The following is a 65,162-nucleotide window of genomic DNA, read 5'->3' on the forward strand; positions in this document are numbered from 1 at the left end:
GTCAGAGTTGGTGCAGCGGGGAAGACAGAGCTGTGGCTCCCAGTGTCACGATCAATAGGACCCCACACAATACGAGACACCAGGAGCCCAGGGAAAGAGGAATTGGCCCCAAGGGGCTTCCTGGGAGAGATGGAATTGAACTAGGCCTCCCCTGCTACCGTGACCTGGCACTGCATGGGCATGCACACTTGCCAGGCAGAGATGGAGGAGGCAGCTTTTGGTACCAGAGTGAAGGGGCAAGGAGGCAGATGTGCTGAAGAATTCTCCCCTTGTTTTGTCCTGAGCACTCTCTAACCCTGGCTGTACCCTAGCAAAACCACCCCACCCAACAGCAGGGCTATCACTGTTGGTTCTGCTGCTTCCTCTCTGGGGGTGGTGCACAGGGAAGACAGGGCAACCACCCAGTGGGCGACATCCAGGTAGTTGATGTTCTGAGAGACTTTTGGGGGTCCTGGGCCCCTGGTGGAAGGACCTCCGGCTAAGCCCTCCCCAACTGGCAGCTGGTGACCTGCCTAGCCTTTGCCCCAGCCCCCTGGTTGGGAGGGGTGATCTGCTCCCCAGACAGGAGTTGGTAGTAGCTACTATGGGACCTTCTGCTGAGACAATCTGGTCCTACCCAAGGTCAAGGGCCATGGTGGAACCTTTAAACTTGTGAGGCAATTGGGAAGCAGAAACCCACTCACACGCAGGCCCTGAAAAAGGCTCCCTGGGGATTTGATCTCGGGAGTCCTACCTCCCCACCCCTGGTCCCCTCCCGATGGGAGTCCCAAACACTGAGACAGCAGGTGGTTATTTCAAAAAAGGTCTTTTAATTGTTCAAAATAGCACAAAACGACATTGCACTATGGTAATATTGAGTCACGGGGGTTACTCTACAATAGAACGGGGATACTGTTCTTAGAAACGAGAAATCAAAGGGCGCTTGGGACGAGGGACAGGGAAACAATGAAACCAGGCGAATGGGCTCCAAGGTGACTAAACATGACATTTTCCACAGCGAAATATACTATAATACAACAACCAGAGGCCCCAGAAAGGAGCCAGGCGGTGGGGGCATGGGGCGGGGGGGCAGTCATCAGCCACAGCTGGTCTCCACTGCAGACTGGGGTTGGGAGGAGGCGCCTGAAGTCGGGCAGCTCACTGAAGTGTGACCGGCTTGCAAACCTTGCTCCTTACCAGAAGCTTGTGTGGGGCAGAAAGCTGGCTCAGTAGCCACTCTGAGCAGAGGCCTAAGCCCGAGTCCCCATAGGACTACACAGCCTTGGGACACTGCTGCATTCATAGACCTGGTAGCCAGTGCCCTTAGCCCCCTTTCCCTGGACTAAGCCACACGCATGCCCTCTGACTGCCTCTGAAAAGTTCCCCATTCATGCCCACCCCACCCTTCCCCTTACTAAGTTGCTTGTGGAGTGGAAGTGGGTGGCTGCAGGAAGCAGTATTTAATTGAGGGTGTCGGCTACTCAAAGCCAGCTATGCCAAGGAGGGAGCCTGGGGGCGGGGGGTGAGGGATGCTGTGAACCCAGGATCAGGAGGATCGTTGGCCCGGGCCTCTGGACTGTCCCCCTCAGAAACCTGACTTGAGGCTCCTGCCAATTTTCAAGCTCAATCCTGTGGTGTGATGTGGAGCACTCCCCCAGGGAGAGTGAAGTTTGACAGCTCACCCCTTCTTCATCCCGGAGAATTGGGGACAGGCACAGGGGCAGAGGGCAGGGCAGGGCCAGGGAGAGGAAATGGAGCTGCGCAGAAAACACCAGGTGCACGGGGGAAGATTCCATGCCTCGTCTGTCCTGGCTGCCCCCAGCTTTTCCTCCAGAAAGAAGCCTGCGCCAAGGCTTAGCCAAGGAGAGAAAAGTTAACCAAAAAAGAAAAAAGGAAAAAAAAGATACACATTCTGTACACAACTAACAACAAAAAAGGGACAAAACCCCACACGCTAAGGCTAAAATTACAATAAAAATGTTGCCTTCAATTTAAACTTAAAAAAATACAACAAATGCAGCAGTTGGTGATGTGGCCCCTGTCTCCGACCCAGGGGGGGCCGAAGCCAGGCCGGGGGTGGGGGGGTAGGGGGCTTCTGTAGGCCCCACCGGGAGCCAGGTTTTCACAGAACACTGCTCAGCCCACCATGGGGCCCCTTCTCCCCTTTTCTGTTTCTTTCTTTCTTGTCTTCTCTTAAATGGGAAGAGGGAAGGGAGGAGGTGGGGAAGATAAAAAGGCCTCTGAGAAAAATGTGTAAGCTTCCCATGGGATCACGGGCAGAGATGGGCTGGGTTAAGTCAAGGGTGGGCTATTAGGTGGCGGGAAATGCAATGAGAACAAAATAAAATAAATCATACACACACACACACACACACACACACCCAGCTCAGGGTGCCCCCACAAAGCCTCTCTTGCTTCTTGGAGCAGAAGCAGGGTAGGGACGCTGAGGGGTGTCATTCCCTGGCTTCACGTCCGCTGCCCCTTGGCTGCCTTCTCCAGCCAAGGGTAATCAATAGCAAGAGGCTCCCAGGTTGTGGGGGTGCAGGCCTCCACTGCTTTCGCATCTTTGCTTTAAAGTTCGTTTCCCTCCCTCAGGGTCTCTGGCCTCGGGGGGGCTCTCAGCCCCCATGGAAGGCCTGGAGAGGAGCAAGTGCACTGCTCTCCCGTGCTCACGGTTCTTCCAGACCTGCCTCTGCTTCCTCCCAAACAGCAACGGTAAAATGTGCTTTCTTGAGATTATTTTCAAAACAGAGAAAAGGAGAGAGAATGAATGGTGGCCAGTAGCTCGGGAGGGTAAAGTGTGAGCGCTCGGGGGGTGGGATGGCCCGGGAGGGCCCTGGTGGGTGGTGTTCCTGAAGCAGAGGTGGGGTCAGGAGAGGAATCCAGGTGCGAGCCAGCTGCCTCTCACTGGCCATCTGCCTTAGATTTCTTTGGAGCAGTTTTCCTGGGAAGATGGGAGGAAAAGGGAAAGAGAAAGTGGTAAGTTAGCATTGGCTCCTGACGACACTATGGGACTTGCAGTGGGGGTTCATACCCAGTTAAGCCCCCTCCCTCAGTCTCAGAAGGTTCCCCAAAGGGGCTTACATTTCCGGGGAGGACATGGGCCGCTTGCTGGCTGGCTTGGTGCCAGGGCTGTCTTTACTGGTTTCTGAAAGGAAAACGGAGCAGTGACAGGCACAGGAAGGTGGGTCCAGTAACTTCAGTCACACAACCGTCCGCAGGCGACCCACCCCTGACCCACCCCTCCCCTCCCTCAGCCTCTGGCCCTACAGCGGGACCAGCTGGCCTGCTGGATCTGATGGCCCCTCCCTCTGGTGGGTACATTCCCCATGGTCCTGGCCACCTGTGTGCCACCCCCTGAGGTGGCCCTGGACTCAGGTTAGAGGCCCTCACTGTCCTTCCTGGCCAGCCTATGGGAACTGGCTCATACCTTGCCAGGGCAGCCTGGGGCCTCCACTCCCCACCCCCGCCCTTGTTCTACTGGGCTCCAGCCTCACTCCGGACCCTTGTAGTCCTCTCCACCCAGCTCACCTCAAGCACCCCTGGGAAGCTTTCCCTGTACCTCCAGATGAGGCAAGGTGCCCCAAGGGACCCCCATAGCACCCTAGGCCATCACCCACCCCCACCTGCTGCTTGCCAGGGCTTGCAGTCCCCAATCTGCCCCTCCGCAGAGAGCGCCCAAGAAGCCTTATGAATGAATGAATGACACCCACCTTGCAACCACCTCACTTGGGTGGCTGGGCCATAGCCCTTCTCGTTGCGGGCAGCGATGCGGAAGATGATGGCGGGCTTGGTGGTGTAGTCAATGTGGGCGTTGGAGAGGCTGGATGATTGCACAAGGCAGGAGGGGCTGGGCCCGCAGTACACGCGCATGAAGGCCAGCTGGGCCGGGGTGGAGCTCTTGGTCTCCCCGCCGGCCTGTGAGCTCTGGATAGCCAGGTACACCGAGTACTCCACGATCTTGCCGGAGGTCACAGAGGGCGGCTCCCAGGTGAGGTGAGCACCATCCGGACTCTAGAACCGAGGTGGCAGAGGTGAAGCGGCGCTGGCTTCGGCCTGTTGAGTTTATCCTGCGCCCTGCCTGTGCTAGGCCACGTCACCACTCCCAGGGCTGACCACCCCCACGTCACCACCACTCCTAACACAGCAGGCTGCTTTCACGGGCGAGTTCAGGGAGCGCCAGAGAGATGGCCTCATCTGCCTCCATCTAGAAGGCAGCCTCATGTAATGGCTAAATCAAATGAGGCAAGGTGCCCCAAGGGACCCCCATAGCACTGTAGGCCATCACCCACCCCAATGATCAGGGCCTGGCTGACATGGGCCAGTGGGTGAGTGTCGACCTATGAACCAGGACTCACTTTGCTGATTTTAATGGCACAGGGGGCCCCTGGGAAACCAGGCAGACACGTCTTAAAGGCGGAGATCTCGCTGAAGGGCCCCCGGCCACAGGCGTTGATCCCAGCGACACGAAACTTGTAGGCCGTGCCAGGCTGCAGTTCATGCTTCTTCAGTTGGTTATAGTCTGGAAGAGTGCCCGAGTCGTCCTGGGGAAAGAGGCCGGAAAAACGGGAAGAGGGAGAGAGGAAAGTGACATCAACCCCGCTGTCAAGAGGGCAGCTCTGGGGCCGGCAGACCCGTTTTCCAACCTAGGGACCTGCGGGTCCATGTCGAAGGGGGAAAGAGGGCGAAAATGACACCCCCTTCCCAACAAGAAGGAACATGGCCAAAGGACTGCTGCCCTCGGCTGGCTCCTCAGGGCCCTCCCTGTACCAGCCTTATGGCCAGGACCCACCCACCCGAGGGCATCAATGCCCAGGGTCACTTACATCAGACGGGGCAGCATCATCTGGTGGCAGGAAATAGTGTGTCACCATGACATTAGTGCCCTTAATAACCCCCACATCAAACCACTGGTTCTCTTTCTTCACGGGGGCTTTGCTGGGCGGGGGTGGCAGGTCTGGCTTCTGGAAGACAGAAAGGGAAGAGGTCAGGCCCTCGGCCTTTGGGGCCCAGAGGTAGTGACCCCCGAAGCCCCATCACATGAGACTCACCACACCCAGGGACTCAATGCCATTGGCCACCTCAGTCAGGGTAGCGGCAGCCTGCAGCTTAGCGGGACTGGAGCCCACGACTGGCTGGGGGGCCACAAACGTGTTGGAAGGAGCCAGGCCTGCGAGGAAAGAAGGTGTCAGCAGGAAAGAGCCCAGAAACTCAGTTTCTGCATGGGGGCCCTTCCCTCAGACCAGGCCACCCTCCCAGTCTGTGCATGGGCGGAGGGGGGGGCGGGGGAGCGCAATTACCCCCCCAAAACCTCTCCCCAGTCCACGGAGACCCCAGGGGACAGTGCACGTGGCCAAACAGAGATCTACTCACTCTCAGTGGCTGTGGAGGGCAGCAGGGCCACGGTGCTGGGCACGGCCCCGGCCAGCTCACTGAGGCAGTTGCCCTCGATGGTCGGGTCGTTGAGGCTGTCGGCAGGGGCCAGGGCCTCCGTGGGCAGGTGGTGGTGCTGCTGCTGCTGGGCCTGCGCCTCTTGCAGCTGCTGCTGTTGCTGCACCAGGGCGGCCAGTTCTTGCTGCGTCAGCACAATGGGGATGGTGGTGGCCTGGCCCTCCTGGCCTTCAGCAGATAGGTGGCTCAGCTCTGCCTGTGTCACAGCTCCTGCCCCCTCGGACGTGTCCATGGCCTCCCCAGTGCCTGCTCCAGAACGAAGAGAAATACTCCTCAACAGGGACGCCAGCTAGGTAGAGCCCATCCCTGGCTTTCCAGTGGCACCTCCCGAGCCCGCTCCCTGCCAAGCAACAGAAGCCCTGAAAGCCTGTCGCATCGGCCACGCTTCCTGGCCTACCTGTACCCTGCCGTCCCACAAAGGACCTGCCTGCTTCCTGGGTGCCCAGTCGAGCCTAGCAGCTGTGCCCCCGTCCTCCCCTTTATGTCTGCTTCGCTCCTCCCTAGCAGGAAGCAGGCCTCCTCCGCCTCTTCTCTTGGCTGCCCGTCAGCAGGGAGGTTCCAGAACCCTGTGTTCTCTCTCTTCCTGAGGGCTCATCCTCCCTTCAGGGCACTGGTGTGGACTTGACCTCACATGGAAGGGTGAGCTCTCCGGCCCCCGCACCTACCCATGACAGCCTGCTGTGCGGCCTGCAACACCGCCTGGATGGCCAGGGCCTGGGCTTCCTCTGTGGCCGCAGCCTGGGCAGCCGCTTCGGCAGCAGCGGTCACCGCCAGCTCCTCGGGGGTGAGCCCCGTGACCATGAGGGTGGTAGTGCCTGCTTGGGCCTCAGCCATCAGCTCTTGGGGAAGTGACAACTGGTCTACTTCCGACTGGGTGGGCGCAGGTGGCTGGACCACCACCGTGGCCACCATGGCGGAGTTGGCAGACTCCTGGCCCGAAGCGGGGTCCCCTGTACTGCTCAGATCCACAGCGGCCTGGAGCTCAGAGGTCTGTGAGGCTGACAGGACCTCGGCGGACTCCCCCATCAGGGGGGTGGAGGCAGGCTGCAGGAGTTGCTGTGGCGGCAGCTGCTGGCGAGGCCCGGGGGAGGCCTGGAGCTCCTCTGGGGGCTGCAGGATGTCAACAGCAGAGAAGGGCATGTCAGAAGTTTCTGTGTTGGCTATGGTCACTGTTATCGTGGCCGGGATGGGGACTTCGGTGGTCAGAGCCCCTGGGGCAGTTTCAGTCACTGATGAGATCTTCTAGAAAGGGAGAGAAGCCCCTGTCAGAGGGGAGGAGAGGGAGGCCAGAACCAGGCACCCTTCATCTTTCTTTAGGGCCTGGATCCCCATTCGCCATGGACCAGCACAACCCCTCTAAATGGGCAGGGGTGGCAGGTCACCGAGCAGCAGGAGTTTAGCAATGGGAGAAGACACCTTTGCGACCTGCTGGCCAATACTATAACCCATCCTCAAGGAAGCCTCCCAGTCTAGTCAGAAAGGGGCACTCAAATGCCCCCCACCCTTGTTGCTCCTCTAGGCTATAGTGAACCGGCAAGCCATGGCACTGGGGACGGCTGCCTCTCGCCCTGCTGTGCCAGGAGGTTGCCCTCTCATAATCTGGAGAAGGAACCAGGAGCAACATTGTGCGTGGTGCAAGAGTGACACCTGGTGTCCAACACCGGAACAGCAAGGGCCGCAGGTGCATTGGGCTGCAGGGAGGCAAAAAGGGGACCTTCCTGGGGCTCTTACCGGCACGGAGGGGCCGGGGACTGGTGTGGACTGTGTCACGGTGGTCACAGCCCGCGTCAGCGTGGAGGACACAGTCGTCGTGATGGCACTGGAGCTGGTGATGTTCACACTGTCGCCCTGGGTGCTCTCCACCTCTCCTTGGTCACTGGCAGCTGGTGGCGGATCTGAGGGGACAGGCAGAGCTGGGGGACAGGCACTCAGCCAGCAGGGGCCTAGAGATGAGGCTGGTTGCCAAGAGCCCCCCGGGGTCTCGACCCAGCTCTGCCACTCAAGGACAGTTGCCAGGAGGACTCCGCCCCCCTCCCCTCCCCCAGGTAAACTGAGCCCCACGGAATCTGGGGCTGTGGCTAGATAGATCTTTTAGCCACCACGGCCCTCACTCTTCTGGCTTGGGCTCCAGGAGACCACCGACACCAGACTGGCCACCTGGCACTCACCTTGGTTTGAGCTCATGTTGGAGGTGACAGTGGTGGCCGTGTGCGTGGTGCCTGTCTCGTGAGTCTCACAGGGGGGATTGGAGCACACCCTCTGTGTTGGGAAAGGGGTCAGCAGCGAAGCGCTGGTCTGGGGAGCGCTGGTGGGCGGTGCTGCCCCCTCCAACCCGGACTCCAGGGTCCTGAGGGGCGGGGTGCTGTCCGGGAGCAGGGCACCCACGCTGACCGACATGGTGGTGCCGGTGGAAGTGGTCTGGTGCGTCTCGCAGGGGCGGCTGGCGGGGGGCTGCTGCGCCCCCTCGGGCTGGCCTGCACCCCCACCGGAGGTGGCGGTGGTGGGTGTGTGGGTGGTGCCCGTCTCGTGGGTCTCGCACGGTGGGTTGGAGCAGACCCGCTGGGCGTTGCCTGCATTCGAGGTAGTGGCCGTGTTGGTGGTGCCCGTCTCGTGGGTCTCGCACGGTGGGTTGGAGCAGACCTGGGTCACGGGGGCCGGGGAGCACAGCAGTGCCTCCAGGCCTGTCACAGTCACAGCGGCACTAGATGAGCTCTCACATGCAGGCGTGGGGATCCCCCGCAGCTCGCCAGACTCCCCAGCACCCATGCTGGAGCGGGCTGTGGTGGGGGTGTTAGTTGTGTGGGTGTGCTGGGCCTCCGGCTGGCGCCCCATGGACACCAACTGACTTAGGTCGGTGACAGGGCTGTCCTTGCTGCTGGGGCCCAGCCTGACTTGGCCACTGGCAGAGGCCAACTGCACAAAAGCGGGGCTGTCTGAGCGCGGGGCCCCGGTAGCCATCACAGTCATGGTGGTGCTGGTCGCGCTGGTCTGGCGAGTTTGGCATAGCGTCTTGAAACCCACGGCTCCCTCCAGTTTCCCGGTGGGCACGGTGACCCGGATCACGGGGATGGTGGTGGCCACGCAGGCGTGCCGGGTGCCTTGCTGCTGGCCGGCACCGATGCTCGACATGGCAGTGGTGGCGGTGCTGGTGGTGCCCGTCTCGTGGGTCTCGCAGGGCGGGTTGGAGCAGCCGAGCTGGCCGGCCATGTTGGAGGTGGCAGTGGTGGCCGTGTTGGTGGTGCCCGTCTCGTGGGTCTCGCAGGGCGGGTTGGAGCAGACGCGAACCACGCTGCCGTTCGGCTGCCCCACCGTCGAGGTCACGAGGGAAGCAGCGGCGTCAGGCCTGTCGCAGACGAACTGCACTTGGGTGGGCTGCGGGTGCCCTCCCATGTTCGCAACGACGGTGGTGGTGGCGGTGTTGGTGGTGCCCGTCTCGTGGGTCTCGCAGGGCGGGTTGGAGCACACCAGCGTCACGGTGCCGGGCTGCACGTCACCCTGGCCAGAATCGGCGATGGTGACGGTGGCTGTGGGCTGCTCTGTAGTCGGGGAGGCCAGAATGGACACAGGAAGGTCGTGCACGGGCTGGGCCTCGACCCCGCTGGGTGCCGTGATCAGAGTCACCTGAGTAGGCTGCGAGACAGGCTAGAAAGACACCAGACAGGAAGAGTTAGCGCCCCGACTTCCCGTCTGTTTGCCCCTCCCAATGTCCTACAGTGTCCCCCACGCCAGCTGGGACCGTAGACTCGTCTCCTGCTCACCCTCCTCTCATCCCAAGACACGGACTTGCTCAGGGACCAAGGAAGAGGCACTGTTTCGCCTTAAGGGCCACAGGGTCTGGGAAGGTGCTCGGGGCAGCCGAGGAAGGGCCCAGGTGGGGCCAGCCCTGGTCGGGAAGGAACCCCATTGAGCCCGCACCCCATAAATGCCAGCAACAGAGGCTTCACCAAGTCCAGGAATTAAGCGTAAGACACGAAGAGAAGGAAAATGCTCTATCTGTGTGAAGATAAAGGGTCCCATCGTCTACACTATCACAAGAAAGAAAAAAATCGAGCGTTCAAAACCATAAACCACTGAAGTACGTCTCAACACCAAAGATTACTAGTGATTAAAAATTATGATTTGGCAACAGGGAACACATCCCATGGGTGCTTCGTGCATGAGGAAGAAAGAGAACCTGGTGCACACAGATGGGAGACTAGACACACTCAGGCTGGGCTCATGCGGCCCCCAAAACATGGACAGGCACCCACAGCCCTCATGCGCCCCCCCTCCCGTCCCCCCCGCCCAGTCCCCTACCTGCATCGTGATGGTGGGTGTGGTAAGACTTCCGGCCCCTGTCAGCGTGGTCTGAGCAGCAGACACAGTGATGGCAGTGGGATTGATCACTTGGCTTGAGAGGGTGGCAATGGTGCCCAAGGTGGTGATGGGTGTGGCCAGGGAGGCGCTGGTACTGTGGCCCCCAGCTCCCGCGAGGCTGGTAGAAACGGTGCCGGTCATCGTGCCTAAGGTTGTGACGCCTAAAGGCAGAGAGGCAGGATGGAGAGGAGGCCGGCTGCCGGTACTTCCTTTCCAGCAGTTTCGCAACCTGGACGGGGCTGGGGGCACTGGGAAGTCTAGAGTGCCCCCACCAGGAACAGAAGACTCCAGAGAGATCACCTGCACCCTCCCCCCAAGCCTCCGATGGGAGGTGGACCCAGAAAGAATAGGCAAAGCAGCTACACACCTGTGGTGCCCTTCACAACCAGTGTGGTGACTGCCGGCTTGACGGCAGAGACAGTGACAGGGGAGACCAGGCGGACGCCCCCCATGGGCATGGTGCGAAGAATGGTGCCTGGCTGTCCAGGGGCCCCCTTTAGCACCACCTAGAACGCCAGGGAAACCACCCCAGTATCACTCATAGGTTGGCTGGATCCCATGCTGCCCCCTTCCAGGACCCTCAGGACACGTGGCCTGCTCAGGTCCTAGACTGAACAGTGGGGTGAAGAGGGCCAGGCACGCCTCACCTGGGTCACTCCTTGCTGCCCGTGGCCAGTGGCAATTTTGGGGACAGCAGTGATGATTTTCGCAGGTGTTCCAGTTCCTGAAGTCATAACCTTGGTGGTGATAATGGTGATGGGGGACTTGATGCCAGGACTGCTTGTCACACCTACACAGGAGAGGGGGCTTCAGGCTGGGTTCCTGAGGCCCCGCCAGTGCCAGCTCCCACGCCCCACTTCCAGTAGTTACTCTTAATGCCCCTCACTTAAAATGATGGAGTGCCGCCCTAGCTCAGTGGCTAGAGCGGACTGAAGGGTCCCGGGTTCAATTCCGGTCAAGGGCATGTACCTCAGTTGCAGGCTCAATCCCCAGGCCTGGTGGGGGTGTGGGAAGCAACCAATAAATCGATGTGTCTCTCTCACATCAATGTTTCTGTCTCTCCCTCTCCCTTCCACTCGCTCTAAAAATCAATGGGAAAATGTCCTCAGGTGAGGATTAATAAAAAAAGACCACCAAAACAATGAAGTGCCAATTAAAGCCACATTCTGATACTTCCCTACAAACTTTAATCAAACAAAAGGCCAGGAGAGGGTGGAGAAGAGGAAAAAAAAAAAAAAAAACGACAAACAGAAACCAAGAACACGGCAGAGCCTGGCCTCTATGCCTATCTGGCATTAGCCTCCTGACAGTTCATTGCCCATGCGCTGGGGGAGACCCCTACCTGTGGCGCCCGCCTGGGTGATAATGGCCGACATGGGGATCGTCTTGATGATAGTGGTCGTGCCAGGCTTGGTGGTGCTGGGCGACACGCTGCTGATGCCCAGGATGGTGGGCTTACTCCCCGCCCCACTGGCCTGCGTGGTGGTGATGATGGTGGTGGGCTTGCCATCTGCTGAGGTCACCAGCTTCAGGATGGTCCCGGCTGGCAGGGGCCCTTTGGTCTGCAAGGGAAAACAGGTGGACCGGGGTTACTGCCAGGACGGAAAGTCTGGTCTGGCTACTCTCTCTGGCCCAAGCAGCTATGGGACTATTCTGAAGACCGTGGGTCACAGGCCGAGCAGTAGGACTTTCTGAGCAACCCGTGCTCGGGAGATCTTCTCTAGGCAGGGACGCAAGTTCTACTTGCTGGAGTTGCAGAAGGCTCGGCCCCACGCGCTCACCTGGATGATCTGAGTCACTGGGCCCGTTGATGCCTGGCCTGTGACTGCGGAAGTCTGAACTGGTTTAGTCTGGACCACTGACATCACTTTGCCCAGATTGGAAATCTAAACAGCAAAGGAGGGAGCAGAGTGTTATCTGGAAACCAATCAAGGGCACTGCCTGGCCTGGGGCTCCTCCAGGGCAGTGCCATAGCCTGGCAGCTGCCACATGCAGCGGGCTGCCACTCACCAGAGCACTGCCTCCTGGGACAGAGATGGGGCTCTTCACCAGGGTGATGGTCTTGGTGACCCCGCCCACAACTGTAGTCACCACCTGGGCTTGCTGGGCCACGGTCACAGTCCCGGACTTGTGCACCGTGATGATGGGGCGAGTGGATGTATTGGCAGCGGAGGAGACCGATGTCCCCACCTGGGCAGCTGCAGTCTTCAGCATCCGAGTGGCTGGGTTGCTCACCTGGGGGCGGGGGAGGAGAAAGATGGGTGATGGGTGGGATGTCCTGGCAGGCCTGTAGCTCAGGCTCATCTCCCCCGACCCCTCTTTCCCCTCTCCCCCAGACTGAAGAGCTCCGTGTGAACCACATCCCTAAAAGTGAAAGCTTAGTCCAGAGTCCATGGCATGCACCAATTACAGACCAACAGCCTCTGTGGGTTGGTCTACGTCCCTGGAGAAGTGACAACTGTCAGATCACATCATTGCTTAGACGTCTCCAGCCCTAAGGTTGTTGGTTCAGAACCAGGCCCGGGGGGATGCTCACCATGACTGGCGAGGAGGCCACCTTGACAGTGGCTGGGAGGGTGGTAGTACCAGGTGTCACGGCCACGGTCTTGACGATGGTGGTGCCTGCTGGGACACTCAGCACCGTGGGCGCCGAGGAAGGAGGGATCTTCTGGGTGGCGGCGGCCGCAGCGGCCAACGCAGCCATGCCACTCATCTGGGGGTTGCTGCCGATCACCTGTGGTGGGGCACGAACGTGTGAACCAGAGCACTGGGACCCAGGCAGTCTAGCTCTTTGCTCCAGACTTTACCAGGCAGCCTCCTTCCTGCCCAGGGCTCCTCGCAAACCTGGGTTCCTACCACCAAGCAGGCAACGCGACCCCAAGGCGGGAGTTTGTCAGCAGCTCTGGATCTTCTCCAAAGTCCAGAGTCAGAGACAGCTCCCTCTTCATGGGCCTGGGTCAACCAACCCGCCTCCCCTTAGATTCTCCCCCTCGGGTTTCAGAACGAGAAAGTCCACATTCAAAAGGCCCTGGCGATCAGACGGCAGGAGGTCCTTCTGAGGCATCAACTTGGTAATTAACATTAACTTGGCAATGCAACCTCTTCGGTGCTTCACAGGTGAGAAAGGCCCAGGATGAATGGTGCTGGAGCTGGTGGGATTCTAACCCAGTCAGCGTGCTGTCAATCACTGGGATGTCCCGCCCCACCCAGCCGTCTCACAATGGCGCCTCACCGTCCCCTGAGCACTCTGGGATGGCACAACCATTCGCACGCCTGCAGGAAGGGAGGTCACGGTGACAGGGGCTTTCCCGGCCTGGCTGGCGGGTCGCATAGTGACCAAGGGGGTTCCTGCTGTAGCCTGAGGACCAGTCACTTTGAGAACAGCAGGGACACCTGACGACAGAAGGAGGTGGCCATCAGCAGAGCCCCCCAGCCCCTCTGTTGGGTCCTTCAGCATTTAGACATGAGCTGCTAGTGCTTCGTGTCTGCTCCTTCCAAACACCCTCAAAGTGACAGTTCCCACGGGAGGAACTGAGTTTGCCCCCCCCAACCCTCAACCCCACCACTCAATTGCAAGCCGGCACTGACAACTGCCAGGCATGCTACTTGGCAGCCCTTACCCAGGGTGCACTCTCCCGGTGGCCAGTTCCAGCCCTCAAGTGCTTGGCGCCCAGCTCACCTTGTGTCCTGGCTGTAGCGGGCACGGAAATCGAGCTCCCAGGCACTGGTGGCAACACCTGGATGGTGGTGGTGGTAGGGGGCGCGGCGGCAGCCTGGGGCAGGAGTGTGATGCCTACTTGGGTCAGCGGCTGCACAGCAGGTGCGGCAGCTGCGGGGGCAGGACTCTTGGGGGGGTTGGCAGGCACGGACGGGACTGGATTGGGTGTGGGGGAGGTGGCAGTAGCAGCCGTGGCAGGAATGTCATATTTCTGGAGCTGCAGAAGGTAACTGTCGGCGGTTGCCACTGCCCCCCAGCTCACCTCCAGGGAGTTGGTGTTGGCGCGTACCAGCTGTACCCGGGCTGGAGGCGGTGGCTTTTCTGCAAGAGGGCACAGCCAGGGCGGAGGGAAGGGGGAGGCAGAGGCTTCAGAAGTGAGCATGGCAGGCTATGCCCTCGGGCTGAGCTCCACTGTCAAGGCCCTCGGGCTGCTCCTCCCCGTTGGCCTTACCTGTTTCCAGGTACCAAAGGTCCTTGCAGCAGACCTGGTTGTTCCAGGCCTTTCGGTAGCCGTCACGCCCACTCCATATGTACAGGCGGGTGTTGATGGCCACGGCACAATGGCCAGCTCGGGCTCGGGGAATATTGTCCTCCAGTGTGTCCATCAGGATGGTCTCCCAGGCCATGGTATCTGGGGAGAACGGGAGGCAGCAGTCAGCAGGGGGCAAAGGAACCCACAATCCCTATTGGCCCTTTGGCCTTTTGCTGGCAGGGATGGGGAATTAAAGCCAAGAAGGCATCAAAGAGTATTAACCGTTTGCACTCGGATGTCGAGAGTGACTCGACACGGTTAGCATTAAATCCCGAGTAGAAGAAAAAAGCAAGCGAGTGCAAAGGGTTAAGTTAGGAAGAAAACACCTCCCCAGAACAACTCGGCTCGGCAAAGAGACCCTAACGAAGAAAATGAGAAGCCACAAGCTACACACTGAGAAAACTACTTGAAATACACAAAGGTTTCACATCAAACTACACAGGAGCCTATAGAAAGATACAGGCGAAGAGAGTGCAAGTCACGGAAAAGGCAGCGGATCTAAGAAAAATGTAGTACAACGTTCAACATAAGAGAGGTGCAAATTTGATTTCGGTGCCTGCCGCAGCTGGGGCTCAAGGTGAACCGGGGCATGGGGCTGGCACAGGGTGAGATTTAATCTTATCAGACTTGGTGAAGAGCAAATGGTTTCCCAGTCGCTAGGCACGGGAAGAGGTGTCTATGTGGCTACAGGGCAGCTTGGCAACATCCCTTTGGCAGCAAAGGGATGCTGAGGTTTTTACCCTTCAGATACACTTGCACGTGGACGGTTCTAGATACACGGTGCAAGGATACTCACGGAGCGGCGTCTGTGCAAGTCCCGACCCCAGGATAGCGATTCAAAAGAATGAGGCCGCTTGGCATAGGGGGACGGGATGGTCTCCGAGCCGGAGTGAATGGAGAAGGACAGGTGCAGCTCTGAGGAGAGCAGGCTGCGTTTGGTTTCTAGAGGAACCTATACGCATGCTGGGATATACAGAAGAGTCCCTGCAGGGCGGATGAGAACCTACCAAAGGGTGTGCGTCTGAGAAGCAGAAATGGGAAGCTCTGCACCCTGAGTCTTTTGTACTTCCGTTAGGTCGGACCTCGTGTAGGAAGAGCCCATTCAACAAAGCCGAAGAGCAGGGTCCCTCCGAGCGCTCTGACCAGTGGCTACTGCTCATGGATTCTAGAAGCCTGAGGCTTAAGCTTTGCTCCCTGCACACCCCACACAGCTCCGGGGCCGAGGAGGGCCAGCTCCCCGCAGCCCTCCGTAGGCCACTCCGAGCCCCAGGAGGCCATACCCAGGTTGAGACAAGCCAGTGTGTTGGTGCACTTCCACTCCTTCTCGTGTGTGGCCACTTTGACGTCATCCATGACGAGAGGCACCCAGCCACCAAACACGTACATTCTGGGACGAGGGAGGGAAGAGTAGGAGACGATTGTAGAGGAGGTGCCAACCTAGAGGCCACCTCTTCCATCCAGAAAGTTCTATATACACTTGGTCCCCTCGCTCTCCCCAGGAGAGCCGCCAAGGACACATGAAGCTCTCGATGTGGTCCTCTTCTGCCTGGTGGCTCAGCCCTCCCAAGAACAGTCACCTCCACTCCAAGGAACCCCTGCTCAGCTCAGCTCGGTCCCCCTCATTCTGACATTCACTTTGGGACCTCGGTATTGACGAAGGCACCCAGCTGGAGAATCTAGAACGGAGCGTGCCCCCTCTTACTCTGTGTCTTCTCTCGGCCCTCCAGGGTGGGGTGGTAATGAAAACAGGGCTGCTGAATGCCAGCCCAGCCAGAAAGAGGCCTCCTCAGAATTGCTGGACACAACTGCCAGCCCTTTGGGGCCAGGTATGAGGGCTGGCGTGAAGGGAAAAGCAATGGCTAGCTACTCACTTGTTGCCTATGGTTGTGGCCGAGTGGAGACTTCGAGGAAGAGGTGCCACTCCGCTGAGACTGGGCTTATTCCACGTCAGAGTCTCTGCAGAGCGACGGAGAAAGGAGGGTTACCCACACGGGGTCAGACATATGCCCTCTGACCCCGAGGAAACTCCCTGGCCTCGGGGGAAGGCTTTGGAAAGTGGGTGCCAACCCAGTCCAAGAATCCCACGCCTGGTCCCCCCTATAGCCCATGGGAGGCCCTTGGATCAGCTTCTGGCATTTCTCAAGCTGTGTTCGCCCATCCTGGCAATTGGCGTCTCTCAGAAGATCTGCTATGGGCAGGCCCTGCTCTCGAGGTTGGGGTAGGAGTAGGGAGCGCAAGACATGCCACTGGGCGTCCTACTCTCCAAAAAACGTGTTCATACCCACACCACCTCTACTGTCTACAGACCGATTGTTGGGAAGCAGAGTGCTGCTGGGAGTTTCATGAAAAAAAGGGTTTCTAGCCCGGCTGGCGTGGCTCAGTTGTTGCACATCGACCTATGAACCAGGAGGTCACAGTGATTCCTGGGCAGGGCACATGCCCGGGTTGCGGGCTCGATCCCCAGTGTGGGGCGTGCAGGAGGCAACCGATCAGTGATTCTCTCATCATTGATGTTTCTCTCTCCCTCCCTCTCCTTTCCTCTCTGAAACCAATAAAAATACATTAAAAAACAACACCACACTACTGTTTCCTTTGGGTACCCAAACTGATTGAATCTATCCTCCAAAACTACGTTGCCGGCCACCACCTCTCCTCAGCCTTCTTCAGGTCAAAAACCCATACTTCTTTCTACCACTCCGGACACCCTACCTGCTTACCAGCCTAAGTAGCCCCCAGAGGTCTCCCAGGCTCTTGAGACCCCTCTTAACTCGGTCAGACCAGTGTGCACTGCTCCTGGTACAGGCTGAGCACTGATGAATCGGCAGGGACTAATGCTATCTAATCTAGACAATTCCATTTTGGAAAGGCCCTGACTTCCCCCATTGATCTCCTATAAGCAGACCAACTCAGGCTTGTTCTTTCTGAAAAAAAAAAAAAAAAAAAAAAAAAAAAAAAACCCACAAAACAACAAAAACAAAAACCAAAAACCAAAAATCGCCACAATCTCGGGGCAGATACGATTAACCCCGAACAGGGTACTCCCTGCCCTCACCCTCCCATGACAAGGAGCCAATCAGGACACTCCTCCTCCTCCTCCCTGTGGACCCCACGCTGGCTGCACAGCAGACCAGCTTTGCTCTGAGGCCACTGGAGAAGCCACACCCACATCTTACCAATATCTAGGGTCCAGAGGTCCCCCAGGCGGCAGCCGCTCATCCCTCCGTAGATCACCAGCTTGGACTTCTTGTTGTCTTTCTCAGTGTAGACCACGGCAGTGTGCGACTCCCGCGGTGGGGGCAGGACGCCGTAAGTGATGGGGATGTCCCAGGCCACCACTCCGGAGCCTGGCCGTAATTCCAGGATGTATAAGTCATTCAGGTACCTGGAGAAGAAAGGTCAGCTATGGCAAACTGTTGCCAGATGGCTCACCGGCTTCTCTGGGTGAATCGAGGCTTTCTTGGGAGACGAAGGGAGCTATGGTCACATGACCAAGTTCTTCTACCCTCATCCCCAAGGAGGGGTTGCCAGAAGCTCCTAAGGATGAACTTGAGGCCAAGAGGAGCAGCAAGACAGGGCATGCTGGGCGTGGTATTACCTCCTGACTTTAGAAAGGCCCTTGGCCACCAGCCATGGAAAATAAAAATAATCATCACTAACTCTACAGGCAGAAGTCTGGGAAAGTGCTGGCTCTAAACTGGGTCCTAGGTGCCCAGCCAGCATGGCTCAGTGGTTGAGCACTGACCAATGAACCAGGAGGTCATGGTTCGATTCCCAATCAGGGCACATGCCTGGGTTGCGGGCTCGATCCCCAGTGTGGGGTGTGCAGGAGGCAGCCGATCAATGACTCTCAACATTGATGTTTCTATCTCTCCCTCCCCTTTCTTCTCAGAAATCAGTATGTATTTTAAGAAATAATAAAATAAAATAAAATAAAATAAAATAAACTGGGTCCAAGGAGTAGGAACCAGCCCAAGGCTAGGGAGGTGTCTACCCCCTGGCTAGGCCCTTCTTCCCCAATGCCTTCTCCTCCAGGCTGGAGACCTCAGTGCCCAAAAGCTCCTTACAGGGCATCTAGTGCCACCCTCTCCTTGCACAAAGGAAACTTGGCATGGTGGGGCTGGCTGGCACGTGGGATTCTACATGAAGAGGACATAGCCTCACCTCGGAATGTTGTTCTTGGGGTCCTCGCTATCGTTGGCCAAACCCCCAAACAGGTAGCATTTGTTGCCCACAAGAGAGAAGCTGTGCCCAAGCCGAGGACACGGAGGGGGCCCGTTTTTGGGTGTCTTTGCTTTGAGTCTCTTCCACTCCCACCGACTTGCCTGCAAAATCAAGACTCGGTGATTGAGTTGGGGATGAGCCCGCCTTCTGAGCCCAAGCTATTTGTCACGTCAGGAGGAGCTGGCCAGGCCCCCTCCCCCCATCATTCTTGCTTCACTGCCCCCATCCCACCCCCCCACCCCCCCGCTGCCACAACTGTAAGGAGCACATCAGGGGCCATTACCTGGAGCTCGTAGAGGTCATTGCTGTACTTCCCATACTCTACCATTCCACCAAACACCAGCAGGCGAGTCCCGTCACACACAAAGCCATAGGCTGCACAGCCAGGGGGGATGTCCCCTCGCACAGCTGGGATGAACCACTGGTTGGTTGCTGGTGAACAAAAGGAAGCAGATGTCAGAATGACTCGGGAACTCCCAGAACCAGAGTCCTCGCTCCTATTACTCCCCAAATCCACCGGCCTACAGAATATGGTCCAAGAAAGGAGGGGCTGAGACAGCGCCTCTATTCCCAAGGCTATGGCACTTTCTCCTTTCATGCCGGCCCTCTACCTCAGCTATCTTCTAAGCCTCTTGACTTCAGAGGTCACCTCAAAACAGCCTGCGAGCACCCTGCATCGCATCAAGTTTGCCTTAAGAAGCCGGAAGTCACTGACCAAGATAATTCATCAGTTTCTGGGAACGTGGCCACCGACTTCCTTCCCCTACCGCTCGGTGGGTCATCAGAAAGAAACTTCTGACACCGAGAATACTCTCTCGGTGGCCCCAGGCTCCTCCTCCTGGGGGCCCATGACTGCACCTTTAAGTGGCTGAAAGAGCAACTGGTACTGGTTGGTGTCCCCTCGTCCTTGCAGGTGCGGGACACCCAAGGGAAGCCAATCAAGGCAGCCTGGCCTGTGGGAGTGGGGCGCAAGGCCATACAAGAACAATCTCTGCTGGCGTCTCCTGGGCAATGGTCCACATCCACCATCTCCCCATGCCATGCCCACACCTCTCCAGAACACCCTCAAAAGCCAGAGGTGGCAGCGGTAGCAAGAGCCGTGGCACCTAACAGTCTCTGCCGGCCACAGAAGCTTCCTCCAAACCCATCACCTCTAGCTGGGGGTAGGCTCAGGAGGCCAGCAAGGAAGAGGATGCCACAGAAGCCAGGCAGCAGAGAACTCATGGACATGGACAACAGTATGGTGATTGGGGGGGGGGGGGGTAGAGGGAGATGGGTGGAGGTGGAAGAGGGCAGAGAGGGTCAATAAATGGAGATGGGGGGAAAAAGCCTGGCCAGCGTAGCTCAGTGGTTGAGCATCAACCTATGAACCAGGAGGTAAATCCTCAAACTGGGGGTCAGTTTCAACCCTGCTTGCTTCCATGTTCCTAAATCTGTTTTGGTTAACATGAGCATGCAAAGGGATTGGGATTTGGGTGTAAACGTAGCACCAACTGGGATCTGACTGGAGGTTAGTCATGGGGAGGGCCTTGGGAGGCCCCAGCTGCTTGCTGCTTCTTGGCCTGACTGTCCGCTCATCAATGCAATTGGTCATTGACAGAGCCCCCCCTCGAGGCCCGACATGCATCTTGCCCGGAAGGCCTGCCCTCATCGAAAAGCACAACTGCAAAAAACCACGGCAGAGAAAACTCAGAAGTGTGAAGATTGCTCCGGGGGCAGCTGTGTATATAGAAAGTGAAACCAGGAGCGATGTAACTATAGGACCTAGGCCAGTGATCCACCCTCCAGCAAGATCATTGTGGAGGCCAGACTAATAGTGATTGGTGAAGGTCATCTAGCAGAAGAATAGGCGCTGATCATAAATGCTCACTCTGATAATATCACCCCTGACCCTGAAGAGGCAGAACCCCAACCTGTGATCACTGGCACCAATGTGTCTGAAGTTGGCTGCTAATCCCACCCAAGTCTGTAGGCAGAAATGTAATACTGACAAGTGGTCGCATCATTGTTGCATCCTAAATAAATTGAAGTCACCCTTGAGAATACAGTGATCTATGGTGTAGACCAGCGGTCCGCCAACCTTTCGGATCTCACGGACAACCGGTTGGCGACAGCTAGTGTAGACTGCCTTTGTCAGGTGCAGACCGAGCAACCACAGCCCTAGACACTACAGCTGGATTTCCTGATAAAAAAAATCTTGCCAAACTACCACCATTTAAAGAAGACTATGAACCTAGCCGGCATGGCTCAGTGGTTGAGCATCGATCTATGAATCTGGAGGTCACAGTTCAGTTCCCGGAGGTTGTGGGCTCGATCCCCAGTGGGGGGCGTGCGAGAGGCAGCCGATCAATAATTCTCTCTCATCATTGATGTTTCCATCTCTCTCCCTTCCTCTGTGAAATCAATAAAAACATATTTTTTAAAAAAAAAAAAAGACTACAAAACAAAGGTCAACTCCAGTTAAGAACTAAGAACAAGCTGTGACATCAAGGTAACATTTTGTCTTTGACCGCTGTCTTTTGAAAGGGCCAGTGTTTATGTCCTCCTGGCAGGTCACGGAGTATTATAAGTTGATTTTATTTTGTTAAAAACCTGAGTTAGAAACAAAGGTGCTAGATCTTCATTGTAACTGTTCTCTACAATTTATATAAAATGTATTATTTTCCTATTCCTTCTTCCTTTTTCTGGTAACTTACAGATCCAGTTTCCTTTTGTTATATAAAATGTTGGCCACAGATTTCACTTGCACAAAAGACTACCCATGATAAGAAAGGACATATTGTTATGTATTTATATTTTGCCATGTACTGAACTAAATAAAAATGACAGGGAAAAAAATAAAATGATAAATAAAAGCACATTGACCTCGGGAGAAAGATACAGCCCTTCCGGTCACTCCCCACCACCCAACTCTACAGGTTGGTTTGGAAGAGGCTGTCTGTCCTCTCCGTGGTTTAGCTGAGTCACGGGGACTTTAGGATGCCTAGCACCAATCCTCCTCTCCCCTCCTCTGCCATGTTCCTAGCAGAGGTGCAATGCCGTACTGCCTGCCATGCGCATGCGCCCAGACCCAGGTCCCGGCTCACTGCCTTTCTCTCATTCCTCGTGCACATACACACCAAGAAAAGCCAGCAGCTCCCCATGCCGAGGCCGACTGCCCTGCATGAATGGTCCCTGAAAGGGATCTCGTCCAAGTTAGTGGGATTAAAGCGGACAGAAATCTCTGAGATCATCTCAGCCAAAGTCCCTTAATTGATAAAGGAAAAGAACCCAGGAGGGGAAGTGACTTTCCTGAGGTCACAGAGCAAAACAGACACAGACAAGAACCTCGTCGCTAGATGCCCACCTCAGGGCCCCAGGAACAGGGAGCCATCAGCCACCTTTGCTCACCTGGGACACCCTTGTGGCTATGGGGCCATCGATCAGGGCTGGGACAGAGCTACATGGCAAATGGAATCAGCCTACCAGTTTCCCAAGACACTCATCACCCACCCAGCTGCCAGACTAGAAGTAACCTGGGATGTCCTAAGAGCTCACAATGACCAGCGCATTCTATGGTGCCCAAGAGGTCCCGATCTCGTTCTAGAACACTCCAGGCAGGGCAGTGTTCAGGTACGAAGTGGTGAACTGCCTCTCTTCATTTCATCCCCAGCCCCGGTTCGGCCCCCCGAGATGGCACAAGCAACCGTCTCTTAAATATGACAGCTGCTCGTATCACCCCTTAATGATATTATCTCTAGCTCATCGAGTGGGGAGTGTTGTGCAACCTAATCTCTGGGTCTCTCATTCTTGATAGGCTCTGGTTTTGTCCCGGCTCTCAGCTGGGAGGGGGCTTTGAGGAAGCGAGGCCACCGCCTGCACCTGGGACCCTTCATGGGGTGGCCAGAAATACAGACTCCACCTTCTCTCTCCTCAACGAGCCTGAAACCCCAGCTTCTGCGTTTTGGCAGTTCCCCCACCCCTTTCCATGTTGTGCCAACTCTGTCTGTAGTAGCTGCTGCCCCGTCAGCCTCTATGCATCACCACCTCGAGACCCAAACCCACACGGCGGGTAGATGGTCCAGCCGCACCAGCTGCCTTTTTGTTCGCTGTCACGCCGAGGCACTTCCTGTGTGGCGGCCTCAGTGGCGGGAGGCACAGAGGAGACGGCTCGAGGACTCAGACTCCCAATCTAGTAGGGAAGCTGCCATGTCCTCCTCCCACCAGAGGAAGAACAGCCAAGAAAGAGGTCTGCACCGAGCAGGGGCGATGGCTGGGCGGGGGGAGGGGGGGCGCTTCTCAGAAGAGGGGACCATTGGAGCTAGGCCTTGAAGGGTGAACGGGGTTTCCTGACAAATGAAACTAACGGGGCCAATCAGGAAGTGACTGCAAGAGCCATGTGAGGTGAGGGCCCAGAATGGAGGGGGAACAGCTTCGAGGCAATCTTGGTTCAGTGACTAATCAGCTACGGGGACAGAGGAACAGGGAGGCCTCTCCAAGGCGGTGGTCGCCGTCTGTGAAGGAAGAGCCAGTCTAACAGTCTCTGGAAAGGTCTGTACTCCTGCCAAACTCTGAAAGCAGCTGGCGGGATGACCCTGGACCTGTCACTTCCCTTCTTGGACCCCCATTTCCTCATGTGCAAAAACAAGGAAGTTCTACTAGATATTTTCCAAGGCTCCTTCCAGCTGAAACAGTTGGCAGACCCGAAAGAACCATCGAGGCCAACCAGCCTTGGGTGGCTCCTTTGGCAACTGGCCATGTCCTCCCCTCACCGGGTCGCACCCCACCCTGTCAGCACCAGGTCTTCTGATTAATCCGCTTTGCTGGGCTGAAATAAAATTCCCCGAGGTCAAGGACGGCTACCCTAAGACCTCCCAAAAGCCAGTCAAGTGTCCCACAGCTGCTGCAGTGACTGTCGAAGAGGAAGAACACACACTTTCGCACACACCTGCCACTCCTCATTCCCCTGTCATACACTCCCCCCCCCCCCCCCCCCGCCGTTTGTTGAGCTAACCAAACCAGCGAAGTGCCTCGCACCTCCTGAGTGCACCCCCTGGAGTCTTTTATCTTAGCAACAGGGATCGCTCACAGCTCAGCGAGCCTCTGAGCTCTCATCCTGTAGAAGGGGAAGGGCAAGAGAGACCTCAGGACAATATGCTGCCCTCCTTTAAAACAAAGGCAAGGTACCCGGCCGGTGTGGCTCAGTGGGTGAGCATCGACCTCTGAACCCGGAGGTCACAGTTCGATTCCTGGTCAGGTCACATGCCTGGGTTGTGGGCTTGATCCCCAGTGTGGGACGTGCAGGAGGCAGCCGATCGATGATGCTCATCGTTGATGTTTCTCTCTCTCTCTCTCCCTCTCGGAAATGAATAAAAATGTATTTTAAAACAACAAAGGTAAGCAGGAGAGCAGCTGTGGAGGCAGCAGCCAAGGAGGATGAGGGGGCATCTGGGACCTTGCAGCTACAGGAAAGGCCAGAGATCTCTGCAGCGTTATTTGAGTTATGTTATTTGACCGTATCTGTCAGAGCATATACACTCAGGAATAGGGAGTAGGGTCACTAGTCGCTCTCCTGGAAGAATCCGGGCTGCCGCCCTTCTGGAGGGGACGAATCAAGGCAGAAGCCACCAGTTCATTGTAATAAACTAACGAATATGCAGAGGCCCCAGGAAGAAGTGGACTTTGGAGTTGAGTTGATGCTAATTAGGCCCCTGCCCTACTTTCTAAAATGGTATTTCCCTGCCAAGGAGCCTGCTCCGGGCCTTGGGAGAATCAAGTTGGTCCAAGGAGCTGAGGTTCTGCTCGGGGCGCAACGGCCTCTCTAAAAACAGCCCTGCCCCTCAGTCTTACCTTACTGGGCTAATTGCTGCCACCAGCAGCTGTCTGAGCTGGCACGGAGCACCACCAACCAGCCTGGCCTCGCTGGAGGCAACAGGTGCCGAGACCCGGCATGCAAAGGGTCACTGCAACCCACCAGCCTTTTGAAAGTCAAACTTGGTAGGTTGGGGTCAACAACCTACAAGGTTCAGAGAAAACTGCACTCTGCCTGGGGGATGGGGGGGGGGATGGGGAGGGGGGGAAGCACCCAACCAAGAACCCGGCTCTAACCGTTGCCACTTCAATCAACTTCTCCCTCCGGCTGCCAGCTCTCCACCCCAGGGCAACCTCAAAGCTGGAGGGGGTGCCCCAACTCCAGGACCCCGTACTTCCAGAGCCCCCGTACTTCCAGAGCCCGGGGGAGGAGGGATCTGGAGCACAAGATGTTTTGCTAGATATGCTAGCAAGACGGAAAGAGCTGGTAGATGGCCCCTGGCCATGTCCCACCAGAACCCATCTCCCTGTGGCTGCAGAGGAGAGCTCCCCCCTGCCCATCCAAGCTTTGGTCCCTCAGGCTCTCACCCCAGAACACAACAGACACAGGCCCAATGTTCCCAGTGACAACGCCTTAAGCCCCTCCTTACGAGGAAGGGGAGGTGCTACCGGCCAGCAGCCATTCAACAGCCCACTCAGAATGAGGCAATAGGTGTGCAAACCAGGCCAAGTGGCCACCGCGGGGAGGGGGCTGCAGGAGGATGCAGCCAGGCCCTAGAGACCTAGCAAGGCCAGTATATACCTAAAGACAGAAGCCCAGTCCAGCGTTCTTTCCGCCACCCAATCCCGCCCCCCCCCGCAATAAAACTAGGCCTTGGGTTGGGGGGGGGGGGAGGCATGAACATGGGCAGGTAACCTCTTCCAACCTCAGGAAGAGGAGAGTCAGGTGAGGGACCACCTAAGCCTGCTGCGGGATCACTGGAATTCATCTCTTACATCCGAGGATCAAGAACACCGGTAATTTGAAGAGAAACATTGCAGAAGTGAATGCCAAGAGAGGGAGGCGGCAATGCTGCCTGATCTGTGGTTCCCCGAGGCTCCGGCACCCTCTCAGGGAGGTTACCCGCCAAGCACGCAAGCCCCCCGACCCCCCACCCCCGCCCCCGCCCAAATCGGGATTCGGCTGCTGGACTCTTGCCCCTTTTCTCGAGACAGAACTCATCTGTAATCTAGAAGTTGTCATCTCTCCCGAATGAGCACTAGCGATGAATAGCTGAGCAGGCGCAGGAGGAAGGAGGGAGGGAAGGAGGGGGTGGGAATCAGCCTGCACCAAGGGACGCATCCGCCAGCCCGCTCGCCCGGGTAACGGTGTATGTCTGAAGTCACCACCACTGGCGACGCCCCCGCACCAGCCGGACTAGACGGTTCCTCTTCAATAATGAAAGCACCCCTCAAACACAGGAGTCAGGGGGTGTAAGAGCGGGGGAAAGAGCAGCGAAACGAGGCAGAGCAAAGGGTTGTGGAGGGAAGAAAGCAGGATCAGTGTGGAAGGAGGAGAGGAATGGGAGAAGGGGGAGAAAAAGGAGGGGAGGAGAGAGAACAGAGGTGAGGGAAGTGATGGATGGAGGGAAGGAGAGGAGATGAAGGGAGGGAAAAGGAAGGAGAGGGAATAGATGGAAGGAGCGAAAGATCCCAGGACCCGGCGGGCTTTGCACTCACCCGTGTTGTACACGTGCAGTTCATCCACTATCCCCTCGTTGCCACCGCCAAACACCACGATGAGCTCCTTGATGGCCACGGCGCGGTGGCCGTGACGGGGTCGGGGCACTGGACCCGACCAGCCTACCACTCGCTTCCAGCGGGGCTGCAGGAGCACCGCTGGAGAGTTGGCGGGCGACACGGCCGAAGCCATAATTCCGGGAAAGGGCGCGATGGGGAAAAGTCACAAAGCGGGAAAGGAGCCCCCCCAATACCTCCCACACACCCCCTTTAGTCTAAGGCAGCTCTCACGGAGAAGCAGTTCCTCACACAGCGGTGGACGGCTCCATGGAGGCCGCCATCTTAACTATTCTCCTTCCCTTCGGCTCTTTTCCTTCTTCTCTTTCACCCCGACTCTTCAAGAGCGTCCCGAAGCTGTAGAGCGGCTAGGCCCGAGAAGCTTGAGGCATACGAGTCCAGCCGCTCTGACTACTTGCGCGGGTGCTCCTGCTTATAAGCTCGGGCGGGAGGACCTGGGAGCCGCCATCTTGAGCCGCCTCTCTCTCCTCCCTTCCTCAGTCGTAGCCCACACCCGCCGGAAATGGCGGAGCCCCGGCCCGGTTCCCACACCCCCCAAGTCCCCCGCACTGGCCGGCTTCCGGGGCGGGTGGATAGGAGCCACAAGCGCCGCGGTTGTCCCAGCCCCGCCGGTGCTCAGACCACAATTGTGGGAGCCGCCATCTTGAGACCGTCCCGCTTCCCCGCCCAGCGCTTAGTGAAGCCGCCGCTCCCGAAACAGTCTCGACACTCGTAAGGAATAGAGGCGCGCCGGAGGCCAGTGGAATGAGCTCGAATTCTCAGGAACTGCTCAGAGGCTAGCGCCGTACGGCTTGTGAGGTCTTGAACCTCTCCCCTCAGTTCGCCTCAGCTGCTCAGGCTGCGCCTGCCGCCCTGGGAGCCGCCATCTTGAGATTAGCTCCCCCTTCTCCCCTATTCTCTTCTTCCTGGGTCAGTTCTTCCACTGCAATCAAAACGCAAGGCAGCGTCCGATCCTCGATTCCCACCTTATGACTCCTTCCCACAGGAGCCGCTTCAAAGAGCCAGGTTAGGCCCTGAAGTGGCAACTGTACGGCATGAGGAGCGGTAACGGCAGGGTGCTCATGCCTCCTCCCTGGGAGCCGCCATCTTGTGTGAAGAAGTAACAACTAAACATGGCGGCTGCGACCGTCGGGCGAGGGGGCGGGGTCGAGTGACGTCACTGCCTCCCCTCCCGCCTTCGCTCCGCTTCGCCTCTGGCTTCGCCTCTTAAAGGAGCCCCCGCGTTGCCCCGAGGCAAGGGCCTGGGGTCGCTGCGCGCTTATCTCGGGCTTAGGCTGCGCCCGGGTCAGGCGCAGGCGCGCCCATCCCCGCGGTACCCCTCAGCGCTCTTCCACGCCTCCGCCGTGGGAGCCGCCATCTTGCCACTTCCCCTCGCCCGGCTGTCCGCGGGCGTCAATAGCGACTTTCAGCACAAAACAAAGATGGCGGCTGCGGCATCTAGGGAATACCCGGATGAGAATGCTTCTGACGAGCTTGGCCCCGCCCCCCTTGGGAACTGTTCCCCGGGCCCTTGTGGGGACACACGTCGGAGGAATTGCCTTTACTTCACAGTGGGGACAGGGTATTGGTTGCTGAAGGTAGCTGACGGGAGTGATTAAAGTCTCGCTTCGAGTCGGGCAGCGAACGTTTCGCCGCTCCGTACACCCAGCGTCCGCCGAAAAGGCAGCTCGAGCCCCATGCCGGCGGAGCTGGAGGCGGGGCGAGAGTGGGCGGTGACGCAGCCGGCTCCCAGGCTCCCAGGCCTGCCAGCTCCGCCCCCGGGAGCCGCCGCCGCCGCCGCCGCCGCTGCCGCTCACTCCCCAACGGGATGAGCCGGGCCGCGCGCCAGGGCGCCGCTGCGCGCTGAGCAGCTCCCGGCCCAGCCGGCCGCAGGGCGGGCAGCCAGGCTGGCGGCGTTGGAGCCGAGCGGGCGGGCGGGCGGGCGCGGGAGAGTTCAGTGCAGCCTCGCGTCACCTCGCGTCACCCCGCCCCGCCTGCTTCCCAGAGCCCCGCGCCCCGCCCCGCGCGCAGGCGCAAGCCCGCTTTTCGGGTCCGCCCTTTTTTTTTTGAGATTTGAATTTCCCCCAGCAAAGTGAGGGAGACAAAGTACCCGGATGGTGATCGCTGGCCTTTTCGCGCCAGTACTGTTGAGTTCTCACAACAACCTTGAGAGGTGGGTACTGACGTCGCCCCCGGGTTCCAAATCCGTTACAGATCTTGCAAGAGGCCGCCTGGGTGCTGGCTGCACTGTCATGCTCACTGCTAGACTCAGGCTGGAGTGCAGGGATCCTGCACAGGTGTCTGGGAACTTGCAGTGACAATAGATGATTTTTTCCACTTTCATCTGTATTTCCTCTTTATATTCACCAGCCTCTAGCCGAAATTGGGCCTTTCCCGCAATTACGAATATAGGCCGCAGAGCACAGAGCATTAGGAGGTGACTGTCACCAGTGAAAATGACAGAGCAGTCGTTTCATATCTCATAGCTTTTGTTGTAGATATCCTGAAATGAACTAAATGACAAGACATACTGGCAAGGCAGGAGAACTACTTTGAAATTACTGTAGTTATTCAACCTGCCTGGAGATCCTGGAATTTAACCTATTAGTAAAGAAGCACATATATAACCCTATCTCACATTTTCAAAAATATTTCAGTGATTGTCTTTTGACATTAATTTTTTTTGTCGTAATCCTGTTTTTCTTTATACATTTGGAAGCATTTGTTTGAGAAAGGCCAAAGAGGCCTCACCTGTGTGGCGGTGCTACCAACTGCCCTAAATGACCTTGGCCATTCACCTCCCCTCTCTGAGCCCTGGGTTCCTCCCGTGTGAAATAAGGAAGCCGAGCTGCTGGTTCCCAGGGGCCTTGCCCACACTCGGCGATTCTCTCGCCAGAGTTCAGGAAGCCCTGTGGTTGCTCCAGGTTCCTTGGGCGTTCAGGTGGCTCAGAGGGACCTCACCTTTTTTGGGGGTGTCCCACATTGCAGCCCTCGGGCTGGCGTCACCTTATCTGCAGAAAGGCAGCAAGGGTGATTAGGGTAGTCAGGGGCACAAGCAGCAGTTGTCAAGTGCTACAGGCCAAAGAAGCCACCACTGTGACAGGTGATAGTGGCTTCTATTTAAATGCATATCACCCCAGGAAGCAGGAGAATGAATCGAAGGAACACGTGTTAGCCCCTTAGCCAGGAGACTGTCATGCTTTGCAGGACCCCCAGAAGACCCCAGGACAGGGAGCCGATGCTGTGGATCCTTCGGCCTTTGTGTGCCAGGCTCTGGGGGAATCTGTGAAGAACTGAGTGTCCTGTAACAAGGGTCATGGCAGTTCAAGGGTACAGAGAAGCTGGGCCATAAACCACCCAGCAGTGGTCTTCCTGATGGACTTGGGAATTTGGTTTGATTACATGTCACTTTCAGCTTGCACAAGGACTCAAAAGCGGACTCTGCCAGGTTGGCCGGAGAGAAGTCTCTTTCCACCTCCTTCCTGGACCTCCTTCTCTATCAAATTGACAGTGTTGGACTCCTGTCCCTGGCTCTCCTCCATGCTGGCTGGCAGAGAGGAGGGTCAGGCTAGTTCGGGCTACATGGGGCCCTTAAGGCCTGGCACGTCACACCAGGGAGCCAGGAGCCAGGCCCCAGATGGGTGCAGGGAGGGACTTAGCTCCTGTCCCAGCCAGAATCAGGAGTGCTGAATGAAGAAGTGCCTGAGCCAGGACGGCATGGCTCAGTGGTTGAGCGTTGACCTATGAACCAGGAGATCAGGGTTTGATTCCCGGTCAGGATACATACCTAGGTTGCAAGCTCAATCCCCAGTGGGGGGCATACAGGAGGCAGCTGATTGATGATTCTCTCTCACCACTGATGTTTCCCTCTCTCCCTCCCTCTCCCTCCCTCTTTGAAATCAATAAATATGTACTTTTTAAAAAAAGTGCCTGAGCCGAAACCAGTTTGGCTCAGTGGATAGAGCATCGGCCTGCGGACTTGGGGGTCCCAGGTTCGATTCCGGTCAAGGGCACGTGCATTGGTTTCGGGCACATCCCCAGTAGGGGGTGTGTAGGAGGCAGCTGATCGATGTTTCTCTCTTATCGATGTTTCTAGCTCTCTATCCCTCTCCCTTCCTCTCTGTAAAAAAATCAATAAAATATATATATATATATTTTTTTCTTTTAATATATTTTATTGATTTTTTACAGAGAGGAAGAGAGAGGGATAGAGAGCCAGAAACACCGATGAGAGAGAAACATCGATCAGCTGCCTCTTGCACACCCCCCACTGGGGATGTGCCCGCAACCAAGGTACATGCCCTTGACCGGAATCGAACCTGGGACCCTTCAGTCCGCAGGCCGACGCTCTATCCACTGAGCCAAACCGGTTTCGGCTAAAATATATTTTTTAAAATTATAAATAAATAAATAAATAAGTAGAAAGAAGTGCCTGAGAGGAATTGGGGGTGTGCGCAGGCCAGGTGAGGTGCAGGATGGAAAGAGGACCAGTCTCGTTCCAGCTGGAGGACAGACTGAGCCTGGAAGGCTCTCAGGGCCACATGGGGATGGCATTTCAATGTCTGGCCAAGAGATTGGGGTGGGATTGTACGTGGAGTGATGAGCCAGACACTGAAGGGTGTTGAGCAGGGGCTGCCATGATCCGATCCAGGGCTATTTGAGGAAGATGCTGCGGACTCCTGTGTGCAGACCACATTAGCAGCCACCATCCTAGAAGTGGGAACCCCAGGGCAGGGGTGGCGAGGAGGCTCCTTAGCCGACAGTGCCACATGCTGAGATGGAGACCTGTGGTCAGCCAGGAGATGCAGAGTGAGGGTGAGGGCTTCCATTCACTTGTGGAAATGCTAGGCCGCGTGGTCCTCCTTCAGAGCAGATCCCCAAGGCAGGACAGACAGGAGCAAAAAAGCTCAGCATGAGGCCCAGCAGGTCCCTCCCCAGAGATTGCAGGTGGGCCCCCCTGGCCCAGCTGAGAAGTAAAGTGGCAAATAGGACCAATGAAAGAGTAAGGGGAGCCCTAGCCAGCTTGGCTCAGTGGATAGAGCGCTGGCCTGCGGACTGAAAGGTCCCAGGTTCGATTCCGGTCAAGGGCACATGCCTGGGTTGCGGGCTCGATCCCCAGTAAGGGGCGTGCAGGAGGCAGCCCATCAATGATTCTCTCTCTTCATTGATGTTTCTCTCTCTCTCTCTCTCTCTCTCTCTCTCTCTCTCTCTCTCTCTCTCTCTCTCCCTCTCCCTTCCTCTCTGAATATATATGGCATTTTGATGTCTGGATATATATATATATATATATATATATATATATATAGAGAGAGAGAGAGAGAGAGAGAGAGAGAGAGAAAGTGGATAAAGCAAAGGTGCTGGCTTGGTGCTTGAATTGAATTGAAATTGAGTAGGTCTTCACTGAGCACTGAAAGGAAAGCAAAGAATCAGCCCCTTGTCCTACCCTTTCAGGGCCTAAACTGCAGGAAGGGGGATATACATTGTATTTCAAAAATAGATGGTGCTAAGCAGTCTGCATATATAAGAACTCACCTAATTTACACAAGAACTCTGCGGAGGTACCGGTAGCATCCCCATTCTACAGGTATGCAAACTGAGGACCAGAATGGTTAAGGCCCAAGGTCACACATTAGCAGGTGAGGGACACAGACAGTTCTTCTCTTTCCCATGCCTGCCTGCCTGTCTTCTGTCTTGGCTTTGAGTCATTTTCAGAGCATTGAACCTCTTCTTTCTTCGTTAATACATTTTTAGACTACGAGGCCAACTCACCCCTACCTGGCCCCAAAGCAGTTGACAGCCAATGAAAAGTCTACATTGTTTTTAAATTGTTTGTCTGCTGGCCCTCACCAGGTAGCTCAGTTGGTTAGAGTGTCTTCCCCGTATACTGAGTTTGCGGGTTGGATCTTAGGATGCACAAGAACCAACCAATGGGGAAGCAGGGGCAGGCTGAAGGGGACCAATGGGGGCGGGGGGAAGGGGGACATATGTAATACTTTCAACAATAAAGATTTTTTTAAAGGGAAAAAAAGAATCAGCAGGCATGGCTCCGTGGTTGAGTGTCAACCTAGGAACCAGGAGGTCACGGTTCGATTCCCAGTCAGGGTACATGCCCGAGTTGTGGGCTTGATCCCCTGTGGTGGGCATGCAGGAGGCAGCCTACCAATGATTCTATCTCATCATTGATGTTTCTATCTCTCTCCCTCTTCCTTCCTCTCTGAAATCAATAAAAATATATTTAAAAAAAGAATCAACCAATGAATGCATAGATAAGTGGAACAACAAATCAATGTTTCTCTCTCTCACCCCCTTCCTCTCTCTAAAATCAATAAAAATCAGTAAATAAATGATTTGCTTCTGTGATTGCAGGACATGGAAAGTTGTATTGTGGGACAAGGAAAGAGGGTGATTCGGGGGGAGATAGCAACTCTGGGGAGGGCAGAAGGGTGAGCCAGGGTAGCAGGCCTGGAGGAGAGCTCCCTGTGCTGCCTGGCCTCACACCCAAGAAGCAGAGGAGACATGCTCATAGTCCTCCCTCCCCCCCTCACCCCTCCGCCCCGCCTCCTCCAGCACCACACCATCTCTTGCCTGGGATTCTAGAGCTCAGACCACAGCTAATGGTCTCTTGTTCAAGTGGGTATTTGGCTAAAAGGGTTTTGGGACTAGTCTGGAAACTTCCACATTTATAACGTCACGGAAGTGTGAAAACCCATTCTGGCTGTAAGGACAGACCGAGGGACACTGGTGTCTCTAAATACAGTGGCTCTAAGGGAATTAGGGCAGGGAGCAGGATTTTTTAAAATATATTTTTATTGGTTTCAGAGAGGAAGGAAGAGGGAGAGAGAGATAGAAACATCAATGATGAGAGAGAATCATTGATCAGCTGCCTCCGCACGCCCCCTACTGGGGATCGAGCCCGCAACCCGGGTATGTGCCCTTGACCAGAATCGAACCCTGGGACCCTTCAGTCCGCAGGCTGACGCTCTATCCACTGAGCCAAACCAGCTAGGGCAGGGGTCCTCAAATTTTTTAAACAGGGGGCCAGTTCACTGTCCCTCAGACCGGTGGAGGGCCGGACTATGGTTTAAAAAAAAACTAGGAACAGCCGAAACCGGTTTGGCTCAGTGGATAGAGCGTCGGCCTGCGGACTCAAGGGTCCCAGGTTCGATTCCGGTCAAGGGCATGTACCTTGGTTGCAGGCACATCCCCAGTGGGGGGGGTGCAGGAGGCAGCTGATCGATGTCTCTAACTCTCTATCCCTCTCTCTTCCTCTCTGTAAAAAATCAATAAAATATATTTAAAAAAAAAAAACCAGGAACAAATTCCTATGCACACTGCACCTATCTTATTTTGAAGTAAAAAAAAACAAACCGGCAAAAACACCGCATGTGGCCCGCGGGCCGTAGTTTGAGGACGCCTGAGCTAGGGCAAGAGCAGGATTTTTATAGTCCACGGATGAGAGAAGAACAGCATAGGTGTCAAGAGGCACAGAATGCCTTGGCAAAAGAAGATTCTAGAAGCCAGGTGTAAGAAGGTGAAGTACTGTAGGTAGCATTTCACTTTTACTTGTTTTTGGTGTATGTGTGTGTGTGTGTGTGTGTTTGGGTTTGGGTTTTTTGTGTTTTTTTTTCTGATGAAAACTGTTGGTGGATCCTGAGGCCGAGAGTCGGCAAGATGGAGGCTCTTCTTTGGATGGTTTGCTTTCTAACCACACTCTTTTTCTAACCACAAAGGAAAAAGGCAGAACAGCCCTCCACTCGTGCCAGCCAATCAGCGGGACCTCCGCCTCCGCCTGGCCTGCCACCGCCACTCCAGGGCAAGGTTGTAGCATCTGCGTCGGAAATCACGGGACATCTCCCTGCTGGCTCAGCTGGGAGGGCCCAGGAGTGTTTTTGCAAAAGCCGTCGATCTGAATTCTGCAAGGACAGCGGAGGCTGCCACTCTCCGAAGCTCTCTGCCCCAAGTCACAACGATGAAGCCCCAGTCCGGGCAGGCCCTCTGCCATGTGGCCGTGGCCAGCTGCCTCTGCGCGGCCACCGTCTACATGGGCGTGTTTGAAAGCGTCTTTGTGGAAGTGGGCTATGAGCACTACGCCGAAGCCCCGGTAGCCGGCCTCCCCACCTTCCTAGCCATGCCCTTCAACTCGCTCATTAACGTGGCCTACGTGCTCCTGGGAATGCACTGGCTACAGAGAGATGTCAGCGCCCGGGGGCCCCCCAGTGAGGTGCAGCGGGCTCGTTACCTGAAGGATGTCTTCGCGGGCATGGCTATGGTCTACGGCCCCGTGCAGTGGCTGCGGATTGGGCTGCAGACGCACCCGGCTGCTGTGCTGGATCAGTGGTTCACCTTGCCCATCTTCGCGTGGCCCGTGGCCTGGTGCCTCTACCTAGACAGGGGCTGGGAGCCCGGCCTGCTCCTCGCCATCGAGTGCCTCTCGCTGTCCAGTTACGGCCTTGCCCTGCTGCATCCCCGGGGGTTTGAGGTCGCGCTGGGTGTGCACATGGTTGCCGCCGTGAGCCAGGCCCTGCGGGTCCACAGGCGCCACGGCAGCACGTGCTCAGGGGTGTACTTGGTTCTGGGGGTGCTCTCCTGCCTGGGCTTTGTGGTCCTCAAGCTGGGTGACCAGCAGCTGGCCCGGTGGCATCTCTTCCAGCGGCTCACAGGCCATTTCTGGTCCAAGGTCTGTGATGTGCTTCAGTTCCACTTTGCATTCTTATTTCTGACAAATTTAAACACTTGCCAGCGCCTCCCTCCTAAGGGGAAGATGCAGTAAAGTGTGGAAAAGAGGCTACTGACAGCCGCTGGCCCCAATGTCAGAAGGGATGATCGGATGACATTTTGTCCTCAGTATTAAATTCCCTGGGCGTGATAAGATATGATTATTACGTGGGCGATGTTCTTTCCTTCGGAGTTCACGGGTTTCAATATTTAGGCGTGAAATGTTATTCCCTATTGCACTATCTTTTTAACTGCTCTGTAGTATGAAATTGTTCAAAATAAAATGTTGGGTGCCTGGCCAGCGTGGCTCAGTGGTTGAGTGTTGACCTATGAACCAGGAGGTCACAGTTCGATTCCTGGGTTGCGGGCTCAATCCCCAGTGTGGGGCGTGCAGGAGGCAGCTGATCAGTGATTCTCTCATCATTGATGTTTCTATCTCTTTCTCCCTCTCCCTTCCTCTCTGATATCAATAAAAATATATTTAAAAAATAAAATAGCCCTAGCTGGTTTGGCTCAGTGGATAGAGTGTCAGCCTGGGGACTGAAGGGTCCCAGGTTCGATTCCGGTCAAGGGCATGTACATTGGTTGCGGGCACATCCCCAGTAGAAGGTGTGCAGGAAGCAGCTGATCGATGTTTCTCTCTCATCGATGTTTCTACCTCTCTATTCCTCTCCCTTCCTCTCTGTAAAAAAAAAAATCAATAAAATATATTTAAAAAATAAAAAGGTGAGGGCAGAGAAAGGATGTCCTGTCCTTGCCAAATGGCATCTCAGGACTGGTCATCCATGTGCATTAGCTCAGTGCCCCCTGAAGTCTCTTTCCCTAGACCCTCTCAGGTTGGCCTGCGGACCGTTGCTATGACTACCAAGATGCTTTTGAAACTGGGTACCTGGGCTGGATGATCTCTCCTCGGCTGGGCACATCTAAAACGGGTGGTGGGCCTCAACCAAGCTGTCACCTGAAGAACCCAGCAGGTGCGAGCCTTATGAGGGTTGCCTCTGCTTGGGTGCCAGCCAACCAGCCCCCACCCCTCCCCAAAGGCCTGGGCAGATGGGAGCCCGAGGCAAGGCATGCCAGCAGGTGAAGAGCAGGGCCAGTGTTTGTTTGGGGAAACAGCTCTATTCCATTACGGTTGTCTCAAAGGCTCTCTGTGCCCTACAAGAGGAAAAAGGTCGTGGGCGTCTCCAGAGAGGCTGCCCTTATCTCAAAGAGGCCAGAGGGAGGGAGAGAGGATGTGCTTCCTCGGGTGGCTCGGTTAGAGAGGAGGGTGGGAGGGTGGAGGAATGATGGGGGCGGGCTGTTTACCTAGCATCTGGGTGATTTCCCCCCCTTTTGCTGTTTCCCTCCCCGTCGCTGTTTACTTGACTGACAGAGTGGATCCCCTGAGAATTGTTGGGACTTTGCAGCATAGTGTTGCTCATTCCACCCGTTGGAAGCACCAGCACCAATTACGTCGTTTATTTCTACCAATACTTAATAAATGACCCTGAGAACCTTCTGGTTTTCATTCCACGCCTGTGTCAGGCTGGGTCCCCACAGGAAACAGGTGGTAGGCTCAGATTAGGGTGATTGAGGACGGTTTCAGGGAGAACTAGAGCACCGCTGTGCCGGGGTGGGGGTGGGGGATCCACAGCGGGACTTCACCACTCGGCCTGGGGAGAACCTGGGGAAGAGACACCTGGAGAGGGCAGAGACCTCCAGAGGCCCAACCCACTCTCCTTGTCAGATGAAATGCAGGACGATGAATGTTTTAGGATCAGTATGTCTAAAATATCATATGAGCCCTAGCCGGTTTGGCTCAGTGGATAGAGCGTCGGCCTGCGGACTGAAGGGTCCTGGGTTCAATTCCGGTCAAGGGCACATGCCTGGGTTGTGGGCTCAATCCCCAGTAGGGGGCGTGCAAGAGGCAGCTGATCAACGATTCTCTCTCATCATTTTTTTAAAAATATATTTTATTGATTTTTTACAGAGAGGAAGGGAGAGGGATAGAGAGTTAGAAACATCGATGAGAGAGAAACATCCATCAGCTGCCTCCTGCACACCTCCCACTGGGGATGTGCCCGCAACCAAGATACATGCCCCTGACCGGAATCGAACCTGGGACCTTTCAGTCCGCAGGCCGACGCTCTAGCCACTGAGCCAAACCGGTTAGGGCTCTCTCTCATCATTGATGTTTCTATCTCTCCCTTCCTCTCTGAAATCAATGTAAAAATATATGTATAAAAAAAAAACACATAAAATATCACATGAGATGCCCTAGCCGGTTTGGCTCAGTGGATAGAGTGTCAGACCTTGGACTGAAGGGTCCTGGGTTCGATTCTGATCAAAGGCACATAACTCAGTTGCAGGTTAGATCCCAGGCCCTGGCTGGGCAGGGTGCGTGGGAGAGGCAACCAATGGATGTGTCTCTCTCACCTCAAGGGTTCTCTCTGTCTCTCCCCCTCCCTTCATTCTCTCTAAAAATCAATGGGCCGAAACCGGTTTGGCTCAGTGGATAGAGCGTCGGTCTGCGGACTGGAAGGTCCCGGGTTCAATTCCGGTCAAGGGCATGTACATTGGTTGCGGGCACATCCCCCAGGGGGGGGGGTGTGTGCAGGAGGCAGCTGGTCAATGTCTCTCTCTCATCGATGTTTCTAGCTCTCTATCCCTCTCCCTTCCTCTCTGTGAAAAATCAATTTAAAAAAAATCAATGGAAAAATATCCTCGGGTGAGGATTAACAAAACAAAAATAGAAATAAACAAAATATCTATCACATGAGATGTGCTTACCTTGAAAAATTCTTCACTGTTATCTGAAATTCAGATTGAACTGGGAATGTGTTTCTATTTGCTAAGTCAGATAACCCTCCATTGAACTGACCCAATTAAAGCCAGAGGCCTGGAACTTTCTCTTTCTGCCCCCGTTTTTGATGAGTGCTTCTCAAAAAGCGTGGCCAGCATTAACCATGCAGCATCCTGGTCTCCTCCAGCCCTGGCTTCTGGGGCTGGGACCATAGACCGCCTCAGCCCTGCCCTCCCCCGCCCCGGGGTTCCAGGGCACCAGCAACATTTGAGATGCTGAAGGAAGGAGGCTGGTGGCTGTGCCCCCACCCAGCTGTGCTCTAAGAAGTCCTTCTTGCCCCTCCCTGTTCCTTTATCCGTTGTTGTCACTATCATCATCTCCATCTTACACTCCCCACCCCCCACCCCCCACAGCACAGCTGAGAAGCCAATAGTTACCAAACCGGCCTTCTCCCCACGTTTGGCCTAACGGTTTAGAGGTTCCAAAGCTGGGAGGAATCTTAGAAACCATCTGCGCCAACCCCCACATTTCACAGAAACTGAAACTCTAGAAGTTGGTCTTGGCTGCAAGTTGCAACACTGAGTATCGGCAACCCAGGCATCCCCTCCCGGCCCAAAGCCCTGCCCTGGCCACTTCTGTCGCTCTGCCTCTCCCGTGGCGTACCAGGGCTCGGAGATTTGCCCCCCCCAGTGAACCTAGTCGTGCTGGTTTTGCTCTGATTGTGTAGGTAACACAGGCTCGTGGTGGGGGCAGGGACAACGAGCCCCCTGGGAGGACTGTCAGGAATCTGGTGGCTCCACGATGGAGCATGTACTCCCATGCACTTGATCTCCCCACTCAGACGCTGCTCCAGAGCGGAGCCACCAGATTCCTGACAGTCCAGGCCCCAGTGGGCTTCCGTGCTGCTCCGACTACTTCACCCTGTCCTCCTCCAGCACACTGATTCCCTGCCAGACAATGCACAGGTGCGCCCTAGCCAGTTTAGCTCAGTGGATAGAGCGTCAGCCCGTGGACTAAAGGGTCTTGGGTGCGATTCCGGTCAAGGGCGCATATCTCGGTTGCAGGCTGGGTCTCCAGCCCCAGGTCGGGGCACATACAGGAGGCAAGCAATCGATGTGTCTCTCTCACATCAGTGTTTCTCTCTGTGTGTCTCTCCCCCACCCTTCCACTCTCTCTAAAAAAATCAATGAAAAAATATAGCCTTGGGTGAGGATGAACAAAAAATTAAAATAAAAGGAAAGGAAAGTGCACAGGTGCCCCGCTGCACCCTGGAGCTCGTCTTTCTCTGGGTCAGTCTCAGGGGTGCGATCGAAGGGCACAGGGGCCCTGGCTGGTGTGGCTCAATTGGTTGGGTGTGGTCCTGTGCAACGAAAGGTTGCCGGTTCGATTCCCAGTCAGGGCACATGCCCAGGTTTCAGGCTCCATCCCTGGTGGGAGGTGTGCAGGAGGTAGTCCATTGATGTTTCAAGCTCACATTGATGTTTCTCTCTCTCTCTCCCTCCCTCTCCCTTTCTCTCTCTCTCTCTCTCAAAATCAATTAAAAAAAATTTTTTTAAAAAGGGCACATGGGTTGCTTTTCCCACTGACCCTCATGATTCACTTTTCTACCAGGGACGAGAGAAGCCTCCCTGGGCCCCCACCCACCAGCAGGTGTTAGCACACTGGTTCATTTTGTGCCAATCTGATGGGAGTGAAACGAGATCTCATTGTGACTCTGACTCGTGCCTTCTCCACACATGTGCACATACACATGCACACACGTGCACAACTGGTTCTGGTGCATTCGTCTATTAGAGGTTTGTGTTTGTTCTGGAAGATGCTTGTTTATATCCTTTGTGCAGAAGCCACTTTGATATTGTAAATATTAACCAGTCATCTGTCATACAGATGATCAATACATTTTCTTTTCTTTTTTTAAAAAAATATATTTTATTGATTTTTTTTACAGAGAGGAAGGGAGAGGGATAGAAAGTTAGAAACATCGATGAGAGAGAAACATCGATCAGCTGCCTCCTGCACACCCCCTACTGGGGATGTGCCCGCAACCAAGGTACATGCCCTTGACCGGAATCGAACCTGGGACCTTTCAGTCCGCAGGCCGATGCTCTAGCCACTGAGCCAAACCGGTTTCGGCAATACGTTTTCTTAATCTATGGTTTATCTTTTGGCTTTTGGGTATCCCAAAGCAACGTGCTTGAAGATTGATGTAGTCACATATGTCTATATGTCTTTTCTTTCTTCTTGTTTGTGTTAATCCTCACCTGCAGATATTTTCTCCATTGATTTTTTAGAGAGAGTGGAAGGGAGGGAGGGAGGGAGGGAGAGAGATAGAGAGAGAAACTTCGATGTGAGAGAGACACAGCTGATAGGTTGCCTCCCGCACAGGCCCCAACTGAGGCCAGGGATTGAACTTTCAACCCAGATACATGCCCTTGAGCAGGAATCAAACCCAAGACCCTTCCATGCCAGGATGGCTGACACTAACCACTGAACCACACCGCCAGTGCTGTGTCTGTCTTTTCCTTCATAGTTTCTGGGTTTCTAGTCTTGCTTAATATAGTTTTCTGGTTGTCTAGATTTTACTTGTCTCCACATCAGCCAGCTTTGTCAAATCTTAACATCTATAGCTGCTTCAGATCTTTTTCATGATAACATTTTTAATTATAAAAATATTGCCCTGGCTGGTGTGGCTCAGTTTCTTGGATGTCCCGTTTGGATGTTGTCCTGTGCACCAAAAGGTTGCTGGTTCAATTCCCGGTCAGTGCACATGCCCAGGTTGCAGATTTGATCCCCAGTTGGGCTGCGTGCAGGAGGCAGCCGATCCCGTCAATGTTTCTCTCTCTCTCTCTCAAAACCAATTTTTTAAAAATTATATTTTATTGATTTTCCACAGAGAGGAAGGGAGAGGGATAGAGAGCCAGAAACATCGATGAGAGAGAAACATCAATCAGCTGCCTCCTGCACACCCCCCCACTGGGGATGTGCCCGCAACCAAGGTACATGCCCTTGACCAGAATCGAACCTAGGACCCTTCAGTCCGCAGGCCGACGCTCTATCCACTGAGCCAAACCGGTTTCGGCACAAAACCAATTTTTAAAAAAATATATTTTATTGATTTTTTACAGAGAGGAGAGAGAGAGAGAGTTAGAAACATCGATGAGAGAGAAACATCGATCAGCTGCCTCCTGCACACCCCCCACTGGGGATGTGCCCGCAACCAAGATACATGCCCCCGACCGGAATCGAACCCGGGACCCTTCAGTCCGCAGGCCGACACTCTATCCACTGAGCCAAACCGGTTTCGGCACAAAACCAATTTTTTTAAAAAAAATTAAAAATATTAAGGACAATAATGATCAAAAACTAGTTAAAATTTACATTTAGAAATAAAACAGAGCAGCTGTCCTCATTGTCAGCATGGTGGTTTACCGAAGCTAGTTCACTAGCGCACTTGTGATTACATTTTGACGAGGAAGTTCGCAAACCCTGTGTGAGATGTTCCTTGCACCCCAGAGAACAATGGCTATTTTGTTTGTCTGCAGTTCAAGTTGGGCACATCCAACAGGCAAAGCACTTCCTTCTCACCTCTAAGGTCTCCACGAGTAGAAATCTTTAGATAAATATCAACTAAGTGACCTGTGTCCTCCAGCGAGCCCCCAAATAGTCATGTGATCAGGGTAACCTCTTCCCCTGCTAAGTGGAGGCTTGGGGCCCATTTTTCTCAGCCCCAGTACGTTTCTGCAATCCCCAGGCCCGTGGCTAAGACAAGCAGTCTTCATCCTAGGTGCCCCTTGAGTCCCTGCTGCCTCGCTGGTAAGTGACCGGTGGCTGTTGGGCCACATGGCCGGGCAGGGGGTTGGCTAGTTGCCAGGGCCCGCTGTGAGTCCTGAGAGCTCCATTGCAGCACAGCAGGTCCTTCTAACCATTTTCATGCTTTTCTAGCCTTTTTTTTTTTTTTTCCTGTTTCCCCGCCTTTCACTTTGATCTTTGCCTTCTGCTTCTCTTCAGAACTGCTGACTTCTGGTTTTACTTCTGCCTCTTCTTTCCCCGCCCCGCCCCACTTCGACTGGGGCCCCCACTGGGGTGTCTGTCCCCCCACCTCTTAGCCAGCACAGGCCTCTTCCTCTGAAAGATACGAAACCTAACAGATTGAGCTGGAGTCCCTTCCCTGCCCTCCTGCCCCAGAGTAACAGCATCCAGAGTTGGGTGTATCTGGCTCCCCGGCATGCTCTCAGGCCTTTTTAAAAAAAAATACGTATTTTATTGCTTTTTAGAGAGAGAGGAAGGGAGAGGGATAGAGAGATAGAAACATCATGGATCGGCTGCCTCCTGCATGCCCCTACGGGGGATCGAGCCCGCAACCCCGGGCATGTGCCCTGACCGAGAATCGAACCGGTAGCCTCCTGGTTCCTGGGTCACCGCTCAACTGCTGGGCCACACCGGCCGGGCTCTCATGCCTTTCAAACGAGTGGGCATATGCATCAGCCATATACACTGAGTGGCCAGATTATTATGATCTCTGAACGCATAATAATCTAGCCACTCAGTATACATCAGTGGTCGGCAAACTGCGGCTCGCGAGCTGCTGTTTGCCGCTCTGTTGACTAATAAGTTTGCCAACCACTGTCATATACTACCCTTTACTTCTTTGCACACAATATGCCACAATTGCCTAATCCTCACAGCTTCCAACTACACAGTAACATTTAGTCTAGTCCAGTGGTCGGCAAACTCATTAGTCAACAGAGCGGCAAACAGCGGCTCGCGAGCCGCGGTTTGCCGACCACTGAGATATATATATATTAGAGGCCCAGTGCATGAATTCGTGCATGGGTAGAGTCCGGCCAGCCTGGCCAAGGGGAGGGGACATGGGCGGTTGGCCGGCCTGCCTGCTGGTCGAACTCCTGGTCGAGGGGACAATTTGCATATTAGCCTTTTATTATATAGGATATACACTGAGTGGCTGGATTATTATGCGTTCAGAGATCATCATCATCTGGCCACTCAGTGTATACTACTGTTTTGCATGTGTTGTAACTTTCTATAAATGCAGCACACAGCCCAGATCCTTCTCCCACTGGCTGCGGGATCTGATTGGTGAGCATTTTCCCCGGGTCTCCCGGGGTGCCCCTCCAGAGAGTGCCTTCTTTGGTGCTTGCTGTCCATGCCTGTGCTATGCGTGAGCACTTGGCAAGGGAATGTGCTTGCGTGCGGCACGGCTACACTTTCACTTGACTGGAAGCTGCCAAATCCCTTTCCAAAGTGGTTGCTGAAATGACTCCCCACCTGAGCTTCCACGGCGCCACGGCCTCGCCAGTACTAGGTACCGTGAGGAATGAAGTAGAATTTCATTTCCTCCTTGTTTGCCTTTCCTGGTTTAAAAGCGAGGTTGCCTAAAAAAATAAATAAATAAACATAGACTTAACATATGATCAAGGAATTCCACTCCTGGGTACGTACCCAACAAATGGAAGCAGGGGCTCTAAGAGATTTGTACACTCGAGTACATAGCAGTATTATTCACATTAGTCAACAAAATGGATGGACAAAACAGGCTTAAAAGGAAGGAAATTCTGTCCTAGTTGGTTTGGCTTAGTGCCGTGGTCGGCAAACTGCGGCTCGCGAGCCACATGCGGCTCTTTGGCCCCTTGAGTGTGGCTCTTCCACAAAATACCACGGCCTGGGCGAGTCTATGTTGAAGAAGTGGCGTTAGAAGAAGTTTAAGTTTAAAAAATTTGGCTCTCCAAAGAAATTTCAATCGTTGTACTGTTGATGTTTGGCTCTGTTGACTCATGAGTTTGCCGACCACTGGCTTAGTGGATAGAGCACCCACCCGTGGACTGAAGGGTCCTGAGTGGGTTCTGGTCAAGGGCAAGTAGGCCAGGCAGCCACATTTTTTAAAAGTCAACATTGATCTCTGGCCCAACAGGTGTAGCTCAGTGGTTGAGCGTTGACCTATGAACCAGGAGGTCACGGTTCGATTCCTGGTCAGGGCACATGCCCGGGTTGGGGGCTCGATCCCCAGTGTGGGGACGTGCAGGAGGCAGCTAATCAATGATTCTCCCTCATCGTGGATGTTTCTATCTCTCTCTCCCTCTCCCTCTCCCTTCCTCTGAAGTCAATAAAAATATACTTTAAAAACAACCCAGAAAACAACATTGATCTCTGCAATTCACCAGGCCAGAGGCTTTGAGTGAGTTTCATAAGCTCTTTGTGCCTCGGTTTCCTCTCTTTTTCCCAGCACCTCTCCCTTGTGGTGTGGGGTGGGTGTGAGGATTAGGCGGGGTAACCCATAAAGGCAGCTCAAGCTCGTCGTATAATAAGGTGTCAACTCTTCCCAGCCCCGCGATGCATTATGGAGGAGGAGACACACCGTTTTGGGGACGCGCTAACCATGACTGAGGGCTTACTGTCGAGGAAAGCAAGTTTAGAGAAGTTACATGAGCTTCAAGTTCACCGGAGGTGGGAAGTGGCCAAGGTGGCCCTGGCCACTTCCCTCCCTTGCTCTTGGCTGCTACTTTGTTGTTTGTAACTGGAGCCCTTGCCACCGCGACTTGGGATCCAGACCTCATTTTGAAAATACATTTAAAAAATTGAGATATAAATTACATAGTACAGTGTTACCCTGTTAAAGTGTACATGTCAGTGGATGTTAGTACATTCACAGGGCCGGGCCTCCATCATCGCTACCTAATTCCAGAACATCTTCCTCAACCCAAAAAGAAACCCTGGGCTCATAAGCATTCAGTCCCCGTCCCCCTCCCTGCAGCCCCTGGCACCCACTGATCCACTTTTAAAAAAATAGACTTTTTGTTGATTTCAGAGAGGAAGGGAGAGGGAGAGAGATAGAAACATCAATGATGAGAGAGAATCATTGATCGGCTGCTTCCTGCATGCCCCCCACTGGGGATCAAGCCCACAACCCAGGCATGTGCTCTGACCGGGAATCGAACCCTGACCTGTTTCTTTCTTTTTTAAAAAAAAAAACATTTTATTTATTTTTTTAATATATTTTATTGTTTTTTTACAGAGAGGAAGGGAGAGAGACAGAGAGTTAGGAACATCGATGACAGAGAAACATTGATCAGCTGCCTCCTGCACACCCCCCTACTGGGGATGTGCCCGAAACCAAGGTACATGCCCTTGACCGGAATCAAACCTGGGACCCTTCAGTCCGAAGGCTGATGCTCTATCCACTGAGCCAAACCGGCTTTGGCACCCTGACCTGTTTCATAGGCTGACGCCCAACCATTGGGCCACACTGGCCTGGCTTGATTTTTTTTATTATAACCATCCTAGTGCGTGTGAAGGTGGTATCTTATTATGGTTTGATAGTACATTCTTCATTTTCAAAAGTCTCTCATCAGGAATGCAATAGCACTTGCACTTGGATGTGTCATGGGTCAAGTGTACACATGGGAGGCCACTGTGCCCCACCCTTAGCTTCTCAGCTTCAGCAGAGAGCGCCCTGCCCCGCGAGCCATTCAGAAATGTTTACCATCTGAAATTCTTTTTTGCTATTCAGATGGGCCTCCCCCTGCCGATTGTTCTTTATATTGTACAACCCCAACAGGTGGAGGAGCTGAGCCCGTGACACTGAAAACAACCAGCTGAGCCAGCCCTACTAGAAGCTTCTGCGGGGGGGGGGGGGGGGGGCGGGGGGCAGACAGAGCAAACAAAAGATACCACCTCTGAGAGGACGTCAGATCAGGGGACTGTCAGAAGTGAAAGAAATGCCCTAGCCGGTTTGGCTCAGTGGATAGAGTGTCAGCCTGCGGACTGAAGGGTCCCAAGTTCGATTCCGGTCAAGGGCACATGCCCGGGTTGCTGGCTTGATCCCCAGTGTGGGCCGTGCAGGAAGCAGCCAATCAGTGATTCTCTCTCAGCATTGATGTTTCTATCTCTCTCTCCCTCTCCCTTCCTCTCTGATATCAATAAAAATATATATTTTTAAAAAAAAGAAGTGACAGAGATTGTCATATTGTATGAAAACCACAACCCCCAGGCATATGCTGTCTACTAGAGACACACCTAAAACATGTCTGCAGGAAGATTACACGTGAAAGAATGAGGAAAAAGACATACTAGGCACTTACTCATCGAGAGACAGCTGGCATAGCTCTATTAATATTAGGCTAAATAGACTAGGACAAAACAAAAACATTGTAGGAATAATGTTAAAATAGGTTCAAAGTGTACAAAACAAAAGTGGACAGAACTCCAGGGACAAATAGACAAATCTAGCATCAGAGAGGGACATTATCATGGGCTTCCTGTGGAGGTATTAGATCAAGCAAATACAGTTCCATGGAAATGTGAATGAGCCTGTGACTAAGCGCTCTCTGAGGGGCTGGTGTCCTCCCAGGGCACCCCATGTCCACAAGCGGCATCTAAAGACAGCCCCATGCCGAAACCGGTTTGGCTCAGTGGATAGAGCGTTGGCCTGCGGACTGAAGGGTCCCAGGTTCGATTCCGGTCAAGGGCATGTACCTTGGTTGCGAGCACATCCCCGGTAGGGGGTGTGCAGGAGGCAGCTGGTCGATGTTTCTCTCTCATCGATGTTTCTAGCTCTCTATCCCTCTCCCTTCCTCTCTGTAAAAAATCAATAAAATATATTTAAAGAAAATAAAAAAGCCCTGACCGGTTTGGCTCAGTGGATAGAGCGTCGGCCTGCGGACTCAAGGGTCCCAGGTTCGGTTCCAGTCAAGGGCATGTACCTTGGTTTCGGGCACATACCCAGTTGGGGTTGTGCAGGAGGCAGCTGATCGATGTTTCTAACTCTCTATCCCTCTCCCTTCCTCTGTAAAAAAATCAATAAAATATATTTTTAAAAAATAAAAAATAAAGACAGCCCCAGCTGCTTTGACTCAGTGGGTAGAGCATCAGCCTGTGGACCGAAGGGCCCAGGTTTGATTCTGGTCAAGGTCACATGCCCGGGTTTTGGGCTTGATCCCTTGTGGAGGGCATGCAGGAGGCAGCCGATCAATGAATCTCTCTCATCATTGATGTTTCTCTCTCTCTCCCTCTCCCTTCCCTTCCTCTCTGAAATCAATAAAAATATATTTAAAAAACTCTTAAAAAAATAAAAAACAATGGCATCGCCCAGCCAGCATGGCTCAGTGGTTGAGCGTTGACCTGTGAACCAGGAGGCCACAGTTCAATTCTTGGTCAGGACATGTGCCCGGGTTGCAGGCTTGATCCCCAGTGTGGGGCATGGGGAGGCAGCTGAGATCTCAGCGATGCTTTCATCTCCCTCTCTCTCTCTCCTTCTCCCTCTCCCTCTCCCTCTCCCTCTCCCTCCCCCTCCCCCTCCTCCTCCCCCTCTCCCTCTAAAATAAAAAACATATATAAAAATACTTAGAACTACATTAATAAGAATAACTACATAAAACTGGTGGGTGATAGTGAAAGCGGCCCTTAAAGTGCCAGCTTTAGAGGTTCACATGTTTAAATTATTTTTTATTGAGCCAAAACATATTAGATGTACACCTTGAACTTTCCCTATATATTTAGTGGAGGTTCCATCCAACCAACCCCCAAAGGTAAATACTGTTGTGACCTCTATCACTACAGATGGTTTTAAAAATATATATATATTTTTTATTGATTTCAGAGAGGAAGGGAGAGATAGAAACATCAATGATGAGAGAGAATCATTGATCAGCTGTCTCCTGCACGCCCCCTACTGGGGATGGAGCCTGCAAACCGGGCATGTGCCCTTGACCAAAATCGAACCTGGGACCCTTTAGTCCGCAGGCCGACGCTCTATCCACTGAGCCAAACCGGCTAGGGGGCTACAGATGGGTTTTGTATGTTCTAGAACTTCATAGAAATTGCAGCATACAGCACATGTGTGTGACATTCATTCACATATCAGCACATTCATTCTGTTTTATTACCGAGTAGCATTCCAAGGTACGGATATATGACAGCTTTGCTTATGTGTGGGTATTTGCTTGGTTTCTAACATAAATAAAGGTGCTACAGACACTCATGTACAAGCCTTCTTATGTGAACATATGCATTCATTTCTCTTTGGTATACGCCTTGAAGTGGAATTGCATGCTTAGGGCAGGCGAAGTTCAAGTTCATAAGACACCGCCCAACAGTTATTCAAAGTGGCTTGTCCCAGTTTACATTTCCCCTGGCTCCCCGTCCTTGTCAGCACTGGGTATGACCAGTCTCTTTAGGGTTAGTCATTCTGCTGTGTGTGTACAGCTATCTCATTGTGGTTTTATTGTGCATTTCCCCATGACTAATGAGGTTGCACATCTCTTCGTCTGCATCTGTCCTAGTGGGGAGGGCAGGAGGCAGGCGGAAGAGTGGGTGGAGGGGAGGGAGTGGGAGGAGAGGGGGGAGGGAGGGTAGGAGTGGCAGGGTCCCCCGGGGAGAAGCACTGGGGCCCCTTAAGGCTGGCTTCCTCACTCTTTTTATTTTGTTTGTTGTTAATCCTCACCCAAGGATATTTTTCCATTGATTTTTGGAGAGAGTGGATGGGAGGGGGAGGAGAGAGAGTGGAACATCGATGTGAGAGAGACACATCGATTGGTTGCCTCCCGCATGCACCGTGACCAGGGCTTGGATGGAGCCTGCAACCAAAGTACGTGACCTTGACTGGAATGGAACCCGGGATCCTTTGGTCTGAAGGCGGACGCTCTATCCACTGAGCTAAACTGGTGAGGGCTGGCCACCTCACTCTTGAACCACTGTAATCCAAGGTGAGGTGGGTTCTGGGTCTGAGCCTTAAGTGACAGGCTGGGAGGGACTCTAACACTGCCATGATCTGAAGGGTTCTAAGGCACACACTGGGTCCCACAGTGGGGACTGACCGCCAACATTGATCCCAGAAGAGAGAGAACAGCTGAGCAGAGAAGGAAATGGGTTGTCAGACAGACACCCCTGCCCCAGCCTCAGGACTCAAATGAATTCTTTCTGGCCTCTCAGAAATCAAGGAAGTAACGAAAAGCTTCTAAATGTGTCATGAAACTGGAAGAACCTTCTTCTCCTAGGAGAACATTAAGACCACAGAGATCGCCTGCGTCCCAGTCACTGCTCCATTCCGAGTCCAGAGCCACATCTGCTGCTTAGCAGATACTCCTGGGCTGACTGACGGACTGAATCTGGTTTCCAGACTTGACAAAGATCACACACCCCGCAAAGAAAACCGCAGGTCATTATCACTGATAAATATCCGTTTGGCTCAGCGGATAGAGTGTTGGCCTGTGGACCAAAGGGTCCTGGGTTCTGGTCAAGAGCAAGTACCTCGGTTGCAGGCTCCTCCCCCTACCCTGGTCCTGGTTGGGGCTCATGCAAATGGCAACCAATCCTTGTGTTACTCTCACATCGATGTTTCTCTCTCTCTCTCTCTTTTTAAAAAATATATTTTATTGATTTTTCACAGAGAGGAAGAGAGAGGGATAGAGAGTTAGAAACATCGATGAGAGAGAAACAGCTGCCTCTTGCACAACCCCTACTGGGGATGTGCCCGAAACCAAGGTACATGCCCTTGACCGGAATCGAACCTGGGACCCTTTCAGTCCGCAAGCCGACGCTCTATCCACTGAGCCAAACCGGTTTCGGCTCTCTCTCTTTTTTTAAAAAGTATATTTTTATTGATTTTTTTACAGAGAGGAAGGGAAAGGGATAGAGAGATAGAAACATCGATCAGCTGCCTCTTGAATGCCCCCCACTGGGGATCAAGCCCACAACCAAGGTACATTCCCTTGACTGGGATCGAACCCGGGACCCTCCAGTCCACGGCCCAGCGCTCTATCCACCGAGCCAAACCGGTCAGGGTGGATGTTCCTCTCTTTTTCCCTCTCTCTTCCACTCTCCCTAAAAGTCAATGGAAAAATATCCTCAGGTGAGGATTAACAAAAAAAGAAAAACAAACCAAAATTAGTTAGCCCTGGCCTGTGTGGCTCAGTTGTTGAGCGTCCTCCTGCGAAACGAAAGGTCGCCGCCGGTTTGATTCCTGGTCAGGGCACATACCCAGGTTGCCGGTTTGATCCCCAGTGTGTGTGTGGGGGAGACATGTGAAGGCAACCGATCAATGTTTCCTCTCTCACATCAATGTTTCTCTCTCCCTCTCCCTCTCAAATCAATAAAAACATATTTTTTAAAAAATCATGTAATCCAAAAGCAGATTAAGAAATTAATATACCATAGCCGAGTGGAGTTCATTCCAAAAGTGCAGAGATGACTCAATTAGGAAGTACGTCATTATGATTAGTAATATGAACGCGTCGAAGGAGGAAAAGGTGACGTCAGCAGACGTCAAAAAGGTCTTTGAACTTGGTGCTGACTGTCAGCTGGGAGCTCAGCTGGGGCTGAGGACAGAGGGCATTGGCCCCTGTGCACATGGTCTGCTTCATGTCACCTTCCCCACAGCAGGTGTATAGTTCCAAGGGTGGACATCTCAAGAGAGGGACCTCACCTTGGAAGTTTAGACTAGTTCCCTTCTGCCACACACCATTGAGTCAAAGCAGTCACAGAGGCCCACCCAGGGTCAAGAGGACTCCACCTTTTTTTAAAAAATTGATTTCAGAGAGGAAGGGAGAGGGAGAGATAGAAATAGCAATGATGAGAGAGGATCATTGATCAGCTGCCTCCTGCACGCCCCCCACCGGGGATCGAGTCCACAACCTGGGCGTGTGCCCTTGATGGGAATCGAACCCGGTACCCTTCAGTCCGCAGGCTGTCTCTCTATCCACTGAGCCAAACCGGCTAGGGCATCATTTTCTTTTTTATTGATTTCAGAGAGGAAGGGAGAGGTAGAGATAGAAACATCAATGATGAGAGAGAATCATTGGTTGACTGTCTCCTGCACGCCCCCCACTGGGGATGGAGCCCACAACCCAGGCATGTGCTCTGACAGGGAATGGAACCGTGACCTCCTGGTTCATAGGTCGATGCTCAACCACTGAGCGGTGCTGGCCGGGCGGGACCCCACTTCTTGATGAGGGAGTAGAAATGTCTTGGAAACGCAAGCGGGATGGAAAATAGTCTCCCAGCCATTTTTAGAAAGTGAAATCTGCCACAGATGATAGCTTCATGAGCTGATACTGTATATATATATTTCTTTCTTCAATGTATCTATCTCAAGCCAAAAGGCAGTGTTATGCTTAAGGGCGAAGCCACAGGAGCAATTTCATTAGCTGAGAACAAGACCACAGTCCCATAATTGTCATGATTGTTTAACATTGAAAAAGAGACATATTGCCTGGCCGGTGTGGCTCAGTGGTTGAGCATAGACCTATGAACCAGGAGGCCACAGTTCGATTCCCGGTCAGGGCACATACCTGGGTTGCGGGCTGGATCCCCAGTGTGGGGTGAGCAGGAGGCAGCCAATCAATGATTCTCTCTCATCACTGATGGCCCTATTTCTCTCTCCCTCTCCCTTCCTCTCTGAAATCAATAAAACTATATTAAAAAGAAAAAGAAAAAAAAAGAAAAAGAGAAATACAAGGAATATGTGTTGGAAAAGACAGAACAAAGCTCTCATTATTTGTAAATAAGATGATTGTACCACTGAAAAGTCCAAGAGAAACAACGGAAAGTCTTTCAAAACACACACACAAATGCAGTCCGTTGGCTGGTTACAAATTAACAGGGCACCAAACAACAGTGGGTTTCTATGTAAAAACAAGTTAGAAAATGTAGGGGGTGGGGTGGGGGGAGGGGACACGTTCTGTGTCCGTCTCCTGTAGTAATACCACCAACCAGAGAAACCAAGCAGTGTGCAAGAGAGCGGTCATCATTCCATCATCTCATCTGGTGACATGCAGCTGTGTTTCTCTTGGCTGCCGAGGCTCCGACTGGGGTGGTGGGAGACAGCCAGGGTGTCCGGGAGCAGCGGCCGTCTGTCCTCAGTCAGGGAGGCGTCCTGTGCCTCGGGGCCGCTGGAACGGCTCGTGGGGCAGCGCTCGCATCGCATTGCCAGCCCCGATTCTGGCTCTCTCCGCTGGGCCTCATCTGAGACCGGGCATCATTTTCTCTTTTCGCATCTGGTTTCACTCCTTCAACCAGGCTTTTTGTAGAATTCGCAACTCTTGCCCTGGCCGGTTTGGCTCAGTGGATAGAGCATCAGCCTGCGGACTGAAGGGTCCCAGGTTCGAATCCTGTCAGGGGCATGTACCTTGGTTGCAGGCACATCCCCAGTAGGGGACGTGCAGGAAGCAGCTGATCGATGTTTCTAACTCTCTATCCCTCTCCCTTCCTCTCTGTGAAAAAGCAATAAAATATATATTTTTTAAAAGTCTCAACTCTTTGGAAGCATATACATGCAATGGTTTTATTTTTTTGTTCATCCTCACCCAAGGATATTTTTTTTTCTTCAATTTTTTAAATTAAGGTATTATACGTGTACATATCTTACCATTGCCACCCCCACCCCACTCCCATATATGCCCTCACCCCCCAGAGTTTTGCATCCATTGGTTATGCTTATATGCATGCATACAAGTCCTTTGATTGATCTCTTATCTCCCCCACCTCTCCATAACCTTCCCCCTGTAATTTGACAGTCTGTTTGATGCTTTACTGTCTCTGTATCTGTCTTTTTGTTCAAGTTTATAATGTTCTTTATTATCCATAAATGAGTGAGATCATGTGGTATTTTTCTTTCATTGACTGGCTTATTTCACTTAACATAATGTTCTCCAATTCCATCCAGGTTGCTGCAAATGATGAGAATTCCTTCTTTTTTATGGCAGCATAGTATTCCATTGTGTAGATGTACCACAGTTTTAAGGATATTTTCTTTATTGATTTTTTATTTTTAAAAAATATATATTTTATTGATTTTTTTACAGAGAGGAAGGGAGAGGGACAGAGAGCTAGAAACATCAATCAGCTGCCTCCTGCACCCCCCCCCCCCCCCCACTGGGGACGTGCCCGCAACCAAGGCACATGCCCCTGACCGGAACCGAACCTGGGACCTTTCAGTCCGCAGGCCGACGCTCTATCCACTGAGCCAAACTGGTTAGGGCACTCCATTGATTTTTAGAGAGAGTGGAAAGGAGGGAGGGAGGAAAGGAAGAGTGGGGGGGGGGGGGAGAGAGAAACATCGATGGGTTGCCTCCCACATGTGCCCAGGGCAGGGGATGGAACCTGCAATCCAGGTCTGTAGGCAGTTAGAAGGACAGGAGCAGAGCCAGGGCGCTGGGCCAGCCACAGAAGGTCTCCAGGGTGGAAAGCCCCAGGTGCCTTGCAAGGGACAATCAATGGTGGGATGGGACCTCGCCCCACCCCCAGGGTGACCTTCCCTCCCCTAGCAGATGCTGGTCCTGTGGTTCGGAGCCCCTGGCCTTTCCTCCCTAGAGATGACATCCAGGCCTCAGTTGCATTTCAGCTCCAGGCCCAGATAAGCGCCCGAACCTGTGACCTCAGGACCAGCTGCGTGGAATAATGGCCCCTGCCCTGCCCTGGTGCCGGCCGATCAATCAGTGGGGACCACAACCCTGAAAGGACACACCTGGAAAACTGCTGGATAGTCTATTGAGATCTTCCCCTGGGACCGCCCCTAAAATCTCCGCCCTTAAAACCCTTAGGATAGAGGACCCAGGGTGTCCTCCCCACTTCCTTACCCCCACCTATCATTAGCTTTCTCACTCCCAAGCTCCAAGGGTCCTTCCTTTACCTTCATACCTTGTCTCCTAAGCCCATTTCGTCTAGGATTTACTATCCTGCCTCTATAATTTACCCAAGAAACCTTCTCTCACAGTTGGGGTCTCGCTCTGAATTCGTTCCTAGCCAGGACCCCAAGAACCGAGGTTGCCGAACCCAGGCTTGGTCTGACCCCACCGGTCAGACACCTGGTGCCATTCCTGCCGCCTACAACACAGGTGCGTGCCCTTGACCGGGAATCGAATCTGTGATCCTTCGGTGCTTGAGGTCTACGCTCCAACCACTGAGCCGATCCGCCAGGGCAAAGTGGTTTTATTTTTACCAGCACTTGCTCCAACATTGGTTTGTACCAAATCCCCCTTACGACCTCAAAGGCGGAGACCATCGTTAGTCAGGTCTCCTGTAATTAGTCTTATTATGGTTCTTGAAACCAATGGTGTTTACTTTCAAAAATTACCCTTGTACCCAATTCAAAGCGCTCCCTTGCCAGGAAGTCCATCTGCCTCGGGCTCCGACCTCTACCCGGCCGTCAACTCTGGCTGCTGGGGGCCCCAGTAGATCCTCATGGGTAGGAGTCAGAAAAACACCCCACTTGAAGCCCATCACCTGACCTGGCTGGTGTGGCTCAGGGTTGAGCGTCGACCTATGAACCAGGAGGTCACGGTTTGATTCCCGCTCAGGGCACATGCCCGGGTTGCAGGCTTGATCCCCAGTGTGGGGCGTGCGGGAGGCAGCCCATCAATGATTCTCTCTCATCATGGATGTTTCTATCTCTCACTCCCTCTCCCTTCCTCTTTGAAATCAATAAAATATATTTAAAAAAAAAAACACAAACCATTTCCTTGTTCTGCCGAAAGCTGGCCGAACAGGCTGTGCGCAGCTGGGCCCTCAGCTGCTGCCTCCAGCCGCCTCCAGCCCCCAGCTCTGCCACTTCCAGGTCAGACAGGGACCAGTCAAGCACCCCTGATCTCCAGGAGTCATCCTCTTGGGGCAACCCTCTGTCCGTCCCTTGGCTTGGCAGAGGGCAAGTCCCTCCTCCCAAGAACTCCCTTCGAATGTTACACGTCATGTCTGGACAGTACTGTGGCAGCTGGTGGCGTTAGAAGGGCCAGTTCTTCGCCCCTCAGCGAGCCGCACAGCGAGGCGGCTTCCTCCAGACAGCAGCTCAGACTGGTGAGCTACTTGGGCAAGAACTGAAACCAAAGCTTCTCACGCGGCCGCTCGTCTCCCTGTAGTAACAAACAGGCTTTGCATTGCCAGGAAATTCTTGTTTAGGAAGAGGAAGTTGCAAGTAACTTAATTGTTAATTTCAGGAACTCCTGAAAATCCGTTTATCCAAACATTAGGTTATTCAACTAGCCCTCCTCCTGGTAACAGCCCCCAGCTGAGAACAATAGCTCACTCAGCAGGGCTTTGAAGAGGGCTCTTCATTCCTCCAGGTCACCTTCAAAGCCCTCCCTTGAAGTACCCACCCTTATTAGAAATACCCCACCCTTGTCCTCACCCTTCCCAGAAGCTTCTAAGGCTCTGGTTGTGGCCTCCCTTTGAGCAATGATCTTGGCTTGGCTTAACCAACAAGTCATCTTTTTGTAAAAAGAAATTTATCATTATTGATTTCAGAGGGGAAGGGAGAAGGAGAGATAGAAACATCGATGAGAGAGAGAGAGTCATTGATCGGCTGCCTCCTGCACGCCCCACACCGGGGATCGAGCCTGCAACCCAGGTATGTGCCCTGACTGGGAATCGAACCGTGACCTCCTGGTTCATAGGTGGATACTCAATCACTGAGCCACGCCTGCTGGGCAGCAAGTCATCTTGGTGGTCTTACAGGGGAGTGAGAGCCAACGGGCGTAGGTGTCTTAGTTGTGAAATCTAAACCAACATCCTTTCCTATATTAAACACACTGCAAGCCAACATGCCTTCCTGTCCCCATGACAAACAGTCTGGGACTGGGAATCCTTTCTCATCCTATTGTCAAACTGGCAACAGAGCAAAACAAAGTAACTTCTTTTTTTTAAAAAATATATATTTTTGTTGATTTCAGAGAGGAAGGGAGAGGGAAACAGATAGAAACATCAATGATAAGAAAGAACCATCATCTGCTGCCTCCTTCCTGCACGCCCCGCACCGGGGCACGTGCCCCTGACCAGAATTGAACCCGGGACCCGGGAACGCTCCATCCACTGAGCCAAACCAGCCAGGGCCCAAGTAACTTCTGATGCCAGGACATACTCGCTCCGGGAAGGTAAGACTGTGCCCCAACACTTTGGGGATCATCATGTGGTTCTGTCCGAGCCTGGCCCCGGCTGTGTCCACCAAACCAATGCGATGCCATCACTTCCGCCTGACTTTGAGGTCCCACCTTGAAGTTACCACCAAATGCTCCAAAGATCTGGGCATTTCTTCTCGCTTCCTTTGTGGCGGTGCTTCATTACGGTAAACTCAGCTTTGTCTGATCAACAGGTTTTTCTGGTGGTCCTTTTGGGGAGTCTCCAGCCAACAGTTGCAATTGGGAAAACAGCGGGGAAGTCCCCCTTTATCACCTCTAGTGGCTCCGGTGGCTGCCCACAGGTAGAGAGAAACCACACACACATCCTCAACGTAGGCCGTGCGTGTTCGGTTTCCAAGGTAATTAGCCAAAGATGCAGAAGAGGGTCCAAAGCCAGCTGGCCACACGGGGCAGGGAAAGAGACAGCCTCCCATCCCCCACCAGGCCCCAGCCAGGCAAGGTCCTCGAGGATGGGAAGAGCTCATTTCTTCTTACACACGAGGATCTCCGAGTTCCCCGCCTTGCATGAATGCCTTTATGAAAGGCTGGAATTGGCCGAGGCCGGTTTGGCTCAGTGGATGGAGCGTTGGTCTGCGGACTGAAGGGTCCCAGGTTCGGTTCCGGTCAGGGGCATGTACATTGGTTGTGGGCACATCCCCAGTGGGGGGGGGGTGCGGGAGGCAGCTGATCAATGTTTCTCTCTCATCGATGTTTCTGGCTCTCTGTCCCTCTCCCTTCCTCTCTGTGAAGGGTCAATAAAATATATATAAAAAAAAAAAAAAGAAAGGCTGGAATTGTAACTGGACAATCAATGCGTCCCTACTGCTTGAGCCAATTCAGCAGACAGGGGAAAATCATATATGTGTGTTTATTCCAATACTGTTGGCAGTATGGGAGAGCAGCAGGTCACCCACAAAAACCTCTGCAGCCCACCCCCCCGCCCCCCATAAGCCAGCTGCTTATATAGGGTAGGACAAGGATTATAGGGGGAAGTAGGGACTACAGGCCTGGGGAAGTAGGAGGCTGGGGTGGGACGCCACTGTCTAGACAACAAGGCTATTAATCTTTCCATGATGATAGGCAGTTCTTGAATGAGAATGGTTCCAAGGTTGACTCTCAGGTCCAAGGTTGACTCCCAGGTCCTGGGGGCGTACAATTTCCAGCCAGGTCAGAATGTCCTTACTAGAACCAACACAAGGCAATCATGGTTCACAGAGCAGGGTTAATATTTGCCATAACCATAGCCGGTCCCCGATATTCTATTTTTGCCCCTAACAGAGCGAAGTGTTCACCCCAGGCCATGGGTTGCACCTGTCCCATTGCAGGGCCTCCGGCCCTCTAGAGGCTCAGTGCTGTGGCTGGCACTTCCATCTCAGATGTGATTTTTGTCCTATTCCGTTTTCTTTTTGAGACACATTTGGAGATTTCTACTTCTCAAAGAAAGTTGTTCATTTCATCTAGAATATCAAACGTACTGGCCTCAAGTTATATGTAGCATTTAGTCTTTTTCATTCTATTTTGTTTATTTAAATATATTTTTTAAATGATTTTTTTACAGAGAGAGGGAGAGAGAGAAACATCGATGAGAGAGAAACCTCATAAATCGGCTGCCTCCTGCACGCCCCCTACCGGGGATTGAGCCTGCAACCTGGGTTTGTGCCCTGACTGGGAATCGAACCAGTGGCCTCTTGGTTCCTGGGTCGATGCTCAACCATGCTGAGCTACACAGGCGAGGCTAGTCTTTTTCGTTTTTTTCTTCTTCTTCTTCTTCTTCTTCTTTTTAATTTCCTCCTTATCCCACACTTTATTTAGAAGGGCAGTTTTAAATGTCCAGGGAGGAGGTGCTATCTTTTCCTTGCATGGCAGTTGGTGGTCTGTCTCATTTCCACTTATTGGAAGTGCTTGACATTTTTTCTCTGTGGCCCACAGCACAATATTTTCCTGAAAGACTCATGTGTGTTTGGGAAGAGTGAGTAACCTCTGTTTGTCGGGCACACTTCTCTGTGTATACGTATCAGATCAATGTTGGTCTTTTGCGTAAAATATTTAAACATTAAAAGATAAACTCATAACCAAAGAAAATAGGACTAGCTCTTAAAAATGATCTCAGCCGAAACCGGTTTGGCTCAGTGGATAGAGCGTCAGTCTGCGGACTGAAAGGTCCCAGGTTCGATTCCGGTCAAGGGCATGCACATTGGTTGCGGGCACATCCCCAGTAGGGAGTGTGCAAGAGGCAGCTGATGTTTCTCTCTCATCGATGTTTCTAGCTCTCTGCTCTCCTTTCCTCTCTGTAAAAAAAAAAAAAAAGTCAATAAAATATATATTTTTTAAAAAATGATCTCAACATGGGGAAACGCTTTTTAAGCCTGATATTGCCAGCCATAGACTAAAAGATGAGTACATTTTTGCATGAACAATGTCAAAGATACATCAAAAACCAGCAGAGAATATGCCGAAACCGGTTTGGCTCAGTGGATAGAGCGTAGGTCTGCGGACTGGAAGGTCCCAGGTTCGATTCCGGTCAAGGGCATGTACATTGGTTGCGGGCAGATCCCCCGGTGGGGGGTGTGCAGGAGGCAGCTGGTCGATGTCTCTCTCTCATCGATGTTTCTAGCTCTCTATCCCTCTCCCTTCCTCTCTGTGAAAAATTAATAAAATATATTAAAAAAAAAAAACCAGCAGAGAATATTTGTAACACATACAGAGAGACCAAGGGTTACCCTCCCTCCTGAATTTGGAAAGAACTCTCCTCACCAATAAGAAAAAACCCCACAACCCAGTGGAAATCTGACCACGAATATGACTTGAGAGCCCACATAAAAAGAAACTCAAAAGGCCCGTGAAACAATAAAGGACTATCTAATCTCACTCGGACGGAAAGAAATGGCAATAAAAAACAAGATGTGCCTTTTCCCTGATTACATTTGCAAAAGTGAAACTTTCGCTGCAGCTCAGTGTCCCGGAGGCTACTTTAGTTTTCATTTATCAAAATGTCCTAGCCATCCAGTTCCAACAGGGGTTTCGCTTCAAGATACCCTTGCTTCCATGTGCAAAAATGCACGTGCAAGGATGCAGGACTGTTTATTTTTATTTTATTTTTAAATATATTTTTTTATTGATTTCAGAGAGGAAGGGAGAGGGAGAGAGAGAGACAGAAACATCCATGATGAGAGAATCGTTGATCGGCTGCCTCCTGCACGCCCCATACAGGGGATCGAGTCCACAACCCGGGCATGTGCCCTGACCGGGAATCGAACCGTGATCTCCTGGTTCATAGGTCGACGCTCAACCACTGAGCCACGCTGGCCGGGCTGCAGGATTGTTTATGATGGCAAAAGCACAAAACAGAAAAACTGGAAATAATCTAACTGACCCTCCACAGAGGGCCAGTTAAGGAACTTGAGAATATATTCACACAGTGTCTACTCTGCAGCTCTGCAGACAGAAAGGGAGGCTCACCTGTGCTAGGGGCAGCCCCCGTGTTGGGTGCTCGGCCGGGCGCAAGGTGCAGGCAGGCGAACAGGGCTCTGCGTCACGGGAAGTGGATGGGAAGCCGCTGTGGGGAGGCGAGTTCAGGCTGCGAGGGTGGACAGGGGTTTTGCTTACTCTGTACACCACCCTGCAGCACTGTTTGGATTTCTCTGTCATGATCAGGTATTTGGAAAAGAAAAAGGTTGTGTTTTTTTTTCCCCCCAAAATCGGACTGTAAAGAAACGTTCTGGCGAGAAAAACAAATATGGCCACATGGTGGCCAGGAATGGGAGTCCCTGTGATCCCAGGTTGGCCACACTCCAGCCCGCTCACTGGTTGCCTTAGAAACAGGCTAAGAGAGGGGGAGTCGGGTATCTGGGGTGGCCATGAAGGCAGTGACTCAGCAGAAAAGCCAACCCCAGAGGGCGGTCTCCAGTCCCCGGTTCACCTGCTTTCATTCTCGTCCAGAGAAAACAGCGGGGAAGGGAGGGTTTCTGCTGTCACATCTGCAATCTGCTGAGATGACAAGTGGGCCCCCGCTTCTAGCTTCTCACCAGCTCTGCATCATTTCTCTGCTCTCCTGTCCCTGGGAGACTCCTTAACTCTGCTTTACCTAACACGCAGCCCCCACTGACGGTGCTCCCTTCTCGACCCTTCTGCCGCCTGCCTGTGTGAAGCAAGCTTCCTTGCGCCAGTGCTTACTCAGGTTGCTACAGCAACTGGTGGCCTGGAGACCACGGGCATGGTTCTTGGAGATTTTTAGGAAACACACACACACACACACACACACCACGAATATGGTTCATAAATTGCACTGAGACAAGAGCTAAGGGACACCAGGTTCGGTTTGGCTTCCTTCTGGCTTGCCCCGGGCACTGATCTGGCTGAATGAGGGTGAACCAGAGCAGAGTTCCCCATCTGGGTTCTGCGGAGTGACCCGGCTGTGTTGACAGAACTGAGGCAGGAGAGGAGGCTGCAGGGCGAGGCAGGGTGGGGTACAGAGATGATGGTGGCTAGGGTGGGGCCCGTGGAGACGGGACCAGGCAAATGGGAGATATATACAGCCTGGAAGAAGATAACATGTGTTGGTTATTTGGTGTTGGGGATGTGAGGGGATGGGAGGAGTCAAGAATAACTTCTGGAGACTTCTGATTCTGGCCATGATGGAATATCAGACTCTCACTGAAAATGGCTATTCAAGATGGACAAAATGACCCGGCTGGCGTGGCTCAGTGGTTGAGTGTTGACCTATGAACCAGGAGGTGACGGTTCCATTCCTGGTCAGGGCACATCCCTGGGTTGTGGGCTCGATCCCCAGTGTGGGTTGTGCAGGAGGCAGTCGATCAATGATTCTCTCATCATTGATGTTTCTCTCTCTCTCTCTCTCTCTCTCTCTCTCTCTCTCCCTCTCCCTTCTCTCTGAAATCAATAAAAATGTATATATTTTTTAAAAGCCTTTGGGGGTTAAGAATGTTTGAAAAGAACAGTGTCAAAGGCAAGGGGGAGGGGTCAATGCCAGGATGCAGACCCAAATGTTAGGGTGACTCTAGAGTAATAACACAAGTGACACACTGGAAGGAGGTGAGAAAGGAAGGGACGAAGAGCAGATGGGCCATCAGACAACAAATGGGCTGTTACACACATCAGGACGGGGAAGGGGAGTTACTGTTTAAGGGGCCGGTAACTGGATGGTGAAAGAGGTTTGGGGTACAGTTAGTGGTGACTGGATGACATTGTGACTGTATCTACTGCCACTGAACTACACACAAATTCTTTTTCATCGTTGATGTTTCTATCTCCCTCTCCTGTCCTCTCTGAAATCGACTAAAAAATATATTTTTTAAAAAGATGGACAAAGCCCTGGCCGGTTTGGCTCAGTGGATACAGTGTCAGCCTGTGGATCGAAGGGTCCCGGGTTCGATTCCAGGTCAAGGGCACGTACCTCAGTTGCAGGCTCCTCCCCGGCCCGGGCCCTGGTCAGGGCGCATGCAGGAGGCAACCAATCGACGTGTTTCTCTCACATCGGTATTTCTCTCTGTCTTTCTCTCTCTCTTCCACTCTCCCTAAAAATAAATGAAAAAAAAATATCCTTGGGTGAGGATAAAAAAAAAAAAAAATGGACAAAATGTATTCTGTAATGAACCCCCTGAAGGAATTGGAGAACAAGCAGCAAAGGCATGACTCCAAGTGCTACAATCCTTGAGATAAGGGCCCACGTAAGAGGCGGAGGCGAGCACCAGTCACCCTGGCTTGTCCCCAAACAGCAGAGGAGAAAGGACAGAAGCAATGTTTAAAGAGATAGTGCCTGAGAATTTTGCAAAGCTGACAAAAAGCCACGCAAGCCCAGATTCAAGAAGGTTACACATATTAAGCAACATAGCTGCAAAGTCAATCCCGTAAATTACCATATGACCTAGCAATTCCACTCCTAGAGAGATTAAAACAAGGCCACACAAACCCGGTTACACAAAAGTTCACAGCGGCACTATTCACTGTAGCCCCAAATGGAGACAGCCCAACTGTCCATGAACTGATGAACGCATTTAAACGAAACGTGGCCTATCCATACAAGGGGATATTGTTCTGCCATCAAACGGAAGGGAGTACTGCCCCAGCTGGCGTGGCTCAGTGATGGAGCATGGGCCTATGAACCGGGAGGTCATGGTTTCGGTTCCCTCAGGGTTCCTGCCCAGGTTGCGGGCTCGATCCCAAGTGTGGGGCCTGCAGGAGGCAGCAGATCAATGATTCTCTCTCATCATTGATGTTTCTTTTTCTTTTTAAAAATATATTTTATTGATTTTGTACAGAGAGGAAGGGAGAGGGAGAGAGAGTTAGAAACATCGAGGAGAGAGAAACATCGATCAGCTGCCTCCTGCACACCCCCACTGGGGATGTGCCCGCAACCAAGGTACATGCCCTTGACCGGAATCGAACCTGGGACCTTTCAATCTGCAGGCCGACGCTCTATCTATCCACTGAGCCAAACCGGTTAGGGCTCATCATTGATGTTTCTATCTCTCCCTCTCTCTTCCTCTCTGAAACAAACAAACAAACAAACAAAAATATATATACATATATTTAAAAGGAATGGAGTACTGACAGATGCTACAACCTGCGGGAACCTTGAAATCATTATGTTAAGCAAAAGAAGTCAAACACCAAAGATCACATTTGAATGATCCCATTTGTATGAAATATTCAGAATCAGTAAAACCATAGAGACACAAAGTGAGTTAGTAATTGCCTCAGGCTGGGAAGAGGATGGGAAGATGGGCAGTGACTGCTAATGGGCACAGTGTTTCCTAGCAGTGATAGAAATGCCCCGAAATAGGTCACGATGGTGGTTGCACAACTCTGCCGACTATAGGGGAAAACCGTCGCATTGCATGTTTGAAACAGATGGACCTTAGGGGATGGGAATTATGTCTTAATAAAGCCGTGAAAAACTCGAGCACATTTGCGCCAGCCCTCTTAATAAACACAGGAAGGGGACACACATTTCCCTGGGATTATAGGGGACCATCCACAGGGTACTTGCTCTTTAAGGTGTCACTCAAAATACATGGACTTCCTTGGTGTCAAACCCGTGGAGGGTATGGGTACTGTAGGCAAGACTAGGAAACAGCTGAAGATGGCTCATATTTGGTAATGTTTCTTGTAGTGATGTTATCCTCTGGTTATTTCCTTGACCCTATTTTCTGCCAAGAAATGAAGTAATTTGAGAAAGAAAAGGAAGGGAGGGAGGGATCCAAGATGGGAGAACATGGAGAGCACTGGAAAGGGAGTATATGTGGGTAAATATAACAAAAAATAGATGTTGAAAGCAACACCGATAATATCTTTTGGGCCCGGCTGGCGTGGCTCAGTGGTTGAGCACCGGCCTATGAACCAGGAGATCACAGTTCGATTCCCGGTCAGGGCACATGCCCAGGTTGAGGGCTCTATCCCCAGTGTGGGGTGTACAGGAGGCAGCCGATCAGTGATTCTCTCTCATCACTGATGTTTCTCTCTTTCCCTCTCCCTTCCTCTCTGAAGTCAATAAGAATGTATATATTTTTAAAAAGCCTTTGGGGGTTAAAAATATATGAAAAGGCCCTAGCTGGTTTGGCTCAGTGGATAAGAGCTTCGGCCTGCGGACTGAAGGGACCCCGGTTCGATTCTGGCCAAGGGCACATGCCTAGGTTGTGGGCTCGATCCCCCAGTGGGGGGCGTGCAGGAGGCAGCCGATCAATGGTTCTCTCTCATCATTGATGTTTCTATGTCTCTATCCCTCGCCCTTCCTCTCTAAGATCAATAAAAATATATATTTAAAAAATATATATATGAAAAGAACAGTGTCAAAGGCAAGGGGGAGGGGTCAATGCCAGGATGCAGACCCAAATGTTAGGGTGACTCTGGAGTAATAACACAAGTGACACACTGGAAGGAGGTGAGAAAGGAAGGGACGAGGAGCAGATGGGCCATCAGACAACAAATGGGCTCTTACACACATCAGGACGGGGAAGGGGAGTTACTGTTTAAGGGGCCGGTAACTGGATGGTGAAAGAGGTTTGGGGTACAGTTAGTGGTGACTGGATGACATTGTGACTGTATCTACTGCCACTGAACTACACACAAATGGTTCAAATAATAAATAGTATGTCATGTATATTTTACCACAATACACACACACACACACACACACACACACACAACCATGTCAGCAAACACTTTTAAGTGTAAATGTATAGCCCACCTCCAAGCTGGCTTGGCTTAACGGTTTAGCAGAGACCTCTGAACCAGGAGGTCATAGTTCGATTCCCGGTCAGGGCACATGCCCGGGTTGTGGGCTCCATCCCCAGTGGAGGGTGTGCAGGAGGCAGCCGATCAATGATTCTCTCTCATCATTGATGTTTCTATCTCTCTCTCCATCTCCCTTCCTCTGAAATCAATAAAAATATATTTAAAAATAAAATAAAATGTAAATGGTTAAATAATCATTGGTAGGCTGGATTAAAGGGAAAAACCCCCAACAAGATGCTGCTTAAAAGAGACACAATAGATATTCTAAATTTATTTATAGACTGATTTTAGAGAGTGAGGGAGAAAGAGAGAAACATTGATTTGTTGTTCCACTTTTCTATGCTTTCATTGACTGACTCTTGAATGTGCCCTGACTGGGGATGGATCCAGAAACTTGGGCATATCGGGATGATGGTCTAACAAACTAAGCTACTGGCCATGGCTGAGACACAATATATATTTTAAAAACAGCTTTATTGAGGTAGAGTTGGCATAAAATAAACTGCACATATTTAAAGCCTACATGTCGAAGGTTTTATCTGTGAAACTGGCACCACAATTGAACGAACACATCCATCACTCCCAAGAGTTTCCTTGTACCTCTGGCCCACCCCTCCCCAGCTACCCTTAGGCAGTCACTGATCAGCTTTCTGTAAAGAGAGATAAGTCTGCATTTTCTAGAATTGTATGTAAATGAAGTCATCCTGCCCTTAAGCCTTTTTCATTTCATTTTATTTTATTTTTTGCCTGGCTCCTTTTGGCCAGTGTAGTTATTCTGACTCCAATAGACTTTTGTTGTTGTTGTTGTTCCTAAGTAGTCTTTCGTTGTGTGAACACCCAATTTGTTTATCCAGCCACCTGATGGCCATTTGGATTGTCTGCACTGTCTGGCTATTGTGAATGGAGCTGCTGTGAACACTTGTGTACAAGGCTTTGTGTGGAAGTATAAATCCGTTCCTCTTGGGTAAGTCCTCAGAGTGGAGCACTTGTATCACAGTGTATGTCAGGGGTGGGGAACGTCTGGCCCGCGGGCCGTATAAGGCCTGAGAAATCATTTGATCTGGCCCTGCCAAGGCATTAGGGGTGAGTTAATGAAGTGTTTGACCAAATATAGCAGGCTCATTTTTTTATTGATTTTTTTTTTTTTTTTTTACAGAGAGGAAGAGAGAGGGATAGAGCAATCAGCTGCCTCCTGCACACCCCCTCCTGGGGATGTGCCCGCAACCAAGGTACATGCCCTTGACCGGAATCGAACCTGGGACCCTTCAGTACACAGGCCGATGCTCTATCCACTGAGCCAAACCAGTTTCGGCGAGGAACACATTTTTAAAAAATATATTTTTATTGATTTTAGAGAAGAAGGGAGAGAGAGAGAGATAGAAACATCATGATGAGAGAGAATCATTGATCGGCTGCCTCCTGCACGCCCCACACTGGGGATCGAGCCCGCAACTCGGACATGTGCCCTGACCGGGAATCGAACTGTGACCTCCTGGTTCATAGGTCAACGCACAACCACTGAGCCACGCCGGCTGGGCATACCAGGCTAATTTTTAAGTTGATAACTTTTGCATGGCCCAAGAATGATGTTATAAATATCCAAATGGCCCTTGGCAGGAAAAAGGTTCCCCACCCCTGGTGTAAGTGGATGATATTTTAAGACACTGCCAAACCATTTTCCAAAGTGGCGGG

General features: G+C 52.9%; 2 protein-coding genes and 1 pseudogene across 6 annotated transcripts; 2 read left to right on the forward strand and 1 right to left on the reverse strand.

Moving 5' to 3' along the window:
* Positions 1-793: 793 nt before the first annotated feature.
* On the reverse strand, positions 794-25,999 carry HCFC1 (host cell factor C1). 5 transcript variants are annotated; one of them, XM_028136103.2, is made up of 26 exons: positions 25,767-25,999; positions 18,541-18,689; positions 18,198-18,358; positions 17,210-17,418; positions 15,908-15,992; positions 15,317-15,423; positions 13,956-14,135; positions 13,466-13,825; positions 13,019-13,179; positions 12,323-12,520; positions 11,797-12,021; positions 11,568-11,672; positions 11,129-11,348; positions 10,434-10,576; positions 10,154-10,292; positions 9,727-9,947; positions 7,599-9,072; positions 7,162-7,325; positions 6,096-6,540; positions 5,353-5,676; positions 5,031-5,149; positions 4,806-4,943; positions 4,338-4,523; positions 3,693-3,993; positions 3,064-3,127; positions 794-2,923 (listed from the first exon to the last, which is right to left on the reverse strand). In XM_028136103.2, exons 1-26 carry the CDS (start codon positions 25,957-25,959, stop codon positions 2,884-2,886), a joined length of 6,111 nt encoding a protein of 2,036 aa, XP_027991904.2. In that variant the 5' UTR covers positions 25,960-25,999; the 3' UTR covers positions 794-2,883. The 5 variants fall into 5 exon arrangements, with proteins under 5 accessions (XP_027991904.2, XP_027991903.2, XP_027991900.2 ...); XM_028136102.2 differs by having other exon boundaries at positions 5,353-5,679; XM_028136099.2 differs by having other exon boundaries at positions 6,096-6,672.
* On the forward strand, positions 19,775-25,303 carry LOC114228929 (dynactin subunit 6-like; annotated as a pseudogene).
* Positions 26,000-27,616: 1,617 nt separating the features above from the next.
* TMEM187 (transmembrane protein 187) lies at positions 27,617-34,839 on the forward strand. Its single transcript, XM_008159256.3, has 2 exons — positions 27,617-27,996; positions 33,554-34,839. The coding sequence occupies exon 2, from the start codon at positions 33,793-33,795 to the stop codon at positions 34,591-34,593; it is 801 nt and encodes a 266-aa protein (XP_008157478.1). The 5' UTR covers positions 27,617-27,996; positions 33,554-33,792; the 3' UTR covers positions 34,594-34,839.
* Positions 34,840-65,162: the final 30,323 nt, after the last annotated feature.

The sequence above is a fragment of the Eptesicus fuscus genome, chromosome 1, assembly GCF_027574615.1.
Source record: "Eptesicus fuscus isolate TK198812 chromosome 1, DD_ASM_mEF_20220401, whole genome shotgun sequence".
Lineage (NCBI taxonomy): Eukaryota > Metazoa > Chordata > Mammalia > Chiroptera > Vespertilionidae > Eptesicus > Eptesicus fuscus.

Excerpts from the sequence above, each read along its gene's own strand:
- HCFC1 (XM_028136098.2), bottom strand. The coding sequence starts at position 25,959 with ATGGCTTCGGCCGTGTCGCCCGCCAACTCTCCAGCGGTGCTCCTGCAG. Across the intron at positions 11,349-11,567 it reads CAGTGACTCAGATCATCCAG|ACCAAAGGGCCCCTGCCAGC; the intron begins GTGAGCGCGTGG and ends TTTCCCTTGCAG. Across the intron at positions 3,994-4,337 it reads GTGCCATTAAAATCAGCAAA|AGTCCGGATGGTGCTCACCT; the intron begins GTGAGTCCTGGT and ends CCTCGGTTCTAG.
- TMEM187 (XM_008159256.3), top strand. The coding sequence starts at position 33,793 with ATGAAGCCCCAGTCCGGGCAGGCCCTCTGCCATGTGGCCGTGGCCAGC.